The sequence below is a fragment of the Cherax quadricarinatus genome, chromosome 27 (genome assembly GCF_038502225.1).
Source record: "Cherax quadricarinatus isolate ZL_2023a chromosome 27, ASM3850222v1, whole genome shotgun sequence".
Classification (NCBI taxonomy): Eukaryota; Metazoa; Arthropoda; class Malacostraca; order Decapoda; family Parastacidae; genus Cherax; species Cherax quadricarinatus.
The window spans coordinates 16,584,102-16,656,190 of record NC_091318.1 but is presented as its reverse complement, the minus strand read 5'-3'; positions in this window follow the sequence as shown (position 1 = coordinate 16,656,190).

Sequence of the window (72,089 nt, the reverse complement as noted above, 5' to 3'; positions counted from 1 at the left end):
AACAAAAAAGTCAAAAGACGTGCTACTAAATGTTTCTCAGAACTAAGTGTTACCAAGTAAAGTTAAAAATACAGTCGCCATCTTTGGCTAACTGAAGAAAAGTAGAAGATACAATAACAGGCTACCACCTTGTTTGCTTTGTGATTTTTGTTAATAGTGTGGATATGCCGGTGGCTGTTTAGCCATTCAGCAGACCATCAAACAATTACCATATATTTGACAAAATACTTTCACCAACACACATCATAAAAGTATACAAGAAAAAGCAGACTTCTGAGAATGAACAAAGAACAAGACGCTACAATTGTTAACAGTACACATTTTAAAAGGAGAAAAAAAATCACCTTAGTGTAGTACGCTGATAAAACTGAATGGTAACGAAATGTGACAACCACTGACAAAATTAAACTGTATTAAAACTACTAAAGACGAGAGAAAAAAATCACTTTTACCCTTATGTCTGGTTAACGTTGACATTACACGGTATATGTAAGGAAGTGTTATGTCCTTTATCAATGACCAGGTCAACAACAAATGGGATTCGCTCACACTAAAATAAGTAGTGATGTCGGTAAACTTGTCCTTTTGATACTCAACCAAAAATTAAATACAAAACAAAAACAGCTAAGTGTAAAAAGTCCCAAAACTTTTCAACACCTTCCCTTCAAATGTACGGGGAATTACCAACAGATCCCTAACTGTTGTCAAGAGAAAACTTTAGGAAAGGCAGGTCTCGGGAGAGGGAGGGTGGGTTTACAACCCCCACTACCATTAACAACCTCCAGAACCATAAAGACGACTTGCAGGTGGGAATCCACTATATAAGACGAAATTCTATAGATGTTTTGTGTTCTGGAATAGCGCCTACTTCATCTACTTTTTTTTAATCACGTAGCTGAAGAAGAAATAATTTTTGAATGACAGAATAGCAATAACATGTAAGATACGCTGGTTCTAAATTTCGTGTGAACGTACGACTGCAGAGTACAATGTGTGAACGTACGACTGCAGAGTACAATGTGTGAACGTACGACTGCAGAGTACAATGTGTGAACGTACGACTGCAGAGTACAATGTGTGAACGTACGACTGCAGAGTACAATGGTGGTGCTCGTGGTATGCACTCCTACACACCACAACCTACTAACTTCAATACCAATAACTGTGGAAGTAACTTTGGCGAATTATGTTGGGAAAGGAAAATAAATCTCAATTATGTGTAGACGATAATTACATGGACAAAGGGTTAATCAGTTCCTTGTTCCAGACATTTTAGTTACCTGCGATATGCATGAGAATAATCCATTTCAATAAATATTAGGTCTAATTATTTATTTTAATTTAGTAAGCACTAGATCTTGCATTTTTTTTTTTAGTCAACAGTCCTAAGCACTTTTTTTCTAATAACTATTACGTTTAGTATTGACGGTGAGTCGCCTCCTCTCACTGGCTCTTTGTTTTCTATTCGAGTCTCAAAGGCTCAGATCAAACCAGGCAGTGATGGATATGTGGGGAAGCGAGCCACCAGAAGCAACAGCTCGGTTGACCTGGGTAGCACCAGATGAGCCTGGCCCATGACCGGGATCCAGGAGTAGACTCTAGGAACTCAAAGGTTCACTTTCTCGAGTTTTCCGCACATACTGCATTTCTCTTAACATTGGGACAAGTCTTAATGCAAACCTTTTAATTTTCTTGGTTATTAGCACATGATAGACAAAGTTCCATGTCTGTCATCCTGGAAAACGATTTTTTTTTTAAGTGTACGAATGCTGTTTTTATATTTGTAGTCTTGTGTATACCACTGATATTACTCGGTTTGTGTTTATGTCTGGCAGCGTCTGCTGGCATTGTTATTCCCAGGTCCTTTTCTCTCACTGGTATGTGCAGCTTCTCCTCCCCTGCGTGCGGCCAGCAGTAACAGCCTAGTTGATCAGGCCCTGATCCATCGGGAGGCCTGGTCATGCACCGGGCCGCGGGGGCGTTGATCCCCGGAATAACCTCCAGGTAAGGGAAAAACTTAATTTATAATACTGAATTGGCGTCTTAAAAACCCGTGTGCCATACACTTACAAGCTACAAGCCAGCTATACTCAGTCTCTGGGTTTAGTCAAGAAGCCATTCCTCGGACCACCTCTTTAACCTACCCACATCTTTCTGGAGTTTTGTTTGTGCGCTCCCAAGTTTTTATCCTTTCTTTAATTTAACATTTTAGCAAACTTCCAAATGGATAATTTTATGGCGAGGTAAAGGCATTAAAATGTCTTTCAATCCAGAAAGATGCAGTCCTCCCATCCCGCCACATTTTTTTAATTCTGTAACCAAATCGTGGAACTACGAGACACGCGTTTAGAAGGATTTCCCGTCCCTAAATCCATATGCATTTTTGTGCGCGCGCCTTTATTATCATGCCCGCTACTTTAAGACACTCTTATTTTTTTTTTTTAGAAAACTAGACTTAACGTAAGAATTAAGGTGTTACTTAGTTCGCTTGCTGGGTAGGCGAGAGGTGCGCTGTGCAAGGTTTGAGATTAAGGACAGGTAACAAGGTATACCTGGCTGCTTTCCTGGCAGCCAGGTGAGACCAAGCTGAAGAGCGAGCCCGTAACCCAACTCCTCAGCTCAGTCACATACTGCCTAGCCGGTTCTCCCAGCTTACCTTTATGTCCAAGCATGGCAGTCTCATTCTCCAGCATTTGAGGTATATCTTCAAGTGGTTCCTGCAAAAACGATGAGATGCTGAAATCGTAGTGGAGGCCTATACGGCGAAGAGAAGCTACATCAATGGTGGAGGAAGGACAACGGGCAACAAAGGCAACGGGTCAGGGCAGCAGGATGGTGTCGCGTGTCCACCACTACAACCACATCCCTGCAGCCTCACTCCCTCTATCAGATAATGTAACACACACTTTTCCCCAACCCCGTACATGCAGGGATCATACGTACACTCACTCATTGCTATGCTCATCACGCACGACACTACCTTGCCTCTTACCCAGTACACAGGCTCGCAGGCTTACGTGTACACAACATCCAGGAACATCTGCCAGCAATTCTTCTCATAAATACTGTATATTCGCCACCACTTATACATTAGTTTAACCACCTGTAAGTGGCATGTCCATTCACTTAAAGAACAAGTTAACCCGGTAACAGGATAAAGCCTGGATGGTATCTGTCACAGGTGAGGAGGGGATGGGGTGGGCAGGCATGCGGGTGACCATTATATTTGTACCCCCTGAAGACCAGCTTCACTCGCTCCTCATTCTTGGGTCACTAACACTTCTTACTTCCACTTACGTCGCTTTAACAAGAATGAAGCACTGGTAAAATGAACAATTTTGTTCGTATAGTGTTACACAGCATGAGATACCTGGATCATCATCAAACTTCGTCACCAGTAAGCACACACATCTGTCCTTGTTTCCTCAACCGCCAGTCTTTACGTAAACACCAGACACCAATTATTTTCAGTTTGTAAAAAAAAAAAAAAAAAAAAAAAAAAAATATACGGCATCACGGTTGAAGCGTGATTTATGGTAATTGTAAATTTTATTAGCATAAAGCAAATAAAAACAGATTTTTATACGAGGGCGAGTATCAAGAGCATTGGAAAAAAAATAAAGGATATGTGAAGAAACAAAAGCACCTTTCACGTGATGAACGGTTCTTTTATAAGGCTCTGCATGACAGCGGAATCACTTTTTTTGTTAATCACAATCGCAGGGGTGGCGTCTCAGTGCTATCTGGCCTCCCAGTGCACGACCCTCTCAACAACCAAACTCACCACTACACTCGTATTTGTATGCTGCTGTCATCCACCACCTCCCCCACATTGGCATCCACCTCTATGCTGCCATTCCTAACTACACATGCAAGCGCCCACTAAACCCTAACATAACCACAACTAGGCAACCACCCTCAACCAAAACACTCGCATGTAGTGTTGAAGAAAACATTCCTCTAACACCCACCTTCCCACTACAATAGTGCTGCTTACGTGTCTCCCTGTTCATGCCCTGATCAGGCAGGCTATCAGGGCTTAAGATTACCAAACTGCCACAGAAACGACAATCAGAGTGATCAGAAACGCTTTCAGGAACTTTTCAAATTACCTTTCGAAGAGAGGAAAATGTTAATTCTCCTTTACATCTGAACATTAAAAAGCCTTGGGTCCTTTACACTTGTGTGTACTTATTGCAACCCTGTTCTCGTTAGGACTATTTCACACCCCTTACCGTGCCTCCTATTTTAGTTATTCCAGTGTGCACATTATGAATCAATTATGAATCGGCAATTTTTAAGGTATACATTAGGATATGCGTTTCTCGCCTGTCCCCCAGCGAATACAGTTTGAGGAACATTAGCCGTTCCAGATGATTTAGGTATTTGAATAGACGCAGGATGTAACAGTCGTATGCACCTTCTCCATAGCTACAATTCTTCGCTCTTACAACGTTATGCACAGTAATATGCTACATTAGAGAGTGCATCATTGTTCTGGCGCATTTTGTTTTAAAGTCTGTATTCTCCAGCACATTTTATTTGTCATGAAAGTAATACAAATGTATTTTTTAAACACAAGATTTTCGACATGTTATCCCTAGGTCCCTTACATTCCTCCTCCACTTTTTTATTGCGTTACGTACCATCACACAGGACATTTCCTCCATTTTCACATAACTGAGAAGAGGAAATTTGTTCTTTCTGAAAACTATTATATAGGTCACTGGAAACTATCTACATCTGCCCAGCATTGATGTGACCTCCCATGGGTGTTGCTTTGAGTCAAACACGCCCACCCACCTGCCAATTACACCACACCCAGATGTGCACTTACACAACACACCCACCTTTAAACCCGCACACCCAGATATGCACTTATACAACACACCCATTTTTAAACCCACACAAGCCAAGACCTTCGTATTTCGCGCCTCGCACCTGCGCCACCACCTAGCGGATCTGGTTATACAAAATGCTAGGGAAGCCTGGTAACTTACGCAGATGTGCACTTTCACAACACACCCACTACAACAATCATCTTTAACCCCCCCCCCCCCGCATCCACCTGTGCACTCCACAACACTCACCTTTACAGCACTTACAAGTTCCCATGCTCATCACTCCACTGCACCACACATACCCACCCATTCCGCAGCAAAACACAATGCAAATTGCATATCTGATTAACAACTGCTTAGAATGTGTGTGAGGATTGGATATACATATATAACAGTGAAGATATACAAGTGTGATATAGGGAAACCACTTTAAAACCCTAGGAACCAGAAATTAAGGGACAGAAGTTATCTTATCGAATATAAACTATCACTTGCGTGCTCAATAAATTGTTGTGGGACTCAGAGCCATGAAATATAATTTACCATGATTAACTGAAGTTTTTATATACAGTTGGGAGGGATTAATCAATCCTCTTAACGTACATAACGAGCGTAATCTGCACATTATGGTAACAACGCACCGGAGAGCGAGATGGGAGCAAGTGAAAAATAGATCCAGTGAAAAGCAAAGGTGTCTTGGTCACAATAAGAGAACTCTACGTGAGTATCTACTGAGCACGACTATTCAACCTGCTGCTACCAGCAGATACCAGAAATATTGTTGAAACAAGTGCAGCAGTGTTGAAGAGGAAACTATCAGTGCCTCAGCAATGTCGGGGTAACCAAGCTGTGATGGATGTGGGCCAGCGGACCGCCAGCAGAAGCAGTCTGGTCGACCAGGCACTTAACAAGGAGGCCTGGCCCCAGGACAAGCCCCAAAAACAGGAGCTCTTAAAACGGGTCACAAGTATACTAATTAGGAGAGTCCCCATTACCAGAGGTTACTCTCCCGTTTGTAATTTGTTTAGTGATGGCTAACAATACGTACATTTGTGATACACTAGACAGTCTAATAATTTTGTTGTCGGCTTAGATCATTTAGAAAGTGACGCATGTAAAAGTGAACTGAGCTTAGAGTCATCTCGCTTCTGCAGGTCAACCCCCCCCCCGTGTGTGTGTGTGTGTGTGTGTGTGTGTGTGTGTGTGTGTGTGTTTGTGTCTGTGTGTGTGTTTGTGTCTGTGTGTGTGTGTCTGTGTGTGTGTGTTTGTGTCTGTGTGTGTGTGTCTGTGTGTCTGTGTGTGTGTGTGTGTGTGTGTGTGTGTGTGTGTGTGTGTGTGTGTGTGTGTGTGTGTCTGTGTGTGTGTGTCTGTCTGTCTGTCTGTCTGTGTGTGTGTGTGTGTGTGTGTGTGTGTGTGTGTGTGTGTGTGTGTGTGTGTGTGTGTGTGTGTGTGTGTGTTACCTGGAGGTTATTCCGGGGATCAACGCCCCCGCGGCCCGGTCCATGACCAGGCCTCCCGATGGATCAGGGCCTGATCAACTAGGCTGTTACTGCTGGCCGCACGCAGTCCGACGTACGAGCCACAGCCCGGCTGATCCGGCACTGACTTTAGGTATCTGTCCAGCTCTCTCTTGAAGGCAGCCAGGGGTTTATTGGCAATTCCCCTAATGCTTGATGGGAGGCTGTTGAACAGTTTTGGGCCCCGGACACTTATGGTGTTTTCTCTTAGTGTACCAATGGCGCCCCTACTTTTTATTGGCGGCATTTTGCATCGCCTGCCCAGTCTTTTACTTTCGTAGGGAGTGATTTCTGTGTGCAGATTTGGGACCATTCCTTCCAAGATTTTCCAAGTGTAGATTATGATATATCTCTCCCTCCTGCGTTCTAACGAGTACAAGTCAAGTGCTTCCAAGCGTTCCCAGTAGTTAACGTGCTTGACAGAACTTATACGTGCAGTAAGGGATCTCTGTACACTCTCTAGATCTGCGATTTCACCTGCTTTGAATGGAGATGTTAATGTACAGCAGTATTCCAGCCTAGAGAGAACAAGTGATTTGAAAAGGATCATCATGGGCTTGGCATCTCTCGTTTTGAAAGTTCTCATTATCCATTTTGTGTGTGTGTGTGTGTGTGTGTGTGTGTGTGTGTGTGTGTGTGTGTGTGTGTGTGTGTGTGTGTGAACTAAACCAAATCAAGCCTAACAAATCTTAAATTTCTGTAATATGTTAGATCGCGCAAAAATGACCCAACTAGGACTGGGCGAAGGTGTAGACCATTACGAGACAACCCCCACACACCCAGGGTGCTGCACTACCTGCAACTAAGTTCCTTTGCCTTAGCTTAAACTACATTAACTAGTGTATAATTTGTCTAGGCTATCTCATGAGAAAACTACCAATGAACGACTTTAGGCGTGCAGGGGGGAGGGAAGGTGTGGGGATGTGGTGGGGGGAGATGCGGTGATGTGGTGGGGGGGAAGCTACCCGGGGTCCGCTGCAGCTGAGGGGCCATAACCTGAGTTACCACAAAAACTGGTTGTGGGACCCCCACTTGTACGCACGCTGACCCACGCTATAACAAGCACAGCTTCTGTTGGCATAACCCAAGTTTACAAGTATCTTACACCTCTCAGTGCGCCGCTCACACCCTCAATGCAACGCCGGCACTCCCACATCCACAACTAGAGAATCGTCCTCACGTTGAAGATACGCAGTCTCGTCCACATTCCAGTAGCCTCTTGCGGTACAATCAGTGGTCGATGCCCCGTTTGTGTGGCGGGTCACAACAAACAAAACTTGCTTTTATTTGGTAAAGAAGAAAATATGAAGAAGTGAAAGTTGAGATAGAGGAGAGTAGAAGCAGTTTATTCATAACTGCATCATCATCAGTAAGAACAGGTGAAGTTGTTGCAGCACAAGCAGCAACAGTAACAGGAGCAGCAGCAACACGCGAGCAGTAACGTGATCCAACAAAGCTGCTATCCACACCGACGTCAACATCCATCCGTACCCAACGACAAAGCAGCCTGCTAAGGAACCTTCAACACCCAACTCCCACCTCCATCTTTGCTTCATCCATTTCTCCTGAGTATGGAACAGGTCATCATGAGAGATGGTAATTCCCAAGTAATAGCAATTCCACCTCTTCAGTAATGAAACTTTGAAGCTGTCATAGTGGATGAACCTTTAATGGGATACTGGAAGATATATCCTCATTTTTCTACTGACGTCTCCCAACTCGGGCTAACAGATTTTAACACAATGTACGTCTCTTATCCTGTGTGGGAGAGTATAAACTAGAAACTTAGCAACCTCTTGCTCCCACTATCATACAGAACACCAGCATACTGGTGATTTCGCTTAAGGTGTTTGACGAATGCAATCATGGGGTGATTGAACATAATGAGGGCAATATGAGTAACGGGGAAAGTAGGCAAACGGATATTCACCTTTCTGACAAACAGAACACAAACAGTAGTGGAGAACGTAATCCTGCTGTACCCTTCGTCAGGAAAAATCAACCGTTATGGGACTAATATGATGGCCGACCGACTCAAGGATACCATTGTCCCTACAGTGGAGAAGAAAAACAGATGACATGGGTGAACGCTTGCTTACCGGTCTGATCGTGGTCGAGCAGAAAGAATTACTCGAGGAATTATCCGCCTAGGGTCATACTAGCGGCTCTCCAAGGCAGGGGAAACTGCAGAGCGGGAGAACATAGAGAGAACCTTCACAAAGCTTATAAATTTAATCAAGCACCTGAATTACTGGGAACGCTTATGTCCCTCGAGCTGTACTCCTTGGAACACATGCGAGAAATATACATCAAAATCTATACCAAGAAAAATCTGGAGAGACTGATCCCAAACCTGTACAATGAAATCACTCGGTATGGAGGCAAGCGTGTCGTAGACTGCAAAAAATAAAAGGTGACAGATACACTAAGAAAAAACTCGTTAAGTGTAAAGGGACCAAGGCTTTTCTACCCCTCCCTTCATGGAGATGAGCAAAATAAACCATCAAACACCTAGTTGTCTTCAAAAGGGAACTTTACAAGTTCCTTAAGTGTGTTCCTTGTCACAATGGCTGTGGTGCAAGCGTTAGTCTGCGAGCGGATCTACCTGGAGGTTATTCCGGGGATCAACGCCCCCGCGGCCCGGTCCATGACCAGGCCTCCCGGTGGATCAGGGCCTGATCAACCAGGCTGCTACTGCTGGCCGCACGTAGTCCAACGGACGAACCACAGCCCGGCTGATCCGGCACTGACTTTAGGGGTTTATTGGTAATTCCCCTTATGCTTGGTGGGAGGCTGTCGAACAGTCTTGGGCCCCAGACACTTATGGTGTTTTCTCTTAGTGTACCAATGACGCCCCTACTTTTAATTGGGGGTATTTTGCATCGCCTGCCCAATCTTTTACTTTCGTAGGGAGTGATTTCTGTGTGCAGATTTGGGACCATTCCTTCCAGGATTTTCCAAGTGTAGATTATAATCTCTGTCTCTCCTGCGTTCCAACGAGTACAAGTCAAGTGCTTCCAAGTGTTCCCAGTAGTTCAGGTGCTTGATAGAACTTATACGTGCAGTAAAGACTCTCTGTACACTCTCTAGATCTGCAATTTCACCTGCTTTGAACGGAGATGTTTATGTACAGCAGTATTCCAGCCTAGAGAGAACAAGTGATTTGAAAAGGATCATCACTGGCTTGGCATCTCTCGTTTTGAACGTTCTCATTATCCATCCTATCATTTTCTTTGCACTTGTGATCGTGGCACTGTTGTGATCCTTGAAAGTGAGATCCTCAGAAAATTACTACTCCTAGGTCCCTTACATTATTTTTCCGTTCCATTGTATAGCCAGAGTTTGTAGTATACTCTGTTCTAGTTATTATCTCCTCCAGTTTTCCATAACGGAGTAGTTGGAATTTGTCCTCATTGAACATCATATTGTTTTCCGTTGCCCAGGAAAACTTTGTTTATATCTTCTTGGAGGTTAACCGTGTCCTCAATAGATCACAGCCTCATGCAGATCCTAGTATCATCTGCAAAGGCTGATACGGTGCTGTGGGTTACATCTCTGTCTATGTCTGATATGAGGATGAGGAACACGATGGGGGCGAGTACTATGCCTTGTGGAACAGAGCTCTTCACTATGGCAGCCTCCGATTTAACTCTGTTGACCACTACTCTTTGTGTTCGATTGGTTAGGAAGTTGAAGATCCATCTCCCCACTTTGCCAGTTATTCCTTTAGCACGTATTTTGTGCGCTATTACGCCATGATCGCACTTGTCAAACGCCTTTGCAAAGTCTGTGCATATTACATCTGCATTCTGATTTTCTTTCAGTGCATCCAAGGCCATATCATAGTGATCCAGTAGTTGTGAGAGGCAGGAGCGACCTGCCCTGAACTCATGTTGCTCTGAATTGTGCAGTTTTTGGGAATCCAGATGGTTTGCAATCCTGCTTCTTGGCACTCTTTCAATTTTTTTTTATGATGTGGGACGTTAGAGCTATTGGTCTATAGTTCTTAGCTAATGCTTTGCTGCCACCTTTATGCGTGGGGCTATATCCGTTGTTTTAAGTGACTGGAATTTCACCCATGTCCAAGCTCCTTCTCCATAGTGTACCTAGGGCACGTGAGAGGGATTTCTTGCAGTTCTTAATGAACTAACAGTCGGGTTGATCAGGTCTGTAATCGCGAGACCTATCTGGGCGCGGGCCGCGGGAGCAATGACCCCCGAAACTGTCTTCAGGTAGATGAATAAGCCATGTGCAATAGTTAAACATCGTCATTCCCGAAACTTTTCACTGACACAGTATGCTTCATCAGTCGAATACAGAGGAGGCTAACGCTGCCATAATAAAATGTCACATTAGATGCACACGTGTCCTTTTACCTAACAACAACACGCCAAAGCAGTGACAGCAGTACCACCCAAGATACTGTACTGATGCAAGTGATTCTAATGCTAAAAATAAGCAGTAGGTTCATAAAGGTGGTGTACAACAAACTAGTGTGTGAAGCAGTGAGCCGGTAGTCTCTGTGTTGGCTGAGAAGTTATGATATAAATCGCAGTAATGTGGGGCGTGACCGTGTTGGTGGGTGCGTGAGGCTCCACATTGGTCATGGGTTTGTGTCAACACAAATATCCCGTCATCCAAGGATCAGCCAGCTGGCAAATATTGTTACGTGAAAAACGCCCAACGACTCTCCCACACTCCTGGCATAGGTAACACCAGCTCGTCTTCCAACACTCTGGGATAATTCAAAAGCAAACGTAGAAATTTTCAAAAGAAAACTGAACCAATTTTTAAAGCTGTGTCACCAAGGTTGTGAGAGCTATGTAAGTAGCAGTATCTTAGCTGGTCAAACGGTCAATGGGAAAGTCAGGAGGGAGGTCAGATAAGCAAAACTGAAATCTGTCACAGGTACGTCATTCCAGCATCTCTTGTCTGACACTCCCCAATAACAATGTTTTCCATCCCCCACCACCAAGCCTTTACCTAACACAGAAATCCACCGTCCACTAAATCTCGCAAACTCTCTTCCCACTTAGCACCCTTCCTATCCTCGCATCGCAGCGTTTAACCACCCTCACATCTCGTCTTGACACTCACCTTAAACATAACCTTAGCAGGCAGATACCCTCCAACTAACATTCTTCGCACCTCTCATTACTCCAACTGCCCTTTCTCGCCCCACTACATATCAATCTGTTAATAGTCATCCTAGTCACTCACTAAAGTTTTCTTGAAATCGCCACCAGTTCACCCAGTGCACCGTCCCCCCCCCCCCCCCGGCCGATCATTCTAATAGACTGAGGGCCAAATATCCTCTTCTCCTGGACCCTGTACAACTTGTCCTTTGTCTGCAAATCACAGTGGATATGTAACTCCACAGTCACTATAGGCACAGAGTGCACACGATACAACAAGGGAGATAGTTACAGACTAAGGGTTCAATGACAAGGGGATCCAGAAGGAAGCTGTAGGCACACAAAAGCCATAGGGACTTCAGGAAGTGTCGTGATAAGAGGAGTGCAATGAGCTGCATAAGGATGTGGATGAAGCAAATACAATAAAAAAAATAAGAATGGGAACTATGAGGTCTGGTCTCAGACCGGGCCGCGGGGGCGTTGACCCCCGAAACCCTCTCCAGGTAAATTCCAGGTAATGATAAGAGTGCAAGGGAAGAGCCAAGAAAATCTCCCTCAAGAGACCTAAGCCAGGGTTAGGAGGCAGGTTTCGGCAGCGCAAACACAAGTGGGTGCAATCATATATTGAAGGATTACAGATGACTGTTTTGAGCACTGCAATTATTTATTTAACCTATAAAGTGCGCCTGGTGTAAATATAGCAAAACAGGCGCGCGCGGTATGACGTGAGCACCGTATTGGTGCCATGCTCAACATCTGAGCGATGACCTTACATATTGCTGGACTTAAGGTTAAAACTAGCGCAATTTTTTGTGTGAAGCGGTGTTGCCAAAAACGCATTACTGTAGTGGCCTTGAAGATAGCTCCCATACACGCTGGGGAAATGCTCAACAGATAAGAGATAGTAACAGCTGACAATCCTACAGCAGGGGGTGGAGGTCGTAGAAATGGGGTAATGCTGGGTGACTAGTGATAGTGCGTAGTTTCAAGCTGGTGATACATGTAGGTGAGGGGTGGGAGATTACTGAAGTAGATGGGGGATGGTTGTGGTATACCCAACAACCTAATCAGGAGTAACTAATCTCTTACACCTAACATGGTTTAACAACCCAGCCAAGCGTAACTAATCTAACCTAAGCTGGTATACCTAATCTAACCTCTTATATCTAACAACGTAACCCAGTACACCAAGCATAACCTGGTATACCTAACAACATAACCAACCAACAGAAGTTGCACGAAATATTTGTTACAAAGGCACCAATCTTTAAGAGACTAAACTAGTTTCTGTGGTGGCTATGTAGGCTGCAGGTAGCAATAGCGCTGTTCGTAACGCGGTCACCAAGAAAGTTTGGCCAAGGGGTCGTACTGCAGCAGAAAAAAACAAACTAAACCGGTCACAAGTATAAAGAGATGACTCATTCTCTGACGCTTCCAACTGTTTACAAGCATCAAGTCCAAGTTTCTTATTAAATCTTTTATTGCTCAAAAAAGAAAAAGGCACAATACTGTGACTTTGTAAATGGTCGAAGTCGAAACGTCGTCGTAGGCTTCTCTTCTCTCTCTTTTTTTTTTAGGGGAAGTGTCGTAACAGCTGCCAAAATCCTGACTTTCATGGACCGATCAAGCCTATTCTTGCAACTGTCTATAGTGTTCAATTCCACACTTCGATACAACGTGTTTCCTGGCGTACTTTTGACTCGGCTGAACCTTTAAATGTTTCGTCTCCGTCTTGCCTGCTGTCTCAACAGCCTTAACCAATCAGTATTTAGTATTTATATGCCCCATATTCTCTTTACAAAGGTTTCTTGTACAGCGTTCTTCCATATCAACCTCGTCGTGAACATTTGAATCCTCTCTAGTTTCTTTATATGCTTTACCAGACGCAGGTTCCAAGTGGCGTTAAATACTCAAGATTCACCAAATGAAGGTTGTGAATGTCATAAACTAATCTTTGTCAAGGCGTGGTGATAACTTTTTTTTTTTTACAAAGACTGGACCCATCAGGTAGCAATTCCCCCATCATTCTATCACAGGATGGGTTTCACACAAAGTGACGAATTAGACATGTGCAACTCTTGGGTATCTTTATTGAGGAAACGTTTCGCCACACAGTGGCTTCATCAGTCCATACGTAGGAGAAACTTGAAGAACAGGAGAAGAATGAGGTAATCAGTCCCTCAACCTTGAGTCGATGTGTTCAGTCCATCAATCTTGAATAGAATACGGCATATCAGCGGAGAAGCAGCTTATAAACCGTATGGCAGGAGAGATGCAGCAGTCGTAGGTCGTGTCACATTTGTTCAATGTGGAAGTAGGTCGTGCCCAAGAATTAGGCAAGCGAAGAATTCCTAAGTATTAAGATCCCAAGAAGTTGCAGTGTCTGACAGATTTGTAGATGAATGGTTCAGAGAACCGACATGTTGATAAATTAGACACATGTGCAACTCTTGGGTATCTTTATTGAGGAAACGTTTCGCCACACAGTGGCTTCATCAGTCCATACGTAGGAGAAACTTGAAGAACAGGAGAAGAATGAGGTAATCAGTCCCTCAACCTTGAGTCGATGTGTTCAGTCCACCAATCTTGAATAGAATACGGCATATCAGCGGAGAAGCAGCTTATAAATCGTATGGCAGGAGAGGTGCAGCAGTCATAGGTCGTGTCACATTTGTTCAATGTGGAAGTAGGTCGTGCCCATCCCTCCTGCTTCAAGTCATCTCACCGCAGTATTTAAGCCACCTCTCTGGCCCTATGCTGCACTTCCCACAAGAGTGATGGACTGAACACATCGAATCCAGGTTGAGGGACTGATTACCTCAAACTTCTACTCTCCTTACCCACTTCTACTTTGTATTGGACTGATGAAGCCACTGTGGGGCGAAACGTTTCTTCAATAAAGATTCTTATGTGTTGCATAAGTGTCTCAATTCTTCAACAAGGTAGATTATAGGGGAAAAATAAACATGATATTAAGAGACGAGGAAACTCGCGCATCTTTTAAAAGGTTTCGTTCCAGTAGAACTGGAGTAGGTGGTGGATATAATGGGTGGCGTGGTGGCAGATGGGAGAGGGTGGTGAGGCACTTTATAATGGCGTCACATTTGAAGCTCCACGGAGAGAAATGTCAGCTGCAGCGCCCACCACAATAGGTAATTCGCTTGATGGTGGTATTATGGACTGCATGGTATCAATATACAGTAATCATTCCGTGAAAAGAAGTCACTCGAATAGGTAAGGTATTTTCAGTCTTCTGCAGGCAGCAAATCCCGTAGTGTCAGTGTTTCCTGAATCGTCACTTCCGGGGATCATCGCTCCCGAGGCCAGTTCTTTGGCCAGACCTTGTCGATGGTCTACTCTAGCCAGTTAAGCTGTTAATGCTTGCTGCACTTAGTCACTTTACTACTAAATAATATTAGTAATATTTATTATGCTGCATTAACCTTTAATGCAGCATAATACCGCTTATTCAGCGATTATTAAGCACATCAGCACTTTGTCGCTAATTTCCTTATTTTTCAAGGGAAGGTGATTAAGCCTTTGATCTTTGATGCTTATCGCGTTCCTTCAAGTGCAATTATTGCATTTTTTGCTTTACAGCGAGTTTATTTTGACCAGTTTATCGTACCTCCCGCCCTCGTAAAGGGTTTACTTAGTGAGCAAATTCTGGAACCAGTCAGTTTAGAATTTTAAATAAAAGTACAGTTTTTAAATTTTATGAGTTCCAGCAATTCTGATGGTTCAACTGGTACGAGCAGAGAAAGTTTCCAACAAATTTTCCAGAGTTGCAAGTTCACTTGCCTTAAATATGGATTTTAGTGTAAACGAGCATTGTAGTCAAAACAGTAATTATAAATATTTTAACAGAACATCACTGGCTGAGCAAATATTTTTTTTTAAGGTTCCTGATATGCAGTCTAAGTTTCTCCACTCATCTAATAGTAACGCTAGCTGACAATTTAATGAAATACAACTTTTTTTTGTGTTTCGCTCTTACTGCTACTTCACCAAACTGACAGTGAATGCGTTCAGAAAATAAATTGTCCTCGCAAAAATTACATACAATTCTGTGATTTTTTCCTGCCCAGTGTGATCAAAGGTAAACTCGATAACAAAGTCGTAATATACATCAGTAGTGATGGTGGTGATATTTTGTTTGTCAGCGGTGAAAAATTTTCACTGATATGGGATGTAGTTATTATTGCTCACTCAGTGTAGCTTTTAATAAATTGACCGACAACTTCTGCCGAGTGTCGTAATAAATCAGTAGTAATAACGTCCATACAACACTGATAGCTACTGTCATCTTCAGTTAATGCAAGTCATTTTTAAGAAAATTATTAATTAATGAAATTCATAGATTTTAGCCTCATGTTTACATATTATTACTTAGAGGGAAACGTTGAGAAGCATTAAAAATATGAAAATACATATTACTCATCGAATATTTTAGGTGCTATTTGTTGACACAGCAGCAGCAACAACGCGCACCTTCCATTACAAGAATATATCCAGTTAGTCCTCTTAAAGCAAACGTTGACTTAAATAAAATTTAATGTAAATTTTCAGATACGTGTTATTTAGCTTAGGTTTGGTTAGGCGTATTGACTGGAGATTTAACCTAATTCTTGATTTCACAAAATTACTGTAATATGTATACGAAAAGTTGCTTAGTACTATTTCTACACCTGCGTCCCCCCCCCCCTAACTTTGTAAGTGTTCTTTTCTTCTCGACTGGTATGGTAATGAAGTGTTTATACACTATGACTTATTCTTTTATGAGCTTGTGAGATCATGTGACAGCCAGTCATATATCATAACTCATTGCACCTTGCGCACCTCTCTGGATTTTCTCACATTATTTTGGTGGGGAAACAGATGTATATTTAAATTTTAGTCTGACCTATGTTGTCTTTTTTCATATCTCATCATTCATAGATGTGAAGACTATTTTGGTATTTATAGTTACGTAGTGACCTTGACAGTGATTGGTTTACAACTGCGCCTAGATCACACTTTGCTGGATGCTAGTAATAATTAAAAACAATCCGTATTCTTCCCCTAATTCCTTTACGTAATATTTACCTACGTTAAATTCCACCTGTCGCCCCGTCTGCTCAGTTTATGTATGTCTCGTAGGAATTTAGTCATTATTTTCCATTTTACATCCGGCAATCAACGGGAATGTCCGGCCTAAGACTGGCCTGCTGGAGTACAACACTGTAAACCGCTCTGGAATATCGCAGGTAACATTCGTAGTGTTTCTAGTCACACTGGCTAACTATTTATGTAAAACAAATATTTTTCAGGCCAAGTACAAATATGTTGTGTGTGTCAGTTCCTCTTGTCATTCCTGCAATATTTAATGATAGTCAATCTGGAGTGACTGCTTTCTTTGTATGAAATTTCGTTAATAACCCTTAATCTGTTCTTCGTCCCTTTCTCCCCTTCTCTTACATCTCCATTGATTCCTCAAAGATCGCTCTCAATCATTTGCTCAGTTCTGCAATCCCTCCCCAACCCTCCTCAAATCTTATTACTAGGTTCTTTGGCGTCATCTTCCTTACGTGTCTATGCATCAACTTTAATTCAGTTTTAAAATTTTGCTTATATCGTATTTTACATTGTGTTTCTGCTTCCCTTATCTTGAATAGTTCTAACTTCTGCTTAATTCTCTGTTATCCGCATCCTTGTGAATTTTTACAAGTTGTTTTACCCTACTTCATTACACCTTCGTCAACCACAGCTTGTGTGTATGCCTCGTATTCTCCTACCTCATCGCTGGTATGTGTATATATATGTATATATATTTATATATATATATATATATATATATATATATATATATATATATATATATATATATATATATATATATATATATATATTGCTTCGTTGGTTATCTTAAGAATTCAGTCATCTCGTGAAGTCCTGCCTCCCATTTACCTTTCCTGCTGTACTCCCATCAGGAAGGCTCGTCCCTCTGTAATTCATTCATATTATCTCTATCTCTCTCTCTCTCTCTCTATCGCTTATAATCAGGCTGTTTTTACATGTATCCATCCCTACCTTCACCAGGTACTCAAAACAGCACCACACAGATTAATGTACTCACCTCCTACTGGTATTAACCTTTTGTTTGTGCTTGTGGAATCCTTTCTGCTTGTCTTTCCTTATAATTCAGCTGTGTCAACCACTACTACTGGTATAAAGCCTCTTTAGCCCTACAATACCTACTATTAAAAATAGTATGGAGATTGCATCCACCATTTCTACTTTCAGTATATCAATCTTCCAACTGCCGAAAAAAATAATTCATAAAATTCAGCTACATGCGTTTCAACACTGTCTTTATCAGCTGTATTAATTCTCGAGTATCTTTTATGTCGTAATCATGTCTCCCGAAGAGTCGTCAGTTTCATTTCGTCTCTCCAGTCAGTGCATACTCCTCAGCTTTGGAACTAGTCTGGTTGATAAACGCTGGATCTTTCCGCCTACCCCCCCCCCCTTCCCTCCATCTGTGTGTGTGTGGGGGAGGAAGAGGGAGGGGAGGAAATGATGTTCAACGAACGAGAGAGAGAGAGAGAGAAAGGGGGGGGGGGAGGAAGAGATACCAGTGTTGTACTAGCTCTGCACAAAAATTCAGTCTTCCAAAGTTTACTAAACTTACACTCTGAGTGACGAGATTATCTCAACTTTATGAAGTACATCATAATTTGGCTTACCTAAATAATCCCTCAGCGGAGATTCAATATGGCTGACCTGTACAAGGTTATGTGCTCCCTCCCACCCAGCAGCACCAACTTGCCACGCAAATTGAGAAATGCATCAAAATATCTTCGGAGTGAGCAAGTAACCACTTGCACAAATGACCAAAAACAGATCAATGTGAACTTAGCTACAGTCTTGAAAGCATTCCTTTACTTTACCTTCATAGTGTACGAAGGCAGGAATTACGTAGGCAGAGCTTACCTGCAAACAGGAAATATTTTTATAATATTTATCGTGGGAAAAATTAACAGCATTTATTAGACTATAAAATGATAAACAAGACTTGTGTAACACTAGGGAATCATTATTGTCATAATGTTTCGCCCAACAGGCTTCTTCAGTCGAATACTACTACTACAGCTTCCACTGTTGTAATCACTTGTACTCGACTAAAGAAGCCTCTTTGGCATGTGAAACGTTCCGGCAGTACAAAGTGTTGTAAATGTGTTTTATTGATCACACTGCCAATAATATGGACTGCAAACATGTAGACGCATTAGTGAGCTGAGAGATGAAGTCCTAAATCAGCTAGGACATTCATAATTATCTTAAACCAACATAAAACCAACACAAGTCAAAATAAGATTCGGAACGGCGTTTACAGCAGTTTGTAAAACTATTCATCAAAGTAGTTTTTTTTTTATGCTGTCACAGCCCTTTGCTTGCTTATTAATTTCTGTGGCGACTGTTTAACCCTCAACTTACACAGGGTACATACACCAACAGTAGTATACTTCGTAGTGTATACACAGTTTGTAATTCATCTTATAGGAATTAAAATATTTGTGTCAATGTTCGTGTGAATTGGGGACCTGACCCAGGTATACACGGCAGCTCTTGCGTCAATTTCTTAACGCTTTTTATAAACTTACTTATAAAAAACTGATATTTAACCAAAAATAAATAAGACTGTCAGCGAAGTGTCCGCGAGTAGCCAGAAGCGTTGAAGTTTGCACTAGTATATCACTGGTGGTGCAAGCGTTGCCACAACACACATGACCATGCCTGACTCTCAGCTAATATTACCTACAAATACGCAACACCATGTCTGCCTCACAGCTAACATTACCTACAAACATACAGCACCATGTCTGCCTCACAGTTAACATTATCTACAAACATACAGCACCATGTCTGCCTCACAGTTAACATTATCTACAAACATACAGCATCATGTCTGCCTCACAGCTAATATTACCTACAAACATACAGTACCATGTCTGCCTCACAGCTAACATTACCTACAAACATACAGCATCATGTCTGCCTCACAGCTAATATTACCTACAAACATACAGTACCATGTCTGCCTCACAGTTAACATTACCTACAAACATACAGCACCATGTCTGCCTCACAGTTAACATTATCTACAAACATACAGCACCATGTCTGCCTCACAGTTAACATTATCTACAAACATACAGCACCATGTCTGCCTCACAGTTAACATTATCTACAAACATACAGCACCATGTCTGCCTCACAGTTAACATTACCTACAAACATACAGCACTATGTCTGCCTCACAGTTAACATTATCTACAAACATACAGCACTATGTCTGCCTCACAGTTAACATTATCTACAAACATACAGCACTATGTCTGCCTCACAGTTAACATTATCTACAAACATACAGCACTATGTCTGCCTCACAGTTAACATTATCTACAAACATACAGCACTATGTCTGCCTCACAGCTAACATTATCTACAAACATACAGCACCATGTCTGCCTCACAGTTAACATTATCTACAAACATACAGCACTATGTCTGCCTCACAGCTAACATTATCTACAAACATACAGCACTATGTCTGCCTCACAGTTAACATTATCTACAAACACACGCACATCTATCTCATGGGTAACAAACAAAACTACACCACATTACGGTCTTCAACTCTCAAGAAGACTCCCTTCACTTGATGTTTTTCTTTTTTTCAAAAATTTAAAAATAATTCAGGAACCTGTGCAACAATAATGAGCCGACACACCTAACATCTTATATTAAAATAAAATATAATTAACAAAGCCCAGGCACAGGACAAAGAGTGACTAGCGGAAGTTGCCGAGAGGCTCGGGGACACTGGAGTATACCGCTACCACACCCTCGCATTAACCACCACCGCAGTGATGATTAAATGAAGGTTACCTTTAGACGACTTCGTAGGTCCACGTCCCCGCGGTCCGGTCCTAGATCTGGCCTCGAGTTGATGCTCTCATCAACAAGGCTATTAATTCTAGCCGAGCGTAGACAAAAGTAGTCACCACAGCCCGGCTGGTCATAAACCAACTTCATGAACTTAAGAACATAAGCATGTAGAAATACTGCAGCAGACCTACTGGCCCATGCTAGGCAGGTCCTCCTTATATCCAACCTCTCTCCCATCTACTAAAAACTCCTCCAGTTCCCTGTTGAAGACTGCAAAGGATATACTGAAATTCCCCTTGTGCATTAAGTCTTCATATTGTTGTACTTTGGTGTTATCCGTTAGTGCACTCACTGTACCTATGCCTTATCAATGGAGGTATTTTGGACAGTGTCGAATCTCTTGCTAAAATGAGGAACAATTTCGGTATGCAGATTTGCCAACAATCCCTCCAAAACTTTCCGTGTAGATTATGATTTATTTTTTTCGCCTACATTTCAGGAAGTTCAGTTGAAGTGACTTTAGGCGTTCCCAATAATTTTTATACATGATTAAATGGAGACGGGCAGTGAAGGTTTTCCGTATTTTCTCTAGTTCTGCGATTTCGCTTGCCTTAAGGAGTCGAGTCGAGCTGTTAGTGTGCTGCATAATCCAGTCTAGAGAAAACAAGTGACAAATATCACTAGCGGGCATCACTTGTTTTGAAGGTTATAGTTATCCAACTTATTAATTTCCTTGCAGGTGTGATCCTCGATATTATCAGTTCTAAGTGCGGGGGTCATCGCCCCCTCTACTTGATCTCAGAGGCCTCCTGATGCACTATGTAATTTAGAATATTATATTTTTAGTTTCCTCCGAAATTCTGGAATATGTTGTATAAAAAATAGCGACAGCCGCCAGAGCTCTGGCCTCAGTGGAAGCAGAGGCTAGAGTAAAAGTTATAGTCGACCACTTTATTGTTAATATTTCTAAGAAATATACTGTTCCCATTCTTGCCTATATAATAAACTGTCCATACTGTTTCTAATACAATGCTTCTATCACAACGTATACTGTATATGCTATGTAACTAGCATATGCAGCCGGACAAGCAACTTCTCTCCTGGACCCAGTGATTCGGAGTTGCCCCTGACCCTTGTTGCCTGGTGTACCCCCGGCCAATAAACTACTGTCTAGTCTCCAAAGAATTTACCGTATCCTGCAAGTACTCTGCCCGCCAGCTACCACGCAAATCAACCCCGCAATTACCAAGGTGGACTGTCCCATACCAGCACCTCTACATACATTACACCTATTTTTTCTATCTTTATGTGATCATAAGCTAAGAAAACCCTGCCATCTACCATTATTTGTACTATTTTGTGAATCACTGCTGTAGTATTTTGTTCCAAAAGACAATAGTAGTGAGGAGCAAGTTTTTGGCAGAAAGTACTATACGTATTTTTAATATAGATAATGGTAATTACAGGAGGGGCAAATGGGGGGGTTATGAGCAGGAGGGAGATATATATCATAATATACACTTGGAAAATCTTGGAAGGAATGGTCCCAAATCTGCACACAGAAATCACTCCCTACGAAAGTAAACGACTGGGCAGGCGATGCAAAATGCCCCCAATAGAAAGTAGGGGCGCCATTGGTACACTAAGGGAAAACACCATAAGTGTCCGGGGCCCAAAACTGTTTAACAGCCTCCCATCAAGCATTAGGGGAATTGCCAATAAACCCCTGGCTGCCTTCAAGAGAGAGCTGGACAGATACCTAAAGTCAGTGCCGGATCAGCCGGGCTGTGGCTCGTACGTTGGACTGCGTGCGGCCAGCAGTAACAGCCTAGTTGATCAGGCCCTGATCCATCGGGAGGCCTGGTCATGGACCGGGCCGCGGGGGCGTTGATCCCCGGAATAACCTCCAGGTAACCATCCAAGTTACGGTTGCATGGTGGTGATCCCTACAGTTTCCTTCCCTTGTGCCTCTACATTATTCACACTTACGCTTGTAATTTCTGTATCCGTGTTTATGAGCTATAAGTAACTGCCTCTATGATCACCTTTCTTCCAGTGCTTAAACACTGTGCATGTAGAGTACATATACCACCGATCTATCCCCTAGCACCTACCCAGTTCATACCCACCATAATCCTCCCCCCCCCCCGCCTACCTCCCTACATCATACCAAATCCATTACAGGTACAGAATATTACATGTAGAAACTTGGAAGGATTTTAGAAACTAATTAACCCTTAACGTAAGACCATGAGGAGAAAAAAAAAGAAATGGGTGAAGGGGAATTATGGTTAGGAAGTAGTGATGTTAGTACTGGGAGGGGTTGGAAGGGGAAAGGAGGAACGATAGTGGAGGGGCGGGGAACGGAGAGAAGTGGAGGGGTAGAAAGAGCTGTGGTGGCGGGGAAGGAGGTAGGGATGGTGTAGGGGGACTGGCGTGGATGATCATAGGACGGAGCAACGGTGAATCTTGTCCGCCAACCCTGAGTGTACCACTGTCACCCATCAACGTCGTGTGTACCACCGTTACCCATCAACACTGTACCACTGCTTGCCAACCTTCCCTCATAGCATCACATACAAGTCATAGCTATCCTCAGGTCAGACAAGCTACCATCCTGTACTAGAACCATCAATTTATAAACAATATTCACCATTGATCTATATAAACGAGGTATTGAAATGGGTTTACTGCCCTAAATACTCTGCATACTAAGGGATTTTTTATTATTATATATGCAGTGATTTGAAATAATCTAAATCGCAGTAGTATTCAAGAAGCAGCAGCAGCTAAGTAGTACAGTTGTCTATTGTTGCCAGTGACATGCAGAGCCGACCAATATCTACAAAAACTTAACTGTGAAAGTTCAAGAAAAAAGTACACCCGAGTGAAAGAAACTTGATCCCTGGAAAGAAAGAGCTCGCTAGTGAGACTACATGTATCTACTGCGCCAGACACACACATCTCCTTTAGTGGTGGTCAGCACAAGTGCTGACCACCATAAGGAACCAGACGAGCACAAGTATGGGCACTTACACTGACATGAGAGTCTTCTCAGCATTATAGGAAACCCTTTGTCTCCGGGAAGAAAGTAACACGCTTTTTTTTTTTTTTTTTTTTTTTTTTTTTAAGAATTGGGATTCCAATGCACGGAAACAACTAGAGAATCAAAGACTGCCACTCTATTCTAGGGCCTCCAAGTAAAGCCATTCTCGCATCCTGAGTAATAATCATGCAGATGTGAACTTTTCTTCAATATCTAAGCCTTCTCGTTGTTAGACTTATGCCTGCTATTTTTATTATTTAATTAGTGTCTGTGTACGTTCTTATAGGCAACTTGTAAGAAAATTAACATAGTAAAACAAAAACAGATACTGCACAGCATAACTATTAATATCCATTAACGTGGGGGATCATCGCCCCCAGAAAACGGTCTTAGACTACACCTAAATTTGAAAGGGAAATATAGAAAAGTTAGTAGTGTTTAAGAAATACGTGAAAGTGAAGCTGAGTACTCCATAAGGGTAACACCTGCTACAAACTGGTGGTCATGCCAGGGGCTACAAGACCAACATTTACAGTTGCTTCTCGTAATCTTTCAGGTCTTGTCAACGTAACCACATTATACTTATGTAAGAAAGGAAAATATTAGTGAATATTGCAAGGGAATAAACAAGAATTCCTCTCGTTTCTAGACGAGGGACTTAATCCTCTTGGTTTCAATAATAAAAAATAAGGATATTTCAAGAGACCCCAAATATCTATTTACACATGCAACATCGGGATTAAGAATTACCTATAGAACTAGACCATAAACACAGGAGGTTCACACACTGACGATGAAAAAGGAAATAAGCTAAGCTCTAAAAGACCAATACGAGTTAATGTTTAGCAATCCACTAAGTGAAAGCAGGATGGGGAATACAATTTTTTTTTCAGTTCATCTGAAGGCCACGTAGAACAAATAACTGACATTAGCACTAGTCCCATAGAATTAGAAAAAGAAACTGAAAACACACCTATTCATACACCACCTGGAGAGGTTTCATTGCTGTCGGCGGCCAGTTAACCGCAAACAGCAACAACTTGGTTGACTAGGGAAAGAGGGTGTGGGAGAATGTGGAATTGTGATATTGGGAGCCAGCCTCTCCACTTCAATGTGCAATGTAGTGGGGAAGGGAGTGTTCAGACACATAACCCCTCCATCTGCTATAGATGGAGGGGTTATGTGCTGGAGAGAAAAACAAAAGGTGGATGATCTTGCAAGATCTATTTCAGAGGACGAATCTATTTCTGATACCCGAGCTGAAAAATCTGTATACATATGTAGAAGATATAGTCGACCATGTTATTGTAGATAAACTTTAGCAGTATAATTATATATAGCAGCCCTTTACAAAGTAATAAATCATAATACCCTGACTGTGCATCCTTGTCCCAGGATAGTAGCCCACAAAAATTAATTATTCCTATTTAACAGTAGTTCTATAGTTTATTATGAGTGATGAGTGTTATGAGAGAGAGAGAGAGAGAGAGAGAGAGAGAGAGAGAGAGAGAGAGAGAGAGAGAGAGAGAGAGAGAGGGAGGAGAGAGAGGAGGAGAGAGAGAGAGAGAGAGAGAGAGAGAGAGAGAGAGAGAGAGAGAGAGAGAGAGAGAGAGAGAGAGAGAGAGAGAGAGAGAGAGAGAGAGAGAGACACACGAGACGAGACGAGACTAGAACAGAGGAGGAAAGGAAGGGGAGAGAGATTAAAGAGGGATGTAGATGGGAAAAATAGTTATTTTATTTGGCTTCAATATGAGATTTAAAACATGATAGAGCTGTTTAGATATTCAAAACTTTGTACATAAAAAGTGACTGACATCATTTCAACTTGCTCCCACCATTACCAACTTTCTTCTATCTTGACCAACTTGCTGCCACCATTACCAACTTTCTTCTATCTTGACCAACTTGCTGCCACCATTACCAACTTTCTTCTATCTTGACCAACTTGCTGCCACCATTACCAACTTTCTTCTATCTTGACCAACTTGCTGCCACCATTACCAACTTTCTTCTATCTTGACCAACTTGCTGCCACCATTACCAACTTTCTTCTATCTTGACCAACTTGCTGCCACCATTACCAACTTTCTTCTATCTTGACCAACTTGCTCCCACCATTACCAACTTTCTTCTATCTTGACCAACTTGCTGCCACCATTACCAACTTTCTTCTATCTTGACCAACTTGCTGCCACCACTACCAACTTTCTTCTATCTTGACCAACTTGCTGCCACCACTACCAACTTTCTTCTATCTTGACCAACTTGCTCCCACCATTACCAACTTTCTTCTATCTTGACCAACTTGCTCCCACCATTACCAACTTTCTTCTATCTTGACCAACTTGCTGCCACCATTACCAACTTTCTTCTATCTTGACCAACTTGCTGCCACCACTACCAACTTTCTTCTATCTTGACCAACTTGCTGACACCATTACCAACTTTCTTCTATCTTGACCAACTTGCTGCCACCACTACCAACTTTCTTCTATGTTGACCAACTTTCTGCCACCACTACCAACTTTCTTCTATCTTGACCAACTTTCTGCCACCACTACCAACTTTCTTCTATCTTGACCAACTTGCTGCCACCACTACCAACTTTCTTCTATCTTGACCAACTTTCTGCCACCACTACCAACTTTCTTCTATCTTGACCAACTTTCTGCCACCACTACCAACTTTCTTCTATCTTGACCAACTTTCTGCCACCACTACCAACTTTCTTCTATCTTGACCAACTTGCTGCCACCACTACCAACTTTCTTCTATCTTGACCAACTTGCTGCCACCATTACCAACTTTCTTCTATCTTCACAATATTATGTTGTTACCAACTTACTAACCTTGATGAGCTTCGAGAGTCTTGCTACTTTGGGAGTCCGGCCATGGGCCAGGCTCGTCCCGGCCATGGGCCAGGCTCGTCCCGGCCATGACTTCAATCTTTATCAGTTTATTACAAAATCATGACTTAAGCATACTAAAAATAAAAGCTCATAATACATTTAGGTAACAAGGCCTTAATTTAAGGGCACTGTCACATTACAAAAACAATCATGGTGTAAACAAAAAAATCTCCCAATATATCCAGAAATTATGTTTAATGTAAGCAATATTTTTTATGGAAGGTCAAGGAAACTCAGATATAATCAAAATAAGTTAATTCAAGATGTAGTATACTCTTACAGTACAAAAGATATATTTTTTTTTATCTAGCTCTGGTCATCAACACTTTCACGGTTGAATACCAAACGTCGTATGTTCCGTCGACACTTGACAAGTGTACTACTAAGTGAAGTGTAAACTGTGTTGGTGAAACTGACCACTTACTCAAGGTACCGCTACAGTTATGAGTGCCTCCACATCCTTGGAGCGCCAGGTAGCTGGTGTATTAGGTACAATGTGACCAACCTGAGCAGAGTTAACAGGAAATGGGAAAGTGTAGGTAGTAAGCCAGAGGTATGGAAGATTTGGCGAGTAGTGTGGTGGCGAGGGCTTGAAGCGACCTCCTGATAATGTGCACCACAGTCCCGTAACCTTCCAAGTAGGTCGCGTTCCCCACACCAACCCCCCCCCCCACTCCACTCCAGCCAACCCTCTCATCAACGCACTAATCTCGTCATTACTACACAAAAACAATGTGTATGTTATTAATATACAAAGTTTAATTGGTGCTAGTGTACAGGTGTGTCCTTAATGACCTACGTGCAGTCAATACTTTTTAAACTAAAGTTTAAACTAAAATTACACAATGCTTACAAAGATTATCTTATTACAAATTATCAGATCTTCAAGGCAGCTAAATAAGAAATCTTTACTAACAGCGAGTTTTGAATCACGCGTTTCTCATTACAGAGGAATGAGAGTGGAAGGTTACAGTGAGGTGGCACTATTACCAAAGCTTCTGGTCCAGAAGTGGATCACACCACAACCGGGGCGGCGCCCAAACGAGTTAGTGCTTACAGCGGGAACTGAAGGAAGCGAGTGAGTGTAGGAGATGTGGAGGTCATTCAACTTTACCTGCCCCTCCAGCCCACCAAGCCAGGAGCCGGCCCCACGACCCGCTACCCCTCTCATCACCCCACCCAACACACCATTGGTACTCGAATCACACTACCACTCCTACACGCTAATCACACCACTATAAAAAATAAAAAGTAGACCACAAACACTGTTATATGACTGACAGTGGATATTTACAAGAGGCATACGAGACGTCTTTGTCCGGGACCATATCCAGTGAAATCTTCTGAATTCTCTGTAATCGTGGATGTCTTATAGTTGCCAGACATTTCCAAGACGAATATTATTTATTTTAAAAATATTAATGTATAAAACCATTTACAAATTATTCACAATTAGGAAACATGGTAGAAAGTCCGCAAGTTTCCTTTAGTCACTTTGCACAAATACATTTTGCCAGTGACACAGCAAAATTTAAGTTCAGTTTGGTAGGACAACATCCCATTCAAGCTGACTCGGGATAAAAACAGCTGCACAGCAGGCGAAACCTGTCAAGACAAATGATGTTATCACATCGTTCTCATCTACATCAGAAGCAACTACTAAAGTGCAAGATGTGATATACAAGGCCTAGATCTCCTGCACAGAGTACACAGCCACAGTATGAAATGCTTTAAGTATGTCAAGTGGGCAACCCAATACGGGAAGATGGCTACCAGGAAGTGCTTGCAACAAAAAGTGATCACGCCTAAAGCAACTTACACTGCTGTCTTGGTCTCAAGAGTGTTTGGTATACGTGACAGGAGTTCACCAAAGGTAAACTCCATCTAATCCCACAGGTCAGCATTCCTATTAATACATACATCTAGTCACCTGCAATAATTTTCTATACCTTAACAGGACATTGGTGGTGTTTTTCTTATTAGACCCTGATCCATGTGCCTGCAGCTGGATAATCCCGTGGAAAGTTGCTGCCAACTAGAAAGTTCATCTAGCAAGTGAGCTACGAAGTGGTATGATTTTCACCTACCGTTGCTTGAAATATCACAAGTTTAAAAGCTAAAATGATTATTGCATTTAACATTACATAACGTGCATCAAAATCAGGTAGACAAGCATGCTTTGCATCTTATTAACTAAATTCAGTACACCACACGAGCTTTTGTCTAACTTGAATAACAACGAAAATTAGCATTCTCATTTTAATGATTCAGGTAAATGACAACACTAATACATATCATCAACTAGGTTAGTAAATTATACAATGGTAGTCTAGCGTTTACGTAAATGTGAATATAAATTTAAAAAAAAAATACAAGGGATGGATGGAAGAAGGGAGGACTGACCTTCAACAACAGGTCTAGAGTTCATGCTGATATGGGAATAAGAGTCGAGGTGGAAGAGAGAGGAATGGAGAAGAGGGAAGACTGAGAGGAAGGAAGGAGAGCGTGCGCTGTGAACGTGCAACAGTAGGTTGGCGGTCATTGCTCCTAGAGGTCAGGTCGAAGAACCGGTTTAGTTCACATAAGATTCAAACCACAACTCTCCGCGCAAGCATTTAATTTCTTACGTACTGTTAATTATCAACTAATATTTAATATTATAATTATTTCACGAACAGTTAAAAAACGCTTATAGGGGGCGTTGACCCCCGAAACTCTCTCCAGGTATATACCATATTAATTTAGTCATCATCAAGTCTCTAGAGGCCGTATATAAATTATCTGGAGACCAGTATGAATGATACGATAGTCGTCCTGGGATACAAAAATAAACCTAGACACACTACTCACAGTACCGTACATGTACATACTCACAGTACCGTACATGTACATACTCACAGTACCGTACATGTACATACTCACAGTACCGTACATGTACACACTCACAGTACCGTACATGTACACTCACAGTACCGTACATGTACATACTCACAGTACCGTACATGTACATACTCACAGTACCGTACATGTACATACTCACAGTACCGTACATGTACATACTCACAGTACCGTACATGTACATACAGTACCGTACATGTACATACAGTACCGTACAACATGTACAAACTCACCTTCCCTGTCGGTATTTTTTTTTTCCTTAAAAATATATAAAAGTGGATCTTGACTACATTTTAATTTCACGAGAAAATGTATATTCTTATTAAGTAATCGGCTTCTCACTTAATTCTACTTACATACTCTAAGAATCATTATTGTGTACACAACTGGTACACTGCATACCCTTCACATTTAAAGCCAATCACCCTTACCTACATTACCCACTCTGACATTATTCTTTAAATAACAGTGTTCCTGTTAGTGAGTCCAGCACAACCATATCGTGTCTGGTTTCTCAGTTCCTATATCCAAGGTCACTGTGGCAATAAGTCTCAACTAACGCCTTAAGCGGAAATCAACCCCCTCTTCAAATTAGACTGTTAGTTTTCATTCAAATTAGCTTTTTTAGTGATACTTTTTTGTTTTACATTTATGGGAAGTAAATGAACGCTAACGATTGGAAGCGGGATCAGTCGCTTAATTCCTTTGAAACAATAAGCTCAGGATGTTATGGTTTAAAAACCTGTATAAAGATCTGTGGACGAGGTTCAAGAGAAAACCAATGAAGCTCTCTCAAACCGGCCGTGACCCAATTCTCTGCCGCTCACCTAGGATGAATGACCCTTCTTACTACACGTGTATGTAAGACGACCCTGATCTTCTACCTCTTACTACATACACATCAATGGCGCCCATGCTCCCTACACTTAGCTCATGATCATCCAGATATTAAAGACATGATCACCTGTGACGTCATACAAGACATGATCTCCATGCTTTTGTGGCAGCGATGAAATATATGATCATCCAGTGTGGCTACTCTTTAAGAGATGATCATCAGATGTGAGTAACAATACAAGATATGATCATGTTTTTGTGGCAGCGATGAAAGACATGATCGACCAGTATAAATGCTATTTAAGACATGATCATCTAGTGTGACACCCGTGAAAACTCCCAACACACTACCATCATAACCCCACTTTCAAGCTTTAACTAGAACGAACTTACAGTGCGCAAATGTCAAAACTGGAAAGCTGGGATTATTTATCACAAGAGCCAAGAGGAATTGTTCCAAGTTAACATTTCTCTCGCTTTCAGAGAAAGAAAACAATAGACGAGAGAAACAGCTCAGTAAAAGAGACGAGTGGCTTGGATAAGGTTGACCCCCGTTATTCACTCTTCACAACGACACTCGCCCTCCCTCATGAAAAAAAAGGGGGGAGGGAAATTGATGACAAATATGGTGTACTGCGCAGAAATCTCAAAGTGTTCACATGAAGGCATATTATTATTATTATTAGTGTGAGGTGCTAGACCCATGAAAGTTACTCAGCCCGAGGGATGAAAGCAGCTTCATCCATCCTCAGTCACGAAATATATGTAAACTCCACCATGTTGTCCTAAACGGAAGGAAGGCGTAATTATATTAAAAATTTCAAGTGTTTTGATTGTGTACATCATTCATCGCTCTCGGAAAAGGGGGCAAAAAGCAACGAAACAAAAAAAATAATTGAAACTAATAAAATATTACTATTATACCAATTTAAAATAACCATTATTTAAAAAATTAATCGCATTTGCGTTAAGGCGTCCTGAAAGTTCCAACAAGCACGACCAGTAATAATACAAGCCACGATGAAAGTGTTTCGCAGTCAGCTGAACACACACACACACACACACACACACACACACACACACACACAAAGTAGAACAGTCTGGCGAGCGATGTAGTGGAGGCAGGAACCATGCATAGCTTTAAGACGAGGTAGAGAGAGTACCTAGTAGCGTTCAGTGAAGAGGCGGGGCCAGGAGCTGAGTATCGACCCCTGCAGCTACAATTAGTCGAGCGCGCGCGCGCACACACACACACAGGTGAGAGACTGCCTGAAGGAACCTGAAGGACGTTTCCGGAGGCTAATCCCCCCCCCCCCGCAGCGCGGTCCCAGACCAGGCCTCCTCGAGGATCAAGGCCACATCAACCAAGCTGTTATTGCTGGCCATATGCAATCCAACGTACGAACCACAGCCCGACTGGTCAAGCAGTAACTTGAGGACCTTGTCCATTTCCCTCTTAAAGACCGCCAGAGGTTTAGTGGTAATTTTCCCTTATGCACGGAGGGAGGGCGTTGAAGAGTCTGGGACTTCTGACAATCATCGAGTTATCTTAATGTACTAGTTAGGACCTTGCTTTTTAGTGAAAGTATTTTGCACTGTTTACCAAGTCTCTCGTCATACGGAGTGATTTCAGGTTTGGGATCAGTCCCTCCACAATTTTTCCAGGTGTACATGACTCACGAAATCGTAGTGACACGATTGCAAACAAACCATACCACGGGCGGGGATCAGAGTCTCAAAACTCCAGACCGTCGCGTTAGCCACTGGACCAGATAGCCACAATAAGATTCGTCCAACTAGGACGAATTTTACTGTGGCTAGCGCGACGGTCTGGAGTTTTGAGGCTCTCTGATCGCGGGTTCTATCCCCACCCGTGGTATGTTCCACCCCCCCCCTCAGGTGTAAATTATTATGCATCTTTCTCGCCTACGTTCTAAAGCATACAGTGAAAGGACCTCAAGCGTTCCCAGTAGTTCAGATGATATACGAGCAGTTCAAGTTTTAAGTACATTTTCCAGCTTAGCAATCTCACAACCGTCAGTATACAGTAGTATTCTAGCCTGGAGAGAACATTAACTCACCATCGCGCCTTGAACGTTCTCGTTATCCAGCCTATCATTTTTCTTACGGTAGCAATATCAACATTGTGGTGATCCTTGAATGCAAAATCTTACATTACCCCTAAAACCTCGCACATGGAACTTTCGTTCTACTGAATCATTTGAGTTTGTCCTGTTATCTGTTACATAATAGAGCAACTGATAATTGTTCTTATCACCATACTGTTGTCGGACGCCCACTAAACTACTACATCTATTTGAAGATTTGTTGCGTCTTCGACGGATGCTGCTCTCAGATTGTGGTGTAAACAGGAAAGGATGCTACGGTACTATGATTTATGTCCTTGTCAATGTCGGATATAAGAATGAAAAGTAAAGTGAGAGCGAGTGTATTAAGGAACAGCTTTTCACTGTGGCAGCCTCCAACTACACTGTGCTTACAACCACACTCTGGGTTCTGTTTGTTAAGAAGTTAGATATACATTTGTCGAATCTTCCAGTATTTCCTCATGCAAGCATTTTGTGCGCAATCACACAAAGCCGAACGCTTTTACAAAATCAGTGTACACTACATCAGCATGTAGCCTGACATCCAGATTATCCACGACTGCATTGTAATGAACATAAAAACGTGAAAGGAGCACTGCAACAGGCCTATTAACCCATGCTAAGCAGGTTCAACTCGCCCACCCACATTCACTCATACTTGTTCAATCTATTTTCAAAATTACACAAGGTACTTGCTTCAATGACGTCTTGAGGTTTAAAACCAAATACTTAGCAGCAGGGACGAACATCTGTCATAACCGGACAAAACAGAGTGAAAGGGATCTGACAATCATACGACCCCTGGAGTACAGTGCTGTATTCTGAGAAACCGAAAGTATCACAAGCAAGGAACACAGAAATTGAAGGGAACAGCAGAACTGCGACAACGATCATATTGTTCCAGGAAAATCATACTGATCTCTGTATGAACACAAGTAAAACAGCTCGAATGATATAAAAGTTATAGGCAAATTATTGCAATACTTGTACTCGACAAATACGTGAGCTACAACATCCTGTTAGGTCGTGTTATAAGAGATTATACAAGCACCTAATGAGGCCATTACGGAAGGGCTTACCCCAAACAATAGGTAGACTCACGTTTGCACAATGAAACGCTAGCTAACTGAAATAAATATAGCAATTAGGGGAAAATTCTCTAACCCAATAAATAAATTCTTCCAAACAGCCAAGGGTCTATAATGAACCATAGTATCGAAGGCGGCCATAGACTAAGGTTGCCACGACCGGGATCCCAATTTAAGTATATAATTATATATGCATTAATAATTGCAGTAATAACTAAAATAATCCACATTCATTGGAGCATTATTAATATTTTGTAATGCTGGAATAAACTTGAAATTTAAAAAGATTATGAAGTTCTCTCTTGAAGACAGGTAAAGGTCTGTTGGTAATTCCCTTTATGTATGAAAGAAGGCTACTGAAAAATCTTGGGCCTCTTACACTTGTGAAGTTATCTTTTAGTGTACGCATGGTACCCTTACTTTTCATTGGTGATATTTTGCACCATCTGCCAAGACTAGCTTTCATGCTTGATATGCGTGCATCTCTTCAATAAACACACTGCATCCGCTTTTTATTTCTGCTGGGTCTTTTCTGCACCGTCTATTGTACCTTCCGTTATCGTAAAAAGCTATTTTAAACAGGGGTGAAAAAAGAGCCGAGATGCTTCTCCGTAGGCTACGTGCATCTCACGCCGCCAGACGGTGACATAAACAAGGCAAAAAGGCTGACTCCTTCGTTTAAAGCCCCCTGGGAAGATCGTTGAAGATAAAGCTGGCCTAACAACGGACACTTGCCATTCCCAGAGGATGGGAAGAATACAAGCCTTTATAAATATTGGCCCCAACTGATGGCAAAATTTAGGCATAAAAGATCAACGAGTCCATTACGGTGTGTGTAGTCTCCCTAATATTTTCCAGATATATAATATAGTACATCTTTGTTGCTCATACTCCAGGAAGAAAGTTTATTTTAGATACCTCAGTAAATTAGGGTGTTTGAATAGCTGCTTGCAAAGAATGTTCTCTAATTCTATAATCCTCAATATCAGAGCCTGAAATGAGGTTTTTACTGTATAACAATTTTCCAGAATAAAGGGCACAGTGCCTTAAAAACTAAGAATCAGCATGAACTTGGCATCTCTCTGGATGTTCTTGTTAGCCAGCCTATCATTTCCCTTGCAGTTATGATCATACCACTATTGTGCTCCTTGAACGTAACATCTTCCAACATTGTTATTTCCTGGTAACTTGCATCGATTGCCATTTGCAGGATATTCAATTCTTATTTCTTAATTGTTTTTATAGGTGTGGGGCTAATCATTGTTTTCTGTGGCAGATTAGAAGATATGGAATACGAGAGTTTAGAGGTCTGCTACAACCCATGAAAAACACTCCTTAGTCTTGTACAACCCTAACTTATTTTTATCATAATATAAAACGTATTTTTTATGTTACTAAAATAACAAATTCTTACGACCAATTTTTAATGTAACTAATTTTCTTCAAATATAAGCCTTGCTTGCATTTGTTGTGCGTTCATATACTGTACTGGTAAGTTTCCCGTAGTTTGTAGCTCTATCCACCAGACTGGTTTGGATATCAGTGGGAGCATCTAGCTAACTTAGCTCTGTCCGCTAGACTAGCGAGGCTGTCACAGAGAGCGTCCAGCTACAGTAACTAGACTGAAGTGGCTAGCTGTGAGAGCATTTAATAAGCTCAAGGTAGGTTACCATGCCTTCTTTTCCTTACCCTCACCGACATAGACAAGAACATAACTCATAGCAGCATATCATCCTTTGCAGATACTAGAATTTGTACGAGTGACACACTGAGAAAACCGCTAATCTCGGAGCGCATACAGACCAAAACTTTCAGTGGGCCACAGAAAACAGTATAAAAAAAAAAAATACCACGGATGGGGAAAGAACCCGCGATCAGAGAGTCTCAAAACTCCAGACCGTCGCGTTAGCCACCGGGCCAGCTAGCCACAATAAGTTTCATCCAACTAGGTACATTTCTACTCCATAGGAAAGTTAGCATAGGCACCACTGTGACCACAAATGCAAGTTTTTACAGACGAATCTCCAGCTAGCGTGGCCGTGACGAACTCTAGCTGAAGTCCCCTCAAAGCCGTCAACATGACTCACGAAATCGTAATGACACGATTGCAAACGAACCATACCACGGACGGGTATAGAACCCACGATCAGAGTCTCAAAACTCCAGACCGTCGCGTTAGCCAGTGGACCAGCTTGCCAGCATAGTTGCTGATCCCCTACATGTCGTGTGGCACATCTGAGCATCTTAGTCAGTACCATCCATATGTATTATATAGATGACCCCTTGCTAGACTTAGCGGCTAACATGTGACGTCACGTGATGCGACATGTGAGCGTCAGATGCTCTGCCTCTCCCTCAGTTCACCGATAGACCTACAGGCGACTACAGGCAGGCTGGGCCACTCCCCTCTCACAATCCTGCTTATGTAAGTGTATACAACCAAACAAGTGTGTTTATCTTCAACCATATCTCCATGGAACCCTCCCCACATGCTAGCCACAAGATTCATCCAACTAGGTATATGAATCTTATTGTGGCTAGCTGGCCCAGTGGCTAACGCGAAGGTCTGGAGTTTTGAGACACTCTGATCGCAGGTTCTATCCCCGTCCATGGTATTGTTTGTTTGCAATCGTGCCATTACGATTTTGAGAGTCAAGGAAAACAGTATAATGTTCAAGGAAAAATTTGGTACACTTATGGAAAAATTAGGAAACAAAACCCTAGAACGGAGTGTACAACCGACTATAATACGCAACAGAGCGAAAAACGAACGTCTAATATAAATTTTAAGGATCAGTGCCACTCTCACAACAGCAAGGAAAACAAGACCCCATCTGGTTGCTGGGCTGATATACCAAACTGTGGGTGCCCACCACACGCAGTCCAACATCTGCATCACAGAGGCTGGTCAGAATTGACACTAAGGCGTATTGAGAAGCCTCGGTTCCCTTACACCCCAGCTTTTCTCCGAGGATACTTTGCACCGTTTACCAAACCTCTTGCTTTCATGTGCAGTTTGGGATCAATCCCTCCAGTAGATAATGATGCAATTTTTTGGTCTACGTTCCAATAAGTACAGTTAAAGGGAAAGGATTTCCCAGCAGTTCAGATGCTTGACTGAATTTATATTGGCAATGAAGGTTCCTACACGTTTTCCAGGTCTTCGGTTTATCCCGTCTTGAAGAGAGCCGTTAGTATCCAGCCTAGAGAGAACAAGAGATTTAGTTATCACTGGCTCAGTATCTCGTGTTTCGAATATTCTAGTTCCATAAAAACATAACCTAAGAAAGAAGGAACACTGCAACAGGCCTACTGACCCATGCAAAGCAGGTCCATGTCACCTAGTCAGGTCACTTCCACTTAAGGAGCACGGCATTAGACCTAGTAGTACAAGCTAGTCAGGGCCAACTCACACCCACTTGTGTATTTATCTAACCTATGTTAAAAACTACACAACGTCTTAGCTTCTATGACGGTATTTGGGAGTTTGTTCCACTCATCCACAACTCTATCACCAAACCAGTGCTTTCCTATATCCTTCCTGAATCTGAATTTTTCCAACTTGAAACCATTGCTACGAGTCTTGTCTTGGCTGGATATTTTTTAGCACGCTATATACATCCCCTTATTTATTCCCATTTTTCCATTTATACACCTCAATCATATCCCCCCCTAATTCTACGCCTTTCTAGAGAGTGCAAATTCAGGGCCCTCAGTCTATCCTCATAGGGAAGATTTCTGTTACCTGGGATCAACTTTGTCGTCCTCCTCCTCTAAGTTTTCCAGTTCAATATATCTATTATGTGATACGGGGACCAGAACTGCGCAGCATAATCTAAATGAGGCCTAAACAAAGTTAGTTATATAGAGTTGAAGAACAACCTGAGGACTTCTATTATTTATACTTCTTGATGTGAAGCCAAGGATTCTGTTAGCTTTATTGCGAACACTAATGCACTGTTGTACCCAGCCTATCATTTTCCTTACGGATACAATATTATTATTGTGATCCTTGAAAGTGAGATCTGACATGCCACTCTCAAGTGTCTCATACCGAATTACTGTGTAGTCCTGCACACCGTTTCCGCCTTTAAATTCCTCATTCCAGAATTGTCAGCAAAGGATGGTATGGTGCTATGAATTATGTCTGTGTATGTGGTATAGGTGTTGCAGGTGTAGTTGTACGGATATAGATGTATTGTGGTGGCAGCGGCATAATCTGTCATCATCTCAAGAGGACACCAAGACAATGGTAGAGTTCATCCTGTGCTGGAGACCGTGCACCGCTTCAACACCCCTCACCTTCCTACTTCTCCCTCCCCCACACATGTGCATTTGTGTCATCATTCAATATTTATTTGCACTTAAAGACAGACATTTTGTTATATAAAGATAAGTTCTTAACGCATAGTCAAGATCATCACATTCATGGGGAGAACACTAAACATGTAAGGGTCGCTCATCACGAAGAACAAGTCTAGAATATGTAATAGAATAATGGGACCAAATGGATAGTATAATATGTCTTTACAAATATGGTAGTAGTGTACACTGGTAATGAGACTCGCCAGGTAACAAGCTGCCACTGGAAAGTGAACAATCATTATAAGTGTAAGAGCTGAAGATGCCGCACCATCATACTTGTAATGTTCTTAACTACACACACCCTACCTGTTGTTTCCTATTAAACCTGTGTACTAATCTACCTACCTGATGTCTGTCCATGGAAATGAAAAATATTCTTTATTTTTTATTCTTTTATGATCTTAAATGTGGTTATCATATCTCGTTTTATCTGCTGACCAAGGAGGTTTTTTCTAGTCTCTTCTATATTCCTGATAATCATTCTGTAGCATGTCTTCAAACTTGGATCCTATCCATTTTGATTTATTTGACAATGACATCACAGTACTGGTGTACATTCCCAGTTTAACCCACCAATTATCTCCATAAGGTCTGTTTTCACTCTCATTATATGGCATTTATTCATTCGTAGCTCCAATCGCTCATTTCATCAACATCTTAAAGGATTTTGTTCACTTTTATTTCCTACTTTACGTAAGGCTTCATATTTTTACACCATATGTAAACATTTTGATACCTTCAGTCAACAAATATCAGTGCATTTAAATGGTCAGAAGTCCTTGTGGCCTCCCCCGTCCTCTTTTTTTTTCTCTCTCTCTCTCAACCACTATTAGTGACTCGTTTCTTCTACGTTTTAAAGCTGCCAAATTAGGTTTTTATGGTGAACACTATTACTAACATTTGTTTGGAAATGAAAGGCAACTGTAGTCCACCTATTATTTCAACCTAATATAATTACCGAGACTATCTTGGTACTCTCTTGGATTATTATAATCAAAAAGAAGCGCTAAGCCACAAGGGCTATACAGCGCTGCAGGGTAGGGAAGGAAGCGAGGGTATTGGGCGGCAGAAGGGGGGAGGTACCCTCTTGGAATAAGTATAAATTTAGTTCATCTAAAATACAAACGTTCACTAAATGTTTTATCTATTTTCCTATAATGTTTTTGTTCTTCGGAGGTTGCATCCACTTTGTATAATTCTTTCACGGTTTTATCCACTTTTCTCTAATAACTTTCTCCCGGGTTTTCACAACACCTGCCACTTTAAGATGCTCTAAATATCAACTTCTGTGTTATTTTCATTTGTCCACCAACTTTACTTTTAATTAAATATAAGTGTTCCCTATCTTAGTTATGCACCATCATCCTCACATCTGACGGCTGTATCTCGTCTCCTCATCCTCCTTAGTTTTGCTCAATATTCAATAGTAATTTCTTTACTTCAGTTAGTCATCTAAATGGCCTCAATGTTATCTGGCTGTGGTAGGGGTTAAAGTCAAATTCATTTAAGATCTTTTCTTGCGTAATTACACACTGCTGCTCTTTTGTAATTACTTATAGATGAACCTCGTTTAATTTTTGTTGGTGTAGCTTCAACTTGGCTGATCAGACATCACGTACGACTAACAAATTCCAACTGATGAATTCAACATATTTCCATTCTGATTCCTTACATTATGGTGCTCCCATTTTGCACTATTTTGTAACTTTTCCCTTTACTTTTATGAAAGTAAATGACTGGTCTTCAGCATATTTTCCACAAAGTGCTTAAGATAGATCGTCTCTGTTCCAGTGAATACCTCGTGTACCTTGAAATAGACTCAGCAGTTTACACGAATTACTAATTTTATAGAAACGGTAAAAAAAAGGTGTAATTGTTATAGCCTCATAATTAGATAGCATTAACGTAGCCTTAGAGATGGAATGCCTTATAAAGGCACGTTTGTTTTGAAAAGTTTGGTTTTCAAACACTTTAATTTCCTCTCTACCATAAAGTAGGCTGATATTATTGCTATATAAACAATGATATAAATGCATTATGTATCTTCCAAACTATTCTAGTTTAGTTATTTCCATATGAGCGTTACAATTAATGATGGTGCGTTGAGGTATATGTGGAGACAAAAAACGTTATCTATGGAGGCAAAGAAGGGAATGTATGAAAGTATAGTAGTACCAACACTCTTATATGGGTGTGAAGCTTGGGTTGTGAATGCAGCAGCGAGGAGGCGGTGGAGATGTCCTGTCTAAGAGCAATGTGTGGTGTAAATATTATGCAGAAAAGTCGGAGTGTGGAAATTAGGAGAAGGTGTGGAGTTAATAAAAGTATTAGCCAGAGGGCTGAAGAGGGGTTGTTGAGGTGGTTTGGTTATTTAGAGAGAATGGATCAAAGTAGAATGACATGGAGAGCGTATAAATCTGTCGGGGAAGGAAGGCGGGGTAGGGGTCGTCCTCGAAAAGGTTGGAGGGAGGGGGTAAAGGAAGTTTTTGGGCGAGGGGCTTGGACTTCCAGCAAGCGTGCGTGAGCGTGTTAGATAGGAGTGAATGGAGACGAATGGTATTTGGGACCTGACGATCTGTTGGAGTGTGAGCAGGGTAATATTTAGTGAAGGGATTCAGGGAAACCGGTTATTTTTATATAGCCGGACTTGAGTCCTGGAAATGGGAAGTACAATGCCCGCACTCTAAAGGAGGGGTTTGGGATATTGGCAGTTTGGAGGGATATGTTGTGTATCTTTATACGTATATGCTTCTAAGCTGTTGTGTTCTGAGCACCTCTGCAAAAACAGTGATAACGTGAGTGAGGTGAAAGTGTTGAATGATGATGAAAGTATTTTCTTTTTGGGTATTTTCCTTCTTTTTTGGGTCACTCTGCCTCGGTGGGAGACGGGCGACTTGTTAAAAAAAAAAGATGACTATACTGTGATGGTAGAAATATAAATATTATTCTCCGTATTATAAAATTTGCGTAATTATGAGAGTCCAGGTCATTTTCGTATCTGTGAAACATCTTCACAAGACCCGTATATACATCATATACATTTTTATTTCGTTCCGCTGAGCCTCCGTGATAGCACGAGAGTATTTTCCTACATAAAAGTCTGGGTTGTGAAGTTCCTGCCTATCCATAAAGTTAAAGTGGACTTCTTAGCACCCTCTCATAGATACTTATTTTTTTTAATGATGCATGATGTTATGACAAGTTTTGTGTCACCACCAGGGGACCTGCTTCTGGGTTTTATATATATTTTTTTAAATACGGCGTTTCGAAATCTGTAGCATTTATATTAAAATTAATATGCAACACTTAGTGTTTCGAGTCCGTTTTGAAAAAACTGGTCCATAATGTTAAAATATTACATAATAATCTCTCAATATTGTGTTCATTTCCTATTTACCTGAACCTGTCGTCCAGTTCATTAATAAGTTATTATCTTACAAAAGTTGAGAGGTTCATCATACACACAAGACGCGACACGTCAAACCTCAAAAAAAAAATGTTCAACCATTATACCTGTAATCATTATAAGTATAAAGCTGATGTTTACTTAACTCTTAAGAAAACTTTTCTTTACGCATTATTTAGGTTAGGTAATGTTAGGATAAGCTGATTAGATAGTTGTTAATTCCTGACTAGCATTTTGGGGAGCAGGTAAAGGCAAGGTTAAATCGCGCACAGTGTTATGGGCTCTTAACTACATCAGCCACCTGTAAGGAAACCATATTAGCTATTTTGCGTCTGACATTTTTCTTTGTAATTTCTCTTTAATTTAGGTCTTTTGAGTAGTTCAGTAATTTTTTTTAATTGCAATCGTCTGCATTCTAAAACTGATTGAGTCACCTCTAAATAATGCCATATTAAGCCTTTTAATATTTTAATATGTATTTGAGTTAAAAATTTAAGACATTTCTTGGTAAATGGAGAGAAGCTTCCTTTTGTCCAGATAACTACTACTGCTAAACTTCTTTATTTAATTTCCTACATGTTGGCTGTCACAATATCACTAACTAACCCACACTTTACATAGGAAACTTTAGTCAACGTTTATATCAATCGTCTTAAGCTTCTGCCTGAGGGTCATTTGTGAAATTTTTCTTGTCACGATACTTCCTAAGTCTTCTTATCAGAACTATACTATCAGATTACCTTTAATAAATTTAAGAATTTACTAGTAATATTTATTGTACAATACTTGAGAGAAGTGTTGAAAAATGTGCGGCAAGTTATGCAGAGTTCTCAGCGTACACTTGCTTATAACAACATTTTCCACCATCTAATCTATTTCAGTGTATAAGACTGGATGCTAAGCTCCCCTCATCTGCAATTTCGCCAATATCAAGCAATATTTCAATTTAAGATTCAAGTGTCTTGCATCAACCTGTTTCTCTACTAATTTATTTCTTAATTCTAGAGGGGGGGGGGGGGGTTCCTTTCATTGCTTTACACATACAAATAAGATTTTTTTTTTTTTGCCCTATACGCAGGCCCCCCGCTTTACGGCGCTTATTGCTCTACAGTATCCCACAACCTAACTTGCTGTATAAGCGGGGCCTACCTGTATTTCATTATCGTGTTCTGTGTCGCCTTTCACACACCGTTTAGTACCACTCATAGACGAATACTATCTCTCTTTCCCCATGCCACAGCCACTTTGCATTTTTTATTTATTTTCCACTGGCTAAGCATTACAAAAAATTAACTACCAATGTTGTGGCTCTGGCTTGCTTGCTTGCTCTCTCTCTCTCTCTCTCTATATATATATATATATATATATATATATATATATATATATATATATATATATATATATATATATATATATATATATATATATATATATATATATATGTCGTGCCGAATATGTAAAACTGGTCAATTAGCAAGAACTCATTTAAAATTAAGTCCTTTCTAAAATTTTCTCTTATATGCTTAAACATATATTTTTTTCATTAATGTTGATGTAAAAATTTATAATTTTGCACCAAAAGGAACTTAGAAAACTTACCTAACCTTATTATAACAAGAACAATTTATTTTAGTCTAACCCAACTAAACATATTTTAGATTTGTTTACAATAATTTAATACTAAACAAATACAGTGAAATATATTTTTTTCGTTAGGTTCAGAATGATTTTGGCGAAATTATTGAATACACAAATTTTCACTTGTCCTATATGGCAAGATGAGCGTTGCTATTTAAGCCAAGATCGCAAGTTCTGCCTATTCGGCACGACACATTATATATATATATATATATATATATATATATATAAACCTACAGAATCAACAACGCTACCAGCGCCTCGCTTCCACCTTCGTCATTCCCTGACTTACTGCATGCTTCACAATTTTATGTGCTTGGCTTGGTTCAGGTCCTCACGTCAGTCTGTTTATCACTTGCGCCAGGTACCTTACCTAAGAATGAAATTATTTTCCAATACTACCTGTTCCAGTAAAAACATACTTGCAGGTTTATTGGCTACAGTCGATGCATCGAGTGCCAATGATTTTAGCTACAAAACAACAAAAACAGTTTTACTCACTTAAACTTTAACATTCTAAAATTATGATACAAGTAATTTTATTTACATTTTATTAAAAAATGCCTGAAGCTTGTAGTCTTCGAGGTCATGATGTTGAAAAGTGTAGTGTGGATGAGCGAGTAATAAGTAGTATGGGAGAGGTCGCAAAGAATGGAGCGAGAGGTTTTAAGAGGAAGTGAGAGGCAGACCCAGAGAGGTCACCAGATAAGGGTCCTCAGAGTTTCCTCAGTGAACTACCGGAGGACACACGCACCCAGCTCCTCTGCCCTCCTCCTCCCCCTACCTCAAAACACCCACGGGCTGACACACAACTTCAGTCAAGTTCATTACCCCCCCCCCCATCCTACTCTCCCTCCCAAAGCCTTCTTGTCAATACCGCTTCCACCCTCCACCTTTAGCGAAATCCTACTAACCTCTCACTTCCTTCACATTAATTAACTTAAGAGATGTGGGAAGTAGCTCAGATCCATCTGGCACGACCCTCAAGATGGCTAGTATAATTTACCACAAAAAATACTGAGGAATTTAATGATAAAGCTAAATGTGAATTTAAAAAATATCACATGCTGAAAGGAATCTGAAAAACAATATTAAGGAAACTAACTACGAAGGGCAGATTGACATAAGTAATCTAGAAAAGGTGGAACAAACACCTGGGCCAAACTGAGGCGTCGCGCTAAACTTAACATGGGCGTCCATGGGAGCGCCACGAAGGGTCACCTTTAAGGCCCGGGAAAAAGCATTACTCGGCGGCACAATGTGGTGCATCACATGTTAATGACTCGCCCCACTCCCTCGCCCCACTAAATCTCAGCCAAAAACAAACTATCCTCACGTGTTCGCTACCTAATAACTTATCTTTAAACAAAACACACATCTTCAACCCCCCCCCCCCACAGAGCAAAAACAAAGTCAACAAGTGCGTGCAATAAATAAATAAATAAATAAATAAATATATATATATATATATATCTATATATATATATATATATATATATATATATATATATATATATATGTATAGCACGTATAAGAGAAAACTTTAGGACTTAGCTAACTGACCAGTTTTACCTATTCCGGGGCCCAAGACTGTTCAACAGCCTCCCAGCATACATAAGGGGGAATACCAATAGACTCCTGGTTGTCTTCAAGAAGGCACTGGACAGGCACCTAAAGTCGGTACTTGACCAACCGGGCTGTGGTTAGTACGCCAGCTTGCGTGCGGCCCGCAGTAACAGCCTGGTTGATCAGACCCTGATCCACCATGAGGCCTGGTCTCAGACCGAGCCGCAGGGGCGTTGACCCCAGGAACCCTCTCCAGGTAAACTATATATATATATATATATATATATATATATATATATATAAAACAACCCATAGACAAGTTATGAGAAATTCACATACCACCGAACTTTAATTATATGCAAGACTATATTAAACAGCAACATTTAAAATGTACTCATTTATTTAATTTTGTGTTACCATTAGCATCACGTCAAGCTACCTTTTGTTATTGAAACTAGATTGCTTTTACCTGGGAGTGCGAGTATTAAAATTCACGCCATGTATCTCTGCTGGCTACCACTGAAGTTAAATATTCAATAAAAGTATAACAAAATCCTTATTTGATGAAGTACAAATATAAAATAATTTCATACTGATCCCTCAAAATATTATGATGTTTGAGGATGCCTCGCTCAAAACTGTCGCAACATCTGTTAACTTGTGTGTTACTCATTTTAACAAATCTTTATATTTTAATAACTTCTCATCTATTAAACATCCACTACGCTGAAGGAATAGGAAAAGGGGTGGAGAAATAGCAAGAGAGGACATCAAAAACGTAGTAACAAAAATTGGGTAGTTTTATTAAAAAAAAAAAGTCTTGTGTGGAGTTTCCTTCACCCAGACATCACTATCTGCTCCAGCCGCTAAGTTTTTAAACTATTCTGCATAAAAAAAACTCTCCAAGACTAAGTTCCCTCCTCCAGATTTTATTGGTTTCATCAGCTTTTAACAATTATCACACTATAACCACTCACGATGACAATTACAAAAAATCTACCAATGTAGATTTTTTGTGTTTTAGATTATCACTTAACAGTAACCTGTGAATTTTCTCAGCCTATCAAACTGGCTGAGTAAGCAAATTTGGATAATGAATTGAAATAATTATGGACAATTATAGATTCCACTAATCAAAACACCGAGGTTAGTGTAGCCAAGTGATATAAGAGTTATAAGACAACAACTGCCGAAATAATTTTTAGCTTTACTTTCTTTGTCCTCTTCTTGCAATGCCACCAATGAAAAAAAAATATATATTTGCAAAATTAAACATTCAACAAGCAACAAAACTTCCATCTGTTTATACTCTGCAGTTTAAAAGTATATTTTTAAATTCTTGGTTGTTTCCCTGTTTAACAACATTCCTGTAGAATTAAAAAAAAAAATCTAACCATTTTCGAGTCGCTTTTCTAACATGCACAAAGCTGTGTGACAGTTACGACAAGCAGACTTTAACCAAAGAAGAGTGGGTAAACTACCGAGTTGTAAACTGCAGGAAAGTTTCTGGTAAGCAACCCTAAAGACTTGCGGGACGAATGACGGACAAGATGATATTGTGTTGCTGTTCACACCATTCTCTGTAAACTCTAGAGATTGTTGTGCGTGAAAATCCCAGATCAGCAGTCTCTGAGATACTCGAACGTTCCCGTGTGGCACCAACAATCATTCCACGGTCTAAGTCACCCAGATCACATTTCTTCACCATTCTGATGATTGGTCTGAACAACTGAACCTCTTGACTGTCTGCATGCTGTTAGCCACTGAAGTTTTGCCACGTGATATTTGCATTAACGAGCAGTGTACAGGTGTACCTAATAAACTAGCCACTGACTGTATATACCTTTGATGGGTTTCGAGTTTTTCACAGCCTATCCGTGAGTCAGGCTTATCTGATACTCACCTAGTCAACCAACTGTCACTACTGGTCCGCTGGTTCGCAAATCTATCAAAGCCTGGTTGATCAAAGCCTGGTTGATCAGACCCTTGGTGGAGGCACTGTCGAGTTTCTCCTTGAAGACTTATACATTTGCTTCGGCAGTGTTTTTGATATCATCTGGCAAGATGTTGAAAAGCCAGGGACCACTGATGTTAATACAATATTCTCTGTGCCCACAGTACCCCTACTTTTCACTAGGCTTAACATTTTTCTCCTATACATATCCACTATGTTATGGCAGTGTGCAGATCTGTGACTAGTCTCCCCCCCCCCAACAACTATGTTCCAAGTAAATATTAAAATCTCTCCTCCGCTCCTGTGAGTACATATTTAAGAGCTTCGACACATTCCCCAAAATTTAAACACTTTATTGGCTCTCAGCAGCTATAAATGATCTCCATCTGTTCTAGCTCTGATATTCCTCCTGCCCTGAACAGACCCATCAACACTCAAGCAAGAGAGCACAAGCTATTTGAATAGTGTCACCACTGGCATTTTCCTTGTTTTAAAAGTTCTCATTATTTACCTCATCATTTTCCCAGGCTGTCGTAACATCTGCCTTTTTGTGATCTCTGAAAGAAAGATCGGCTGATATCACATCCAGGTCCTTCCCTATCGAGTTTTTCATTCTTTCCATAGCTAAGCAGTTGTAATTTGCCACCAATGAACGTCTTCCCATTAGATGACTGCTCATATCTTGCGATTTTTCCACGTCTTCTACCGAGGTGATTTTCATACTTATTTGTTAACCGCAAATGAAACTAAATTTCAGCGAAAGTTTTTATTGACGTCCGCTATAATTATGTAGCCGACATCTTGCCGGCTGCAAGAAATTGTGTGTGTCGAGATTAACGAACGGAGGACCGAACCTAAACCACACAAACCTAATGATAATGTAACGTAATGCCTCTATATGGGAGCAATACACGTCGATAATGAAATACTGAATAATTTTTTTTAACCACCCAGATCAACCATGCTGTGATAGATGGGTGGGTCGGCGGGCAGCGAACAGCAGCAGCCTGGATGACCAGCCAATCGACAGGAAGGTCTGGCTATGGGGCTAGACCTACCTGCCGGGCCACGAGATGGGTCACAGGTAAATCACAGATCAAATATATATACGGAATGAGCTGAGATACATTAAAGAGGCACTGACAAATGACAAATACTGAAGAAAAGAAGAGCGAAAACAAGAGATATCAGAAAGTTGTGATGATAATGGAGGAAGAGAGGCAAAAGTGAGACACTGACAGAAGAGGCAATAATGGTACAGGGCGAGGAATGGGGGGGGGGGTAGGAATAAAGGTTAGCAGTATTAGTAGTAATGGTACATTTTAGGTGGACGGGGAATACCCTTGATAAATTAGACACATGTGCAACTCTTGGGTATCTTTGAGGAAACGTTTCGCCACACAGTGGCTTCATCAGTCCATACATAGGAGAAACTTGAAGAACAGGAGGAGAATGAGGTAATCAGTCCCTCAACCTTGAGTCGATGTGTTCAGTCCATCAATCTTGAGTAGAATACGGCAGATGAGCGGAGAAGCAGCTTATAAACCGTATGGCAGGAGAGGTGCAGCAGTCATAGGTAGTGTCACATTTGTTCAATGTGGAAGTAGGTTGTGCCCAAGAATTAGGCAAGCGAAGAATTCCTAAGTATTAAGATCCCAAGAAGTTGCAGTGTCTGACAGGTTTGTAGATGAATGGTTCAGAGAACCGACATGTTGATAAATTAGACACATGTGCAACTCTTGGGTATCTTTATTGAGGAAACGTACCATTTATATATATGTCGTGCCGAATAGGCAGAACTTGCGATCTTGGCTTAAATAGCAACGCTCATCTTGCCATATAGGACAAGTGAAAATTTGTGTATGCAATAATTTCGCCAAAATCATTCTGAACCTAACGAAAAAAATATATTTCACTGTGTTTGTTTCGTATTAAATTATTGTAAAGAAATCTAAAATATATTTAGTTGGGTTAGGCTAAAATAAATTGTTCTTGTTATATTAAGGTTAGGTAAGTTTTCTAAGATTCGTTTGGAGCAAAATTATTTTTTTTACATTAACATTAATGAAAAAAAATATCTTTAAACATATGTGCTTTGTTGTTGTTGTGTATAGCATTAACGAGGCGCGAGCAAAGACGGCTTGTAGTTGGTCTCGGCAGACAGAGGGGGGGGGGGGTGAAATGCAGGACGTAAGGGTACAGGAAGGAAGAGGAGGGTGGGGAAGTGATGCTACAGGGCAGGGAGAGTTCCAATATTACATACAGGAACATGACGACCATGAGCAAGCACTCATTCAGTCATCCTGACCTAGAGAGGTGTGTTGGGCTACAACCACCGCAAGAACATAAGCAGAAGAAATTAAAAAGGAAAGGATATAATAAATAATGGATACTGAATTCTTATTAGATTCCATAAATAAGAGCGTACACGACAAAATGCCGCCAGGTGTGTGAGAGTGGATCCAGAGCTGTGTTACTCTTTACTGAAGACACACCAGAAACCAGAGTTTTGAACCCAAATATTTTAATACATATGCACACTGCAATGTTTTATGTAAAGCTTCAGGATTGAAACTGACACAGAATTACCATATATACTCCATTACTATAGCGCACCTCAAATATATACAAAGTAAATTTACTAATTTCAACAACATTCATGTCAAGATAAGCATCATTACAGTATATTAATCTAAGTTTCGGCGCAACTTGTCTGAAGAATGTTAACGGGCGACAACGCCCTCGGGGCCCGATCCCAGACGAGGTCTCCTGATAGATCAAGGCCTGATCAACTTGGCTGTTATAGCTGGCCGCACGCAGTTACACATACAAGACACAGCCTGGCTGGTAAGAAACTAACTTGGGGAACTTATCCAATTCCCTCTTGAAGACAACCAGAAGTGTGTTGGCAAAATGGGAGGCTGACGAAAAAGTTTTGAGCCTCTTACACGTACTATTGCGTTATCTCTCAGAGTGTACTCGTGACACCTTTTGTTTTTCATTGGAGGTATTTTGCACAATCTGCCGAGCTTCTTGCTTTCAAAGGGAGTGATTTCGGAGTGTTAATTTGGGACCAGTCCTTGTATAGATCGAGACTTCAAACATTCCGAGTACTTTAGGTGCTTTACTGAACGTATACGTGCAGTGAAGATTCTCGGTACATTCTCTACATCAGCAATTTTTACCTTATAAAAGGGACTCAATGTACAGTAATATTCCAATCTATAAAAACAAGTAACTAACCACACAAGGGCGAAAAAACTAACGCAAGGTATTTAGGAGTTAACGTCAGAGGATGTCACCTTCAAGGATCATCAGTGTCATTACCACAATGGGGAGGATAGATATTGAGAACCTATTTTATACGTACTCTTTCAGTTTTTATTTCCCCAATCTTTCCACAACAGAAACCAAGATTTCTCATTGTACATCTTATTGTTTTCTGTGGTCCCTCCCCCCTGAAAGACTTGGTTTATATCCGCTTGAAGATCTGTGGTGTTCTCCATGGATACTACTCGCGTGCAAATTCTAATATCTTCTACAAAGGATGATACAGTGCTATGAATAATGTTCATGTTGGATATGAATACAAAGTCGACATAATTATGCCAGACCAAAATATACAATAGGTAAATGAAGGATAATGTGGAATAAAAGAAATGACAAGGGAGATGTTTATGGAAAGGAAGAAGAGAAGCGGGTAGCACAGACCAAGCAACCTAATACACCTATCAAGACAAATAAAATATAAGTGAAATAAATGTCTAATAAAGATATGACTAGGGCAGCAGGAAGAAAGGACAATAAGAGTAACGAGCGGGGAGCGAGGGCCCTCGGGCAGGTGAGAGGGGAGAGAGTGAGAAGAGGTACGGGGTAGCTGCGCTGGCGGTACTCGGGGCCACACGACCCACGTCACTACTCCACTTGTGTGCTCCTCAACACCACTCAGACGCTCCTCCACTCCTCACATTTAATACTAGTCGTATAATGCAGTCAAATTATACCTTGCAGGTTACATCAACTAGGGTCTACCTTGGCACCAGTTTCGAGCACTCCCTTCTACCCGAATATCTAAATTCATTTGTGCTTAGGAAAATGGTCTTCGAAGTTGGGCTTGCCACAAACCATCCAAACATTGGGTGAAACTAAAACAAATGTTTAAAAGCGTATCTACAAAATAAATGCAGGAGTTTGCGATACCCCTGAGAGATCAGCTCGTCCTCCAAATGCACCATTCATTTTCAATGTGTTCATGTGTATCAATTACTGAGTGATCTAAGCTGACAACAGAATTCAATAGTGTTTTACATCAGGTTTATACTTTAATTATATTTGTCTTAAATTTAAGAATAGTTAATCGCCAATTGTATAAACGGTAGGGAACCAAATTATATAGTTTTATCATCCTTCACAGATTATACTTTAATTTGTATTAATTACACTAAATCTCCATTAATAACCTCTGATTCTGTCATAAGAGTGCTTATAAGATTATAAAAATGACTTGATGTATGGGGATAACTAACTCTTCCTCCAGTACATTCTAGCTGCTCTAGACGACCACTCAGATCAATCAATCATTAAATTACATTTTTTGTACAATTGGGTGTAATATTATGAAACTTACTTCAAGTTCTGGAAGTAGGGAAATACATTGTTACGTGAACCAAGTTTGCAGTGAGCCAAACGTTAATAAAATGTTCAACGAATTTTTTTAATTACTTCAATATGGAAGTATTTACGCTTGACGAAATAAATGTTACCAACTGAACGTGAAAGAAAAATACAACAGACTGGATAACAAAAGTACTGTAAACCTGAGATACCAAGCCAATGATGGTATTATTCAAGTTCTTCTATGTTCTACAATGGAATAATTATGTACAATAACAATCAAATTTAAGGAAACTAAAACAGATTAGCAGAGTGTACACAAAACTTTTACAAGCCATATTAATTCAAATCCCTGTTACAGGAAAAGCCTACAACTCCTCAGGCTGGAGTGCAGGATTAGTGCCTGCACTAGCACACTCCGCTTTGTTACTTAGGCATTCCTACATCCACTTGAAGACTCTCTGGATCAGCTTGAGTTGTAATTACATTATTAAAAGTCTTGCAAATTAAAAAGATTGAGTCTACCTATTCGTCTTTTATGTTTCACTTAACTTCAAGAGGTTCGCCTAGCTTATTACTGAATTTAGATTCATAACTAGTTTCTTCTAAATTATCTAACACCTTAGTCAGTATGCTCCTGAAAGACAGCGGCCTGTAATTCAGTATTATTTCTTAGCATTTTTCCAGCTGTTACCAGAGACTCTTCTGTGTCTTTAGCTGCCATCTACACTCCCCAGTTCCATCTGTTATCAACAGCTTGTCCCTCTCCACTTTATACAGATACACAAGTATTTTCCATGTCATGGTTATGTATCGCTTCGTTCTTCTCTTATGAGGATGATAGGTTAAGTTCTTAAAAGATTTTCCTCAAAATGCATACCCCTCACTTCTGGGATCAACCTCGAATATTTGGATCTACAAGGTTCCTTACACAATCGATCAGTTGATGGTTTCACGCTGGTGCCCCTGCATACACAAAGATGGGATAAACCTAGGCTGTGACTGTTATAATTACATATGTTAAGCTTCCTGAAAGAATATGCATGCGTGCGCGCAAAAACTACTGAATTAAGTGATGTATCGGATATCCGCATCCGCGGAACATCCGCACAATTTCTTGCATCCGCATCTGCAAAATAAGTTAGACATCCTCATACACATCCGCATCCACGGATATCTAAATTTTCACATCCGATACATCTTTACTACTGATGTGACCCAACACACATCATGTGTGTAAGTTATGTGATGACTACGATGTAATTATATGATAATTACGTCGTAATTATGTCATTCCCCTATTTACCACTCTCCTCGAGGATCGTAAGGTTCAGCTTAAGTAGTCTCCGCATACTCTATGTTATCAGCTCTTGGGAAACTTTTGTACCATCTCTAGGATAACCTAACCATCAGGTGGGCGCTGCAGGCTGCGGCTGAGCACTCACTGATGGGCCTTGTATACGCCTCGTACTCAGGGTTTTGTCTGCGAGGGTCAAGTCTCGGCAAAAGGATTCTTTGTTCCCGAATGCTGCTCCTGAGATTTGCCAGTCTTGAATATGTTCGTGTTTATGCACACCTCTGGGAAATGTTTGGTGAGATTCTAACCCTTCAGGCTCTTATCTTTCTGTGATGTATGCAGGTTCTTCCCTATCCCCACCACCCCAGCCCCAGACAATATTCTAATACTCCTATACTCATTACTTGACTACGTTTTACAACCTGATTACAAATTACGCTAGTCAACTTGTCCGCCTAGGTTTTAACACGCAATTTCACATCTTTAGCAAAGAGGGGCACTTATAAAATTAGACCCTATCGGATAAATAAAAAAATACATATTAGAAATAGTAGAGGTCCCAGTAACTAACCTTATACTACATCACAGGTTACACTCGCACATTCTCATTTCATCTCTCGTTCTTCCTATTATTTCAATCTCAAATTCCATGATCCTCTGGGGATCCCTTCCTTTTACTGATCCCATTTTTTTTCTTTCAGAGTTTGTGGATTACTCAATAGCAAAAGCTTTCTGGCAATCCAGAAACATTCAGTTAACCATTCCTGCCATTATCGTGTTACAACACATCCTCGCAAACGTTATGTGGATTTCTCTCGCATGGTTTTCAGGAAGTTTCCTTTATAAAATGTAACCAATTATAGCATGTCACAAAGGAAGTAAATGAAATATTAAGATAAAGGAGATAAGTTCTGCCGAACCAACTGAAATTGGCACAGACCGAGGGCAGCAAGGACAACAAATTTTCACTGTTTAAGGCACCTTTATCACTCGCCTATTTAACTGTCTTTGCAACAGCGAAATGCCGTGTTAATAAGAGGACGGGAGCGTGTTAGCTCCATCATATTCACCTTGCAACATATCTGTTAGGTAGGATTTTTCAGTACTCATTCCTCCCCCCTCTCTCTACTTGCTTCACTAACCTCTTACATACACTGGAATGGGGAAGGTGTTGAGGCAGACAAGGGCGTTATTATACAGTGTAGGCAATTCAAGAGCGAGAATGACATTAACCAGTTCTCTTCTGGGACTTTCATCCCACTGACTTCACCTCTTTCTCCTCTCAAATCGGTTGAACACTTCATGAAATCTTTCATATAAATAATAAAATAAAGAGCTTAAGAAGTACAAGAAGCTGTACAATTTAACGCTCATATACATTCAATCTAACGAACTTAATTTAACACAAAGATTTGGCAACGTGTACAAATCACATACCAAGTAATTTTAATAATTAAAAGTAAAATTAGAGAGAGGCTTGCTTTAGCAACTTGTACAGGAACACAAGTGTCACCAATAAGTGAAGGTAGAGTGAGTTTGTTGTCAGTTGTACAGCCAGTGTTGGTAGGGAGGTGGCGAGAGCAGGGTGGGAGCGGATAGTGGACGTCATGCCTCCCTGCCCCCTTTGTCTACATGTGGTCCCCACCGCCCACCACCGTCACACCCACCCAAACATACTATAGAAAAAAAAAAGTTCACTAAAGTTAGGATACTATTTTTAAAGCTGTAAGTTCCTAATGCTAATGCCAGCTTAACAAAAAATTATCTATGTATTATGTATCAAACTGTGTCTATGTACTATATTTTGTATAAAATCTTGACCCTGGACAAGGTGGAAATGCAAACCGACATGACTAACATGTCACAAAAGTGAAAATAGCGGAAGCAGACATAAAATGATGGGGTCGATTACATAACCTTGAATGGGTAGTTATTGACAGGGGACTGAGCGTGAGCTCTTATATACACCAGTATGTCACTTTTCCATCTATAATCCATGAGCACTATTGACTCATCCAATATACACAACAGCCTGTAAGGAGTGGCTTGAGTGTAGATCAAATTAGGTTGATTTGCGCAAACTGATGATGATTGATGATGATTCTGCTGCTGATGATGCTGATGCTGCTGCTGATGGGCGTTCGTGTTTTGTAAAGAAATATATTTGACTTGGAAAATAATTTATACAAGGTTGGTACAGGTGTAAATGCAACCCATAATACCGGACATCATATACAGACAAGAAATTACTGTTACATATGGCAGTAATGTTGCCTTACAAAGTAGAGTATGGCACACGTAGCTTAGTTGGTCATTCCTTACATACGAGAAAGATTAGACTCTCATTTTACGTTCACGTGAGTGTTGGAGACTGCTAATCTGTACATTAAGTCGTGCGCTAACGTCTCAGTACCAGTATAATGACAACCACTGAATATCATACTGCTACTCCAACACAACTTATTTTCCTCCCTTACTTTTAGAAATCCACTAAAGCCTTTTGTTACTAAGACCCAAGTTAGTTTAGGGTGCAAGAACAAAGATTACAAGGTGTGAGTGTCAGGTACAATGTACATTTCCAAGAGGACCAGCCAACAGGTTGCGGAGTGGTTTTCCTCAACAGTATTACAAAGCGTGATAAGAGCAGCAGCAGCAGCAGCAGCAATACAGGGTTGTGGCGTGCCCGCCCTAACCAACAAATGCTCATGTTTACTTAACTAACCCTGCCTACAACCTGCCTGTAGATAATTCCGGGGGTCATCGTCCTCGCAGCCTGATCCCAGATCAAGACTTCTGATTGATGGCCTGATCAATCGGGCTGTTTGTGCTGGCTACACTCGGTTCTACCTAAGTACTACAAGCTCGGCTGATTATGAACTGACATCAAGGTAGACTAGTTATATCCCGTATGTAGTGAAACTTGTTTCTTTTCATTTAACCCTTAAACTGTCCAAGCAGATCTATGTTCACATGTGTAGTGCTCCAAAAGTAAATCTACTTTTTTTTTTACACATTTTCAAATATAAAAAAAAATGAAAGTTTTTTTTACACGTTTTCAAATGTAAAAAAAAATTAGATCTACTTTTTGTACATACTTTCAAATGTTGAAAAAGCGTAGATCTACGTTTGGACAGTTTAAGGGTTAAGAGTTATCTCGAAGTGATAAATGGAGGTGCTGTGTCCCGTTTTTCGAGCCTCTTGCTTTCGTAGAGTGATTTCGGGGTGCAAATGAGGGACTATCTGATACGAAATTTGCCATGAGTAAATTATGCTTCATCTTTCTAGCAGCCGAAAGAACTGCACGCTTTCCTAATAATATAGATGCTTGGCTAAATTTAAACAGAAAGAAAATATTCCCTTTACGTTCTCCATTCCTGCAATGTCGTATGCCTTAAAAGGGGCTGTAGTGTACAGTAACATGCCAGTCTAGAGAGAACAAAGAACCTGAATTGCATCATTAGAATCACTAAGCCAAAAAGCATCTCTTTGTTTTGAAGGTAATAGCTACCCAGTATATTTTCCTTTGTGTACTAATGCAACTAAATACTTATGTACGAAGATACTTTGCATAAAACCTATTGGTATTTGGTGAAAAAAAAATATATTTAAAAAGTAGATTAAATATGTATCCACAAACTTACACAAACTGCAACATTTAAATAAAATTTTGGCACTAATAATTTCATCGGTTCATTAAGAGACTAGGAACACTAGGCAGCAGACTCGCTGCCTAGTGTTCCTAGTCTCTTAAAGAATTCTAAAGAATTATAAAACGTCGAGCTCAAACTGAATACGTTAAATTCCAAGAGACAGGAAGCTAAAAGCCCTAAGTGAAATTAAGAGAAATCCAAATTACTACTCGTGTGCAAAATCCAGGACAAAAATATCTAGCATAGGACCTTTGATTAAAGATGTCACACACTGACAACAAAGAAATGAGTGAAATACTTAAGTCCTTGTACGACTCAGAGTTCAACGAGTCACTAATCGGCTTAAAGATTAACGACCTGAATGAGCTCTTAGTGAATGAGACAGAATACTGCAGACATCTCAATCTCTGATGCAACCCTAACCCCACTTGACTGTGAAGAAGCCAATGACTGCATGCCTATGCCCAGACTCGTGGAACTCTATATTCATAAAGAACTGGAAGAAACCCTTATGTGCCTTAAATATTATATGGTGAAAAAGCCTAGATACTGGAGTCATCCCGTATCAAGACCTCTGAAAGGATTTTAAGAAACAAGATAGACAACCCATGTCAACCCATGTCGCTGTTGCCTTCAGGACTTCCTGAACAAGCGCAACAAGGTCTTGGATGCACTAAGATAAGCAAAAAGCAGATGTAGTATACACGTACTCTCCTCAAGCTTTTTCACAAATGCGATCATGGGGTAACTGTACACAAAATGCGTGCAAAATGATAACTGGGAAGGTGGGCAGCTGGATATTTAACTTCGTAACGAACAGAACCCAGAGTGTAATAGTGAGAAGTGAAATTAGGTGCTATTCCAGTCAAAAGTTCCGTCCTCCATGGCACGGTGCTCACCCCACTTTCCTCCCTCATTATCAATTCTCACAGACAGGGGCATAAATCACAGAATTGTATTATTCTTTGTAGACAATACTAAGAGTATGAGTGGCATTCACAGAAGACAGACATAGCAAACCCCCCCCCCCCCAGCTGATATAAGCCAAGTTTTGCAATGGGCTACTGACAACAATGTTCAATAAAGACAAATTTCGGTTACTACGTCACAGAAGAATGGAGGAAATACAACAAGATCGGAGTACAAGACAAACTCAAACCATTCAACTAAGTCAAATGTGAGAGACTCAGGAGTGATAATCTCAAATCTCATGTTCAATGAGATCTGCTGATATTATCACTCCTGGAGTGGCAATGAAATTATAGGCTGGATGACGAGAACCTTCGAAACAAGAGATACCAATGCGAAGATCATTTGTTCTTTCTAGACTGGAATGTTATGTGCTGATGGCCCCCTTCAACGCAGGCGAAACTGCAGAGCTTTCAAATGTACGAAGAACCCTCACAGCTCCTATAAGCTCGGTGAAACACCTAAATTACTGGGAGTCGGTTAGCTCACGGAGTCTAGGAACGATCCCCGGCACGAGTGAAAGGTTGGGCATGTTTCCTTACACCTATTACCCCTAAACACTTAGCAATAAGTGTTTAGGGCTTTAGCAGACTGCTGTGAGTGACAGCCTGGGGGACAAGTTTAGCCTAAAGTTGCCTGAAATATTGTACATAGACAGGGGCTTTCTATAGAGTATGCCAACGACGTCAGCTACACCTGTATTAGTTTTCATGTACTTGTAGTAATTATATTATTTACACCTGGAAGATACTGGAGGGATTGGTCCCAAACTTATGAACACAAAAGGCTTGGCAAACGGTGCAGGATACCTAGAGTGAAAAGCAGGGAAGTGATGAGCATACACACAACTCAATAACGGGAACGACTCCAACGCTCGCCCTTTATGCAAAAAGGGGATTACAAACAAATTCCTAGCCGCCTTCAAGAGGGAACTCGACAGATTCCTCAAGACAGTTCCTGCTCAACCTAGTTGTGGTGCATACATTGGACTGCAGACACTAACAGCTAAATCGATCAGGCCAGCAACCAGGAGGCCTTGTTTGGGATCAGGCCGCGGGGATGGTGGCCCTCGGAAGACCCCAGGTTGACATGTTACCACCCGGAACTCAACTTTTTGAAACGTGTAGGCGACGCTTAAAAAAAAAAAAAAAGGTGGTAGGGAAAAGGGTTGTAAAGAACCCGACTTGCTCATTTTCATGTCCCGGTAATAATGAGAAAATAATATTATAATACCAAGGCCTTTCTGGTAACTGGTAAAGCTGTGTTGCTTGCAATTATTATCCGCTAGTGATGAGGCTGTGTCACGACACGGTCAGCTAGAAGTGTTGGCTCCAACCCACCACTAGTAGACTCACCCTCACCATTCTCCCGTCCCTCCCACCTACCAAAAACTTACCACTTAATGCCTTAAAAGTTATTCCATATCAATTTGTCTGGATTAATACTTACGTAAACGAAATACTAATTATTTATATCTTGCAACATTACAAGAATTTAAAGTAAGAGGCTGAACATGCATAATCGTTGATGTTAGTCTGGAAGTGGACACCATGCATATATTATCCAAGAATCCAGTTTATAAGTAATAAAGTATAAGTTTATTAATGCTGCCTCCCTTAAGTTAGCGAGCATCGTTCGGAGGTCTGCGTGAGGTGTAAACATTTTAATGTGGTGTTCGGATATTGGACATGCAGGGATATAATATCGACATGGCCCTGCTATTTGCTGACTGGCTCCCATGAACAGTGGCCCTGCTGGCACGCTACCTTACCCAGCCGCTCCCCGTGACTCCGCCCTGAGGTACCTCACCCACACCTCTGTTACCCACTTGTCCTCACCCCACGATTTATATCCTACACCCAATACCTAAAGCTATCAATCAGCCGCTCATCACCCACTAACCCATGCAACACTCCAAAAGTTGGTATTGATGTGGTTTACAGTACAGGATGTGCAGCAGCACAGTCTTGCGTTTTAATATCCAGTGCTGGAGATAAACATTTATCGAAGTCTGTTAATAAGACTACCGCCCACAGTGCAACCTAAAACTATAAAATTAACCAACTTACCAAAACAATATTATAACAAAGTAGTAATATACATTGGTCAACAACTCATAAAATATCCATTCGCGGCTGAAATCTATGGTGCGGATCCTATTCTGGTGTCTCCATGTAAGTTGTTAAACTCGTACTCCAAACAATTTCCAGCAAAAGGGGAGTGCAAAATAGGTAGTCTATATCAACGATAACTCCCCAGTGTTGTTTTATATTATATTAGTAAAGCGCTAAACCCGTCTACTAAACGATAGACGGAGGCATAACTCCCGGCCAGTGGATTATGGGCAGAATCGTTGTTTTATAAACCCGGGTGTAAGTAACAGTTGTAGAGTACTGTGTCATCCCAAGCTATACCTGTGATTGATTTCCAGGGTTGTTTTATCCTAACAGTTTGAAGGCAGATTTTCTTGTTAACTGCCTGCACAAATGTTGCTGCTAGCAGCCCGCAGGCCTACAGTATCTCTCTCCTTCAATCTTCCATGACAAGACTGAAAATTATGAATACCATGTTAACATCTTGAGTTAGTGAATTTAGACAGTCACCTTCACCATTCACAAGTTTCAGCTACTCACTGCCCTCTTTCATTACTTCCACTGAAATTGCCTTATTACCCACTTAAATTACGGATTCCGACTTATTTCCAGCGCAACCTGTCCTTCACGTTCACCGTTCGTTTTCAAAGCATGTTCATGCGTCAATTTCTGAACGATCTAGATACAAAAACAATTTTCAGTTAAATTAGTTGACCCTAATTAAACTGAAAATAATAAACTACTAATAAAATATATAAAAAAGTATTAAGGAGAGAGTAATGTCTGGCAGCAGATACTACATCTTCACTTAAATGGTCTGAAATCAGACGATCATCAGTCCTAGAACTTGCCAGGCGCTTGGCCCGGGAGTTAGAGTCTGGGGTGACCCTAATCGAACACCTATTTGGAGTTTGATAAAAGCTTCACCATACCTGTTACTGGTTCCGAGTTTCTGTACTCCAAGAGTCTGGCCATAGTTTTATATCGAAACTTGAATACCATCGACATCTCGCCGTTAGTAGCCAGAGGCTATACCACCTCTACAGTATATACTGAGAGAGTAGACACCGCCGTCTGCCGTGAACGGTCACGCCCTAGCGGGCCTAGCCACATACTGGGCCAAAAACATCCAAATTCCCGGCCCTAGGACCGGAATAAATGGAAGTTATAGGGTCAGTGTTACCTCCACTTGCATATCGACAATTCCGAAGAGCCACTGAACGACCAATCTTGTGAGTAAGACGCAAAAAAAAGATGAAGACTGTGTTCTTCGGCATCGTGTCCCACCCCCTACCTTTATTACTGCCCGACCCACACCCATGACAGGCTGTTGTAATGCCTTTTACCGATGTTATCGAACACCGTCAAACCCAATCCCTCGCCTACGTCATCCACACCCCACTTTCATATACAGTGGACCCCCGCATAACGGACGCCTTGCATAGCGGACAATCCGCATAGCGGACGCTTTGTTCGCTAAAATTTTGCCCCGCATAGTGGACAAAAACCCGCTCAGCGGCCTTCGTCCGAGACGCGTCCAATGTGCGGCCTGAGCCACGCTCACATGTGCCGCCGGTGGCATTGTTTACCAGCCAGCCTCCGCGGTAACATCCAAGCATACAATCGGAACATTTTGTATTATTACAGTGTTTTTGGTGATTTTTTTCTGGAAAATAAGTGACCATGGGCCCCAAGAAAGCTTCTAGTGCCAACCCTACAGCAATAAGGGTGAGAATTACTATGGAGATGAAGAAAAAGATCATTGATAAGTATGAAAGTGGAGTGCGTGTCTCCGAGCTGGCCAGGTTGTATAATAAACCCCAATCAACCATTGCTACTATTGGTGGTACAGCTGCTGCTGCTGCTGTACCACCGTCAGCTGCTGCTGCACTGTCAGCTGCTGCTGCTGTACCACCGTCAGCTGCTGCTGCTGCTGTAGTACCGTCTGCTGCTGCTGTAGCATCGTCTGCTGCTGCTGCTGCAGCATCGTCTGCTGCTGCTGTAACATCGTCAGTTGCTGCTGTAGCATCGTCTGCTGCTGCTGTAGCATCGTCTGCTGCTGCTGTAGCATCGTCTGTTGCTGCTGTACTACCGTCAGCTGCTGCTGCTGCTGTACCACCGTCAGCTGCTGCTGCTGTACCACCGTCAGCTGCTGCTGCTGCTGTAGTACCGTCTGCTGCTGCTGTAGCATCGTCTGCTGCTGCTGTAGCATCGTCTGCTGCTGCTGCTGCTGTAGCATCGTCTGCTGCTGCTGTAACATCGTCAGTTGCTGCTGTAGCATCGTCTGCTGCTGCTGTAGCATCGTCTGCTGCTGCTGCTGCTGTAGCATCGTCTGCTGCTGCTGTAACATCGTCAGTTGCTGCTGTAGCATCGTCTGCTGCTGCTGTAGCATCGTCTGCTGCTGCTGTAGCATCGTCTGTTGCTGCTGTAGCATCGTCTGTTGCTGCTGTACCACCGTCAGCTGCTGCTGCTGCTGTACCACCGTTGTTGGTGTGGCTTATTGAGAATACCAAGAAACAATTAACCCCAGAGGGTTAGCTACCCAGGATAACCCAAGAAAGTCAGTGTCATCGAAGACTGTCTAACTTATTTCCATTGGAGTCCTTAATCTTGTCTCCCAGGATGCAACCCACACCAGTCGACTAACACCCAGGTGAACAGGGAAAATGCCTGGAACTAGTGCTCATATTGGTGAATTTAGAGCCAGCAAAGGTTGGTTTGAGAGATTTAAGAATCGTAGTGGCATACACAGTGTGATAAGGCCTGTTCTGGAAGAAAATACCAAACAGGACCTACAGTACTCAGGAGGAAAAGGCACTCCCAGGACACAGTGTCTCATCAGTCATTGCTGCATCTTCAATAAAGGTAAGTGTCATTTATTCTTCATTTAGTAGACTAGTACATGCACAATATATATTGTGCATGTACTACTCTATTATTGTGCATGTATCCTTCTCTTTGTGTGTAGGAAAATGTATATTTCATGTGGTAAAATTTTTTTTTTCATACTTTTGGGTGTCTTGCACGGATTAATTTGATTTCCATTATTTCTTATGGGGAAAATTCATTCGCATAGCGAACATTTCGCATAACAGCCAGCCCTCTTGCATGGATTAAGGTCGCTATGCGGGGGTCCACTGTAATTCAAGAAAAACGCACTAAGGCTGTGTATTAAAAATTTGCATATTCTCAATCACATGCACTGGCACGTAAAAACTTATAATTCAACATTAAAAAGTAGTGAAATAATCTTGACTGGCATGGTATATAATCTTTTATAATTTGGTTTGAACAGCCAGACAAAAACTTCGCGGATAATTCCGTAGAGAAAAAGACACTAATATAACAACCACAAACTTTGATCAATTTGCACCTGAATATGAACAACACCTCGATTTAAACCACCACCACAAAAAGTGAAAGACAAACATTAGAATGTCTTGAAAAATATACTAGGTGTCAATCATCACCCCCCCCCCCCGTTATTTCTTAGAGCACCAGTCAGAACACAACTGACAGATTCCTGCCATATTAAATATATTACATTATGACCCAGAAATAATACGAGCAGCACATATTATTGTAGCATGGTTTAAACAAAAATACACGAGTGGTATTGGTAGGTGGAGTAAGCTCTGCCTTGTCTAGCATGAGCCTACAGGGTGTACAAAGCATATAATAGACAAAATCATACTTGAAATTTGAGTATAAATAGCTTCATCTTAGCATAGGTGGCCACGCCTGCACTTTCTTTGTTTTCTTAAGTTCAAGAGTGAAGTGAAAAGTTTCTTGCGGAAGGTATCAGATCACCCGGGATATGACGGATAACACTATATTGCCGTCACCAATATCCTGTCTATCACGGAGACTTTTCTTCGCTTTTAAGCTGAGAGAAAAACAACCTTTGGAACAAACTTCACGTAAACTAACTTTTTTTTTAGTGAATTAGGATCTTTTGATTAGTAGCTTGGTGTGCTTCAAGATTTTACTACTTAACCCATATTTATCTAAACTAAGAAACTGCTTAAGGGTACAGTCCTCGTTTAAGAACTATTCCGCCTTAACATTTACACAACTTAATTTCCTTATGCACCTCCCAATTAATTTTCTGCTTGACAAATTTTCCCTACAGATAGCTAATCACCCTTCACCATTTTTTTTTTTTTTGCAGTGTGAAATAATGTTCGTATATTATTTTAGTAAAGACTTATTACTGAGCAAACCTTTATTTTGAACTATGCTTTGTGAAGAGCTTTATCAAGCCCCGACTCGATAAAGCTCTACAAAGAGCGAGATGTAGTCTTCAACAAAGGTTTGCTTTTCATAAAGTCTATCAAAACTACCATTCTACATTTTGAGTACCCTACCTAGAAGCTTTGTGACTTCACCAGTGACCAGTTTTCAGGACTCTTCTAGCCTTGCAGCCCGAATGCAGCTGAATGAATGGTTAACTAAGCTGTTTGCACTAGCAACCCGCAGGTCTACAGAAAGCACAGCCCAGCTGATCAGTCACTTGTAGCAGGAAGTTGTTTAGCTTCTGTAAAACTTGTCTTCATTCCGGCAATATTCCTGATATCTGCTGGAAATATGTCGAGTCTGGAGTCACGAATGTTGACACTGTTCCCTAATTGCACCCATGGCCCCCTCCCTGCTTTTCACTGGGGGGTTATTAAATTTTTCCCCGTATCTTTTACTGAAATAAGTTGCAGCACTGCGCAGGTTAGGGGCCAAGTCCCTCTAATATCTTCCATGTATATACATTATCAGGTATCTCTCTCCTTCATTCCTGAGAGAGTAATCCAACTGCTTTCAGACGTTCCAAACAGTTTAGACATGTCGATTCTGTGGGCAGTATACTTCTGCATTTTCCAGCTCTTCTCTTCTCTCTCTCTCTCTCTCTCTCTCTCTCTCTCTCTCTCTCTCTCTTTCTGCCTTGAAATACATACTGATTGCAACATCACTAAATTTTTAATATAAATAATCATCTGTGAGCTCTAGCTCCTGAACTTACCACTCAATACTGCTGTTTTAAGCGAGGGGAATTCTAGTTTTCGGCTGAACACTTCTCTACCTATCGTTTTTTTTTTTTAAGGTGAATTATCCGCCCGTTAGTGAATCCGGGTCCATTTGAAGTGAGCCGAGACTCTTCCCTCACATGACCTTGTGCCAACCCTTTCCCCAGGCGGTTGGTACAATTAACACCCCCTTCCTCTACCAGCCCCCATTTTCGCTATGCCTATTTTTTTGCTATATATATTCATTATGTAACAGGCTATAAATGTTTACTTCGATAAAAAGGTGGAAGCAGAATGGTGTTCAATAGATAAGTTCAATAGATCTGACAGTTGCATACATGATGCAAGTGAAGAGTAGTGGTTGATAACAATGCATGAATAGGTTATTGAAGTGTGAGGGATCGCCTGTGTAGTGTATTGGATATCTAGTTAATGATTGATAAGAACTCCCACTATTGTTTTAAAAGGACTCATGGACTGTTTGATGACAAAAAAAAAATAAATAAAAAAAACCATGGCGGAAAAATTAGCGTTAAATCCCATCTCGTGTTTGTAAATACTGTCACACTGTTAGGTACATGTACACAGATACATTTTTGACAGGCAATCTTCAGCACAATACATTATATTTATTAGGAAGACTAGCTAATGGTTTACTAAATTCGTCGTGGAGCGGAAAAATGCAACATTTATTTCATTTACCTAATAAAAATTGGCACATTTAATTCAATGCATAAGAATGTTATTAGAATGGGAAACTAACAGATACCATATATAAAGTACACAACAATTTTAATGCCAGATTGTAAAAAAATGGGATTGTTTTATCCAGTTCAAAAACCAAATTGGTTGTTTTAAGCTAACTTTGATGCACTGATCACGAACCTGAGCTTGTTTAGTCTATAACGTAAGTTTCTCTGAAAGCTTATGATCAATATTACGGCTATTTAGTTTTAAGACCAACACGATACATGTTACCTAACAATTATACCTACTATATTATGCACAGATATTAAGTTTGGTGCATGCAGCGACGAAAACTAATCTTTCTTAACGTAAATAAATTATATTAACACGCTGGCTGTCTCCCACCAGAGGCAGGGTGACCCAAAAAGAAACACTTTCACCATCATTCACACAACTACCGTCTTGCCAGAGGCGCGTAGATATGACAGTTTAGTCACTAAACACCAATATTCCATACACCTCTTTTAGAGCACAGGCACTGTACTCTCCACGACCAGGACTCAAGTCCGGCAAACCAGTTTCCCCGAATCCCTTTACAAAATATTACCTTGCTCACACTCCAGCAGCTCGTTAAGTCCCAAAAACCATTCGACTCCACTCACTTCTATCTGACACGGTCACACAGGCCTACTTTATGCTCAAGCCCCCCTGCACACAAAGCCTCCTTTACCCCCTCCCTCCATCCTTTCCTAGGATGACCCTTACACTGCCTTCCTTCCATTATCTATACACCCTCTAAGTCATCCTATTTTGCTCCATCCTCTCTAAATGACCAAACCACCTCACCTACCCCTCCTCAGCCCTCTGAATAATACTTTCAGTACTCCTCACCTCCACCTAATTTCCACACTACAAATTCTCTGCAGAATATTTACGCCATACGTTATCCTTAGACACGACATCACCGCCTCCAGCCTTCTCCTAGCTGCAACATCCACAATCCATACTTCACACCCATATAAGAGCGTTGGTACCATTATACTCTCAAATTCCCTTCTCTGCCTCCATGGATAACATTCTTGGTCTCCACAGATACCTCAGTGCACCACCCACATTTTTCCCCTTCATCAATTCTATAGTTTACCTCGTCCTTCATAAACCCATCCGCCAACACGTCCACTCCCAAATATCCGAACACATTCACTTCTTCCATAGCCCTTCCCTACAATCTAGTACGCAGTTTTTCCTTACCCAACTCGTTTGATACCCTCATCAACTTACTCTTATCTAAGTTCACTTTCAACCTCCTTCCTTTACACATTCTCCCAAACTCGTCCACTAACCTTAGCAACTTCTCTTCAAAATCTTCCAAAAGCACAAAATCATCAGCACAAAGTAACTGTCAACTCCCATTTTGTATTTGATTCCCCATACTTTAATTCCACCCCTCTCCCCACACCTTAAATCTTCAGAGTACAAAACAAATTCTGGCCACAAAATAGAGCGAAACACCAACGTCAAAGACCTGGGAGTGATCATGTCGGAGGATCTCACCTTCATGGACCATAACATTGTATCAATCGCATCTGCTAGAAAAATGACAGGATGGATAATGAGAACCTTCAAAACTAGGAAGGCCAAGCCCATGATGACACTCTTCAGGTCACTTGTTCTATCTAGGTTGGAATATTGCTGCACACTAACAGCACCTTTCAAGGCAGGTGAAATTGCTGACCTAGAAAATGTACAGAGAACCTTCACGGCGCGCATAACGGAGATAAAACACCTCAATTACTGGGAGCGCTTGAGGTTCCTAAATCTGTATTCCCTGGAACGCAGGCGGGAGAGATACATGATTATATACACCTGGAAAATCCTAGAGGGACTAGTACCGAACTTGCACACGAAAATCACTCACTACGAAAGCAGAAGACTTGGCAGACGATGCAACATCCCCCCAATGAAAAGCAGGGGTGTCACTAGCACGTTAAGAGACCATACAATAAGTGTCAGGGGCCCGAGACTGTTCAACTGCCTCCCAGCATACATAAGGGGGATTACCAACAGACCCCTGGCAGTCTTCAAGCTGGCACTGGACAAGCACCTAAAGTCTGTTCCTGATCAGCCGGGCTGTGGCTCGTACGTTGGTTTACGTGCAGCCAGCAGCAACAGCCTGGTTGATCAGGCTCTGATCAGGCCTGGTCACAGACCGGGCCGCGGGGGCGTTGACCCCCGGAACTCTCTCCAGGTAAACACCCTGACATTTACTTCTTTTACAACCCCATCTATAAATGTGTTAAAGAACCATGGTGACATTACACATCCCTGTCTAAGATCTACTTTTTATGGAAAATAATCTCCCTCTCTCCTACACACCCTAACCTGAGCCTCACTATTCTACACACTTGCAACATCTGCCACAGTATATATATATGTCGTGCCGAATACGTAAAACTTGCTATTTAGGCTTAAGTAGCAACGCACTTGTTGCCTAATAGGTCAAGCGAAAATTTGTGTGTGCAGAAATTTCGCAAAAATCATTCTGAACCTAAAGAAAAAATAATTTCATTGCTTATTATTAAATTATTTTGAACTTGTATAAAATATATTTAGTTGGATTAGGCTAAATTAAATTGAGCTTGTTATAATAAAGTTTCCTAAGGTTCTTTTCGTAAAAAATCATTAATTTTTATAATATCATAACTAAAAATGTAGTATATCTTTAAATGTATAAGATAAAATTTTAGAAAAGACTTAATTTTAAACGACTTCCTGCTAATTGACCAGTTTTACCTATTCGGCACATTATATATATATATATATATATATATATATATATATATATATATATATATATATATATATAATTATATAAATATATATATATAAAATTATATATATATATAATTATATATATATATATATATATGTCGTGCCGAATATGTAAAACTGGTCAATTAGCAAGAACTCATTTAAAATTAAGTCCTTTCTGAAATTTTCTCTTATACGTTTAAAGATATATTTTTTTTTTATTAATGTTAATGTAAAAAATTTTAATTTTGCACCAAAAGAATCTTAGAAAACTTACCTAACCTTATTATAACAAGAACAATTTATTTTAGCCTAACCCAACTAAATATATTTTAAATACGTTTACAATAATTTAATACTAAACAAACACAATCAAATATATTTTTTTCGTTAGGTTCAGAATGATTTTGGCGAAATTTTCACTTGTCCTATATGGCAAAATGAGCGTTGCTATTTAAGCCAAGATCGCAAGTTCTGCCTATTCGGCACGACATATATATATATATATATATATATATATATATATATATATATATATATATATATATATATATATATAATTATATATATAATTTATATATATATATATATATATATATATATATATATATATATATATATATATATATATATATATATATATAATTATATATATATATATATATATATATATATATATATATATATATATATATATATATATATATATATATATATAATTATATATATATATATATATATATATAATTATATATATATATATATATATATATATATATATATAATTATATATATATATATATATATATATATAATTATATATATATATATATATATATATAATTATATATATATATATATATATATATATATATATATATATATATATATATATATATAATTATATATATATATATATATATATATATATATATATATATATATATATATATAATTATATATATATATATATATATATATATATATATAATTATATATATATATATATATATATATATATATATATATATATATATATATATATATATATATATATATTGTATATATATATAATTATATATATATATATATATATATATATATATATAATTATATATATATACAATATATATATATATATATATATATATATATAATATATATATATATATATATATATATATATATATATATATATATATATATATATATATATAATAATTATATATATATATATATATATATATATATATATATAATTATATATATATATATATATATATATATATATATATATATAATATATATATATATATATATATATATATATATATAATTATATATATATATATATATATATATATATATATATATATATATATATAATATATATATATATATATATATATATATATATATATATATTATATATATATATATATATATATATATATATATATATATATATATATATTATATAATTATATATATATATATATATATATATATATATATATATATATATATATATATATATATATATATATATATATATATATATATATATATATATGTCGTGCCGAATAGGCAGAACTTGCGATCTTGGCTTAAATAGCAACGCTCATTTTGCCATATAGGACAAGTGAAAATTTGTGTATGCAATAATTTCGCCAAAATCATTCTGAACCTAACGAAAAAAAATATATTTCACTGTGTTTGTTTAGTATTAAATTATTGTAAACAAATGTAAAATATATTTAGTTGGGTTAGGCTAAAATAAATTTTTCTTGTTATAATAAGGTTAGTTAAGTTTTCTAAGATTCTTTTGATGCAAAATTCTAAACTTTTACATCAACATTAATGAAAAAAAATATTTTTAAACGTATAAAAGAAAATTTTAGAAAGGCCTTAATTTTAAATGAGTTCTTGCTAATTGACCAGTTTTACATATTCGGCACGACACACACACACACACACACACACAAAATTCTATACCGTCTTACAAATATATTTACAACACAGTTTTTGGGATTTTTCGCATGTGTTCATTATGGCTCTCCCTCACCCGTATTCAGCAGTAGTCAGCCATCAAACTGATCAGTTTCTCCACGATGACTATGTCTATTTTCACAAACTACGTGTTGGAGCAAAACTAAATTCAGATTTGAATTTAGTAGGCAGGTAGGTAGCGTTTCAAAAATTACTTAGAAATACTTGTGTTTTAAAAGTGAGCAGAAATCATTGTTGGTCTGAGAATCATTAAGGATCGCAAGCCCCGAAAAAAATGCAAATATGAATGAAAATAACTAATATCCATCAAGAAAAAGCTAAGCAAATCTTAAGGTAATTCCTGATCAGTGAGCCTGGATTACATCCTGCTAACACACACACATCTTGACTGCTTAGTTTGCCAACTAGTAAGCCAGGTCAGGGACCGGGTTTAGGGTACAATGACCCCTGGAACCACCATACGGTACACAACAGACAGAATACAGCACACAACTTTTATCAAAAGAGCGTTTGCATTAGAAAGTACAGATGTTCCACTATGTAATCCTACAACACCTCACTCAGATAATTATCTGGCACATTTATGATGGTCATATTATATAATAAAAAAGTAATCTCGCTTTAATATGCAAGAGGAAAGCAAGATTGATAATGTCAAATATTAGGAATATTATTTAGCAGTAAACTCACTGGGATCGTACAGCACCTGGGATATTGGAGATAATCGGGTTTGCTCTAAGGAATGGGAGGACAGCTCTAATTTGTCGGATCAAGAGCCCTGTAGCAAGTGCAGGATACCTCCAATGAAAAGGAGCTATGATTGCACACACAACTTAAGTGTTACGGGACCACGGCTCTTCAGCACCTCTCCACGCAAAAACGTAATCACTATAATAAACGCCTAGTTGTCTTCAAGAGGGAACTCGACAGACCCCTCAAAACAGTTCTTGATCAACCGGGTTGTGATGCATACGTTGGACTGCGGGTGGCGGGTACTAACAGCCTGATCGATCAGGTCAGCAACTGGGAGGCCTGGTCTGGGACTAGGCCGCGGGGATGGTGACCTCCGGAAGTGGCTCCAAGTAACCCTTCATCAGTGTGATGAAGAGGCGACTAACAAAACTCAGGAGCAACACAAGTGCATCCTAAACTTTAATACTGCTCGTTTAAAAAACCTGCTGAATATATACGTGCCAGATGAACTTTATCAAGACATATATGCAAATTATAATAGTAAACCTTAGAAAAGAAATATACAAGATCGTAAATATAGTTATGTGCTGAACAAATTACCACCTGAAATAACTAATGTAACTAAACTTTACTAGTAAATCAAATTGATGGGGAAGCGTTAAACCTTAAGTCACACACGGCTTGAAAGATGAACCAGGTTTGATCAAAGGGAAGGGTAGTGCCTTGAAGTCCTGTAGCATGAAGGCAGCCCTCAATGGTGCCATTAGTTTTAAAACTAGGTTAAACTAATACACGAGTGATGCTTGGGTATATGGGAAGGAACAAGCATGGAACAACAGGGTTAGGTAGCAAACTTTATAATAATCTGCGCCTCTGCATGGCATCACTCACCACACTAACAATACACACAATACTAAGCAATACATGAAACTGACTGAAATAATAAAGAGTTGAACTTAAAAAATTCAACTTGCAATCACAACCAGCCTTTATTAATATAGTGCAAAGCATTATCCACTACTGTACCATAAAATTATTCTCTCAGTGGTGGCTGAAAAACTTCATTTCTTTTATTTTTAAAAAATACAAAGAAATACTTAAATTAGGCATAGTTTTGAGTCAATTAATACCAACGTTATCATGGGTTTCGAGTTTACATGTATTTTATTACTGGCATGAATCTCCTCTGAAAAACACAAACAAGTGACACTAGTCCAAGATGATGATGTGTAAAAGTTAGGAATCCCGGAGGTGAGCACTATCAAGGCAGTGGGTGAGCGAACAATGTGGGAGTGATGGTATGACGACAACTAGCAACCCCCCCCCCCCCCACCACCACCACTGCCTGCCTGCCTACCCTTCTCACCTCGGGCTCCTTAGTAGCCTTATCCCTCCCCTCAAACACCTATCTGAGTGCCATGTTGAACCACCCTAAGATCTTTTTATCAGTAAAGTACACACAGTATTTGGGCAGGTCGAGCGAGTAGGTAGCCGGGGACGGGTTGCGAATATAGTGGGTGCAGGGAGTTGGGGTGGAGTCATCTCAAGGGTCCTCTGTAGTGCCCTGAAGGACCTCCTTGTTCCTCTCCCTCACCCACTCTCAAACCCCCACACCCTTACCTCTGCCTAGCTTTCGCTTGCTTCACTAGCTTATTTTTTTTTTATATCTACCCCTCGCCATCGTTTCACCAGTCCCTTCCTCTCCCTATCATTCTCTTATTTTTTTTCACACACTGCTGTCTCCTTCAATAGGGTTGCCTTAATGAAGTAAAAAGATCTTTATTCTTCATGACGATACAGAGGTTTACAATGTTTAACAATGGTAATAATTCACGTAGTTATGTAATGCATTTCGGATTGGTGGTGAAGGACTTTTTAAGCCAAGTAATTTGGCAGGAATAGGCTGGAATAATGCTGTACATTAACATCTCCGTTCAAAGCAGGTGAAATTGCAGATCTAGAGAGTGTACAGAGAACCTTTACTGCATGTATAAGTTCTGTCAAACACCTT